Below are 72,089 nucleotides of genomic sequence, written 5' to 3'. Positions count from 1 at the left end.
CTAGCAAATATGTACCACAAGAGATGAATTACAGTCATTTTTTAGTATTGATTTAATATGAAGAAAATCTCAATGTCTCAATGTCTCGATGACAGCTGAAAAACCGAGTCTGACAATAATGTAATAAAATACTCATATATGCACCATAAGAGAAACTTGTTTCCTAAACCCTATAAACTTAAGCCAATACTTTTTTTTATTAATATTATTTTTTTTAATCTATGTATTTATGAAGGTCTTTTGGAAATATTGCAAGAAAACAAAATATTAATATTTGAAAGAAGACACATTTAGAGCCTTGTTAATACAAAATGCTCTGGGCATGTGAACATTCCCTTTATAAGAGTACCCAGACAACATACAGGCATTTTTAAGATTTTATAATATGTGATTTTAGAATGGAATTGATAACAGACAGATACCGGGTACACAACTGGTTTCTACTTTTAAAAGCACAATCAATTTTATTTTATTTCAGACATACATTATTAAAACCAAACAATTGATCACATTGGCTGAACACTGTAGCATTGCTGCAGTAATCAAGAAAAGTCTTGTCTTTAAACAAATAATGGCTCTCTGTCTGAATCCAATCCACATTTCCAGACTATACTGCAACTCTGCATCTTTTCCACAGAAATGTATTTTTTTCCATGTTTTTGGAGTGATATTATATCAGAAGAAACGTGTATTTGACGTCAGATACCGAGACATTCGTAAACCCAGTGTATGTGTGTGTATGTGTGTTAGAGAGTGAGAGAGACTAGAGGTAATAAATATTGTTGCATTTCTCACCTCGCCATCATTGAGGGATTTTTGAGGATTACGATTACAGAGTGTCACAACCCGACTGGATCTTCTGCCCTGGGCTTCAGTACACAAAGAAACACAGAAAAATATCCCACTATCCTCTCTGCTCTCCTACCAGCCAACAGTAATGCTGTCAGCACAACACTGCTTCAAAACTAGCTGTGCTGGTAAAAAAAAAAAAAAAGGAACAAAGTTTGATTTTGAGTTTTTTGGATTTAAACACAACCTCTCTGGAGAATGTGAGTATGCTGGGAAACAATAAAATGCCTTTTATTCTTACTTTCTCAACTTTTTTTTTTTTTTTTTTCTGTAATCTGTGTCAATCTGCAAGCATCTGGAGCTGAAGGAGACTCGTACACAGCTGAACTCTGGACAGACTTCAGACTGCAGACAGACTGCTTTGATTTAATAAGAAAACTCCTGAAACACAAGCACATTGTGGCCTGATGTTTATGTGAAGTAAGCAGTCCATGCTTCTGTCTGTGTGTGTGTGCTGAGGGACTGGGGCCTTTGTAGGGGCCCGAGTGGATACTGTATGTGTGTGTGATAGTGTGTGTGTACTGTATGTGTGTGTGTGTTCAGCTCTCTGTGTGTGTTTGTTGAGGGGAGGGTGATGAATATTAAGGGTCTATTGTAATGAAAATCCTGCTGGCCTTTGGAGAGAGAGGCTTTAAAGCTGTAGCCGTAGGGACTTCCATCTGCCATACCGTCAGCCCTCAAACACACACACACACACACACCGTCAACTCTCGCCCCTTCAAACACACACAACTACTCAAAAATCACAAAAGCTCTCACACTCTGGCTTTTGAACACATGTAAACTCCTGTACACTCAAGCACAGCCTTTATTAATGTCAAGTCACACATTTAGAAACAGTGGAAAGGGTTGTGTTGTGGTGGAAGGACCCTGTTCTCTGTTGTGTATTTGTGTGTGTATTGGTGACAGTTTGATGATGAGCATAAACAAATATGACAACATCAAACTACTTGTACACATTGGGGAAAATCTCATGAAACATGAGATCATATTTCACCAATAAAGAAAGAAAGAAAGAAAGAAAAACACTGAAGAAGCCTATTTAGAACCATTAATACATATTCTATTTCTTTTTTCATTGCAATTAAACTCACTTTCTACCACTAATTTTCATTAATGCAGTGCATCTGGATGTTTTCTCATTTAAAATTCTCATTACTCTTAATGGTGATTTTAATTTCATGCAAAACGACATGCTTTTTACTGTGCGTCATTAAGAAAGTAAAAAATAAAAATAAACAAATAAAAAAGAATTCAAGTCTTTTCTTTAACAGGTTTGTGATATATATATATATATATATATATATATATATATATATATATATATATATATATATATATATATATATATATATATATATATATATATACATTGAGGTGTTTATAAAATATTATCTACAAAAGTTTTAAACATCCTAAATTAGAAAAGAAATTATTTCACAGAAGTAAATACTACTACTGCTACTTCTGCTAATAAAAATATATAAAACAAACAAATACTCTTTTACTCAATCCCCATGATCACAGTTGTCTCAACAGCCGCATCTGCCCTTTAACACTCTCTGCAACCGCACAGCATTCACAATGTTCTATGCGTTTATAATATCACAAAATTATAAACACTGTTATCCAGCGCCGAACCCACCACAGTCTATTCCACTGCCACTTTCATCTGCATTTATGTCCACTTTTATCCTCGCTCAAGGTTTATTAGGGGTATTTTTGTGTAAAATGAAGTGATGAGAAGCAAAGCTCATCCATCACACCTGTCTTTCCAGTAGATGACCGTGGCTCACTACATTACCTGTTGTGATGTGGTCAGGATGGTCCTGCACGGCTGCCACTGATGCTGTAGAATCGCTCATCCCTGCAGAATCCGCGTTCCTCTAGAGAGATCTCTGCTGTTCTCCTCTTAATGCTCCTTCACCAGACGTCTTCCGAGCTGGACCTGTGGCCCGTGTGCAGTGCATGCTGGGATCGGGGAGATGGAGTGTGTCCATTGTGTAATGTGGCATTATGGGAAGTATGTCTGTAATGTGGCGTTAGAAGGACCACACAGAGTACAACTATAACCCGATCGTGCAGACACACTGGGGTGCTGATGGTTGCGCCTTCTACTGTGACGCATCTTGCCAGCGCTCATGATATGTGTTCATATGAAGAGTTTCATAGCAAGCTAAAACTTCAGCATTTTTTGTTCTGGACTGCTAATAAGGGAAACGTGTCAGAATACTATTTTTGTGTACAATGTACATTTTAAATAATTTACTATATTAATTATACTATTTTAAGCAGAATAATTATAACTGTATAACAGTAATAGTATTGTTTTGAGCATAGAATTCACTTAAATTTATTAGGTATATGCTTGAAAAAGAAAGAAAAAATGCCAACTGAATAAAGAAAAAAAAGGAAAATTCAAGACTGAACACAGTGTTTTCTTTTCAGCCATTATTATTTTTTATTCCAGTTTTAGGAAGATTTTGATGTAAATAGTCATTAAAATTGATTGCAGTGTGTCTCTTTCTGTCCTCCGCTCCCCTCTCGTTTCCATCTTCTGTCTGTCTTCAGATCAGAAGTGTTGAGCTTTGACACAAGCCTGCAGGAGTACTGACCCATACAGTCATTAGAGGGGGAATCGCCCCTCTCGCTCCGTGTCTGATCCTCCATCACCGGATAGGATCAAATAAGAGGCAGTTGTGTTTACTTCCTCATCCATCTAATTTCTGTAGCGATGGCCGCGGCCGCCTCATCTCCTTACCACTGCTTAAGCTGCATGGATTCAGAGTCCAGCCTGCGGGCAAACACTCTCAGCACAGCTACACCTAAACGGATTAACCCTCCACACACACACACACACATGCACACACACACATATATCAGCACAGGTGGAGGCTTCATTACCCAGAGTGTGTTAGATGCAACTTCAGACTTAATGCATCATCAAAAAAGTCCAGAAAAAAAATAACATTCCAGCAATACATGAAGGGACGTGTTTATGGGTATTAGCTCAAAGCTTACCACAGCACTAGCTCAAATAGGATTCCTATATTGGGATACAAACCGGCAGATCTCATTTAAAGAGGTATTGCCCTCTGGTATTGGTTCAGTATGTAACATTTAGGCCAGTGGTTGATGCATTATGCAACAAAGAAAGCTCCTTGGGCATTTAAAGTATGGTGTTTAGGAAACAAGGTGCTCGTTTGAAATATGTGGTGAGAGATTAAATGTCCATTTTTATGAAATGAAGGAACACTGTTTTTTTTTTTTTTTTATATTGCCTAATAAACCACAACACCTTGTCATGACCTCGACAATTTTATGTATCAAAATTATCAGATTAAATATTTTTATTAATCCATATGAAACATTTGAAGAAAGTAAAGTAATTTGTGTCTGAAACACACGTGAGAAACATGAATAGAACAAATATTAAATAATTTCTTACAGCTGGATGAAAATTTTATAAAAAATAAATCTAAAGAAAATAATAATCACAAGATTAATCACAATTGACTACTTTTATTAACCTCTAAACATTTTTTTTTCTCTACAAAACAAATAATGATGATAATATAATGATTATTAGTATCCATAGTATTAGTGTTTATATATCTATATACTATATCAAAATTGTCATAACACTATTAAGTAAAAACACTTAAGAATTTATATTTTTAAACCACGAACAAATAAATAAAATGTTGTAAGGGGAAGTTGCAACTTGTTTGAAAATATGTACGTGTCACTTAACTACAACACTTGTTGTATTAAAGATAGAGCAAATATATTTATATACAAGTTGTGCTGACTGAGTATTACTGTAATTATTTCCCATAAACAACAGTACAAAAATAGTAACTCATAGGTATTAGCAGAAGGTTCACAACAGATGATCACCAACTCATTCACCCCCTCCAGACTGCATCAACACCGTTTCCAGAAAATAACTACCCTAACCTGGCTTGATTCAGTCCCCCGGACCACCCCAGACCCCTTTAGTGTGATTTTGGTGAGTCCAATCTCTGAACTGAATGCTGGTACTAAAGAAAAGCACGTTTAGGCTAGACCTGACCTGCTTTAACTAGATTGATCACCAATTACGCAAATTAACCTTAAAGTGCCGTCTGCCACAGGAAGTGTTTAACCAATCTATTTACGACCCCAACATACGGCAACATCATTAACTGTCACACATCAGCTGGGTTTAATGGACATATTGGATTTCTGACATATTAAAAAGCTCATCATCTTGCCAATAATGCAAATACCTATTTAAAAACATCCCGCAGCTAATCTGGACAGTGTAACCCATGGACACAGCATATCTCTCTGCCCGTTTTACCTGTTCTGTAGTTATTTCACAATTTGAAACCCCACGGCAAATGTTCATACATGAAGGAAGGCCTGGGACCAATGTGAGTGAGATTCAGGCCAGTTCATGGAGCTGTCATTTGCCCTGTAAAACCAGCATTGTGTTCTTATTCCATTCATCAAGCCTTGCCAACTTACTGACTGCATGTCTACATGAAGTTTCTCCGGATTTTATTGGGTTTTGCTGAACTGTATAGTCATAAGGTCTACAGGGCGACATCATCTAGTTTTATAACAGCTAAACAAGTAGTTTATTTTTCTCTTCTTCTTCATATACTTCTAGATTATAAGCAATTCAAAATGTATTGAACTAATCTGATTGAACGACTATCAACAATAAGAGCAACTCTTTTTGCACAGTATGTAATTGGTTATTATTTTTAATGCTGTCACCCAAAATACAGGTTATGTATGTCGTCGACTCTTGATACAGGCTTTTCCTTGATGACTGATTTCTGGAAACAAGGCTCACAATGTATAAGCTCTTTTTCTAGAAACCAAACATATACTAGACTTAACTGTTTCTCACGAGTCATACAAATAGTTTACATTATTGCAGTTTAAAAAACTTTTGTATTTTTATTTATATGCCAATTAATTTATAGATGCAGCATGTGTCATGTAAAATAAAAGAATGAAGACACAGCATAATGCATTTTCCCTAATATTTTTAATTTGATGGGTTAGTATTATTTCATGGAGTTATAGGAAAAAAAAAAAAAGAAGGTTTATTTTCCACTGATGCACCAGATGATGCACTAGTAGATGTTGTGTGTATGGTTCATGTTGTTCACATTAACAAAGCTCAGAATACTGTTCTTTCAAATCAGCCTAAATCATAATGTTGTAATTTTGTAATAATGTTATGGTTTGTAATAAATGTCAAATAAAAATACTGTCCTCTGGAACACGATTTGTTCATTTTGGACACTGCTGATTGCGTGAACATTACATATTTACAGCTATTAATGTAAAAGATAAATGAAATCTTTGAATTTCTGGCCTCACTTAGCCAGCCAGTCAAAGAAAAATCATTATTGTTGAGCCCTGACATGAGAGCCTTTGTCAAGTAATCAGTGTTAGTCATTTAGCAATGCTAGCTCTGCGGTCCCCATTTTGGGATTTTGAAGACCCCATGAGTAGTAGTCTGAAAGGTGTTTAGTTTCCATTCCCCTCCTTAACGGCCATACTAGAGTGAAACACGGTGATTTATTAGGTTATAAGAGAAGAGGGTGTACTGTGAGCATAATAAAGGAAATGTTCAAACTTTCTTTCGTTAGTGTCAGCCACACTCCCCCATTCATCCCATTCTCATTTTCACTGTAAAGAAATGTTCCATACAAAGTCTATTTAACTCGTAAAGTGATATAAGGTAGAAAAGTGTGTGGTTTACAGGTTTAATTATTGTATTAGCTTTCCTTACACCCAGTGCTCTCGACTAATCGGCTCCAGTAATTGTGGACAGAGGGCAGGTGGGCTAGACAGCGTTTGCACAGGTATGAGAGAAATGTCTTCCCAGACTCACACCTGTTTTGCCTGAAGGCCCTGAACCACAGAGACCCATCAAAAAAGACAAGGATGATGGGAAAACGGGGGAAAACGAGTTTGGCCTCTCTTCCAAAGGTGACCACAAAACATCAGTGCCGGTAAGTGATTGATCGCTGGAAAAAGAAATAAAAGAAAGGTATTTGGTTGCTTGGACAGCTATGGTTTGCTCCTTTTTTCTTAAAAGCCACATTTATTTCCGAAAAAGACTAAATTAAATTATTTAAGGCTGATTATGATTACCACCAACAGTGCCACGAGGACCATAACAGGCATATCACCCTGCTATGTTTTTATATGAATAATAATTTCTAAGAACATTGATATTCTTGTTTATCCTTTTTTTGACACTTATTATTTAGAATATATGTAAATATACTCTCTCTTTTTATAGAGAGAGATTTTTCAGATATTCATTGGGAATCTCACACCAAAAATAATTAAACTGCATTTACTTATTGAATAACTAACAATGAATTAAAAGTAAAACAAATGTAGATAAATAAACAAACAAACATACTATTTGTTAAGTAAGTACAAATTAATTTCAGCAAAACTGATTTCAGTTTCTTCATTTTAACCTGGAAATGATTTTAACTATTTTTATTTCTATTTATCTAAGAATCGTCTTAATACTGCCAGATGTCGTGTAGTATCTTTACAAGTGGAAATGTATAAGCTAATCAAAACTCAAAATGTATAATTCATTTGATATATATATTAATATAACTTTATAAATGTTATGTTATTAACCACACTGAATGAATATCCAAAGGCAGCCGGGTGACACACCATGTGAGCTAGTTCAACTATTGTACTATTTCTTGCAATATTTTTTATTCTTTTTTTTTTTTTTTTTTTTTTTTTTACAGTACAGGGAAATTCCAGTTTGGAAAAAGATCCATCGAATGTCAGTCAGGCCTTGGGTGTCATAGTCTCTGGTATGTTTAAAGAATGTCACCATCGTACATGGCTTTTGTCACTGAGTGTAACCGTACTCTGGTATAAACGTGCTGTAAACACTAGTGTAGCGTAATGAATCCCGCTATTGCTCTGTGTGGAATGCTGCGCTGTGGTAAAACCCTGACATCAATATCTGCCTTTTAAATCTGCCAGCTAACTCTCAGCAGTGGTGTTCAGAGGTGTCACGTATCCAACCTGTTCCCTGCATCCTCCCAGCATCTATTGTCACTCGTTTAAGGTGTTATCTAACCCGCTATTCACTCCAGTAACACATACACTGCTCACTTCATTCCATTTGCCAGGACCACTCATGTTTCAGGAGACAAGAGGACAGATTTGGGGAAAGAAGGGAGATTTTGTTGGAACCAACATCATGAGGAGGTGTTTCATATCTAGCGTGAGAAAACATGCTTTTTGCTCTTAGTGACCAGACCTGTTTGTGTAAGAGTTTAATACAAAAGTTTGACTAACTGTAGCTCCCTGAAAACATTGTTAATTGACATATATATATATATATATATATATATATATATATATATATATATATATATATATATATATATATATATATATATATATATATATAATGTGGATGTGGATTACAATATTTGTGGATATTGATTACAGTATTTTTTTGGATTATAATATTAGTTTTTCCAAACAATGGGTTGATGATACATTTTCCATTTTTAGGTCTTTGTGCTAAACAATTCACGGAACAGTGTAAAAATAATTGGGATACCATTTATAAAATAATAATAATATTAATTGGATAAAAATATGTCTCTGTCTTGTCCCACACACTGTTTCACAATCTAGAATATTATTTTACTTAAGCTTATAATATCTTATAAAGACAAAATTCAGACTAAACAAAGTGATTCTGGTTGGTGTGGACTCGCCACTCATGTCCCCCTAATACTTTGGTGTTTTATCACCCTTGTTTCCTCTTTTTTTGCAACCTGCCTTATTTTTCTCCGAGCCTGAGAACAAATGGAACGATTAGGGAATCCTTCCCAGCTAATCACACTGTGCCGTGGCCACTTCCGCCTTGTTGATTACCACGGAAACCATTAGAGAGAAGAAAGTGGCGGGATGTTTGATGGTGTCCGGCGGCTCAGGGGAGGTCAGAGAGGGGTGTGTGTGATAGGCCATTTAGTCTTCCTGCTCCTATTACTCGAGCATTTCCTCTATCTCACACACACACACACACACACACACACACACACACACATACACATCTAAGTCTGGACACTAATTATTACCATACCACAAACTATTACTATAGCAATGCAGCGCTCGATCGTATTGCACTCAGATGTACCCACAGTGAACTTCATTAGCTAGATCAGGGGTTTACAAGCTTTCATGTCAACTGAACCTGTACTGTATATACAATTATGGTCTAACTTTTTGATAAATAAAAAAATTGTATTTCAATGTTTGTTTGTTTTTTCGCCGTCAATCAAGTAGTCTGTCCCTCCATTGAAAGGCATTCTGTCAAAACTTCATAAAGTTCAAAAGGAGATCATAAAAGAAATACATATGATATAGTCATTTTAATCCAAGTACTCTTGATGGTAACACTTTATTTTGATGGTCCCCTTTACAACATTTTGTTGACCATTAGCAACATTGCAACACTACCATTAATTTGAGTATTATTAGAATGCCTGCTTAATATTTGATAACACTTTATTGTAATGGTCCCCCAAAAGATCACTGACCATTCTACTGACTACAGTATATAGACTAAAAGTATGTCAGTCACTTCTAACCCTAACCTGTCTACTAAAACTCTACATTACTCTAATTAGAGTATAATAATCAGAAAAGTGTGCAGCAGGCATTGGAACCAGCATAAAATCGGCTACATCATGCAATACAACACCATTATTCTGTGTGCTATAATAATATTTGTATCATTTTACGCCAATCAGAATTCTGGCAGTCACAGCACTGAATTTCAAAACACCTCTCATAATGTTTTCTACGGATAGGAAAACTCAGAAAATTGAACATGATCCATGTTTTTATTTATTTATTATAATTGTTTATTATGACACGAAAGTTTCGGAGGCAGTGTGTAAACGTGATTGACCTAAGGTGAGGTTGTACTTCTTTGTTAAAGTGCAAACATTTTGAACAGGAATTGTGGACTGGGTGTGCAAGGACCTTAACCCATGAACACATTTAAGTTGTAATTTTTTTACATATACACACTGATCAACAAACAAGAAAGATCAACTGTACTTGCTTGACGTGCAAGAAGAAGTCTCAATGTTTATTGCAGAAGCTCAGATATGTTTGTGTGATGCACAAGAACATACCTCACTCTTGTGCATCATCCACACATGCTTGACCTTTAGTTTACCACATTTGATGTACTCGATGTTTGTGAGTTCTAAGTAAAACCATAGCAATGCCCTGGTAACCACCCTACCATCAGAAAAAGTTTCTTTTGGGATTTGCTTTTCTATAAAATTCTCAGAACCCCCCTGAAGTTTCATCATAGACCTTTAGGAGCTGGTGCACACATTTTTCATCCGCAATGCATCTCTCCTCAATTGTAGTCTGATGTCTATATGCATTTATTCACCAACCTGCCCATAGTGTAAGGCACAGCCAATGGGTATTTCCCCAAATGATCACACTACCATTTTCTCTGTTTGGGGTTGATGGGGTGTAATCTTGTATGCTTGTCTGTAAAGTGCTTTGAGAAAGCTGCTTTTAAAGGCGCTATACAAAATAAATATATTATTATTATTATTATTATTATTATTAATCTCAGTATAAGATGGGATAGTCACCAGTTTGATTCTCAGGACACATAAAGCATGCATCAATACTTACTGAAATACTTAGAATTTAAGTTGTTTTACTTGTTGCTGTATTTTTAAATATTACGTGTGATATAATGGATATGTGAGCAATTTAGCGACAGTGCTGAGATAATCTCAGAGTATAGACTCTGGAACAATCACCAGGGAAATTCCTCAAACAGGAATCATTACCCAGAAACCTGAGCAGCTCCTCATTGTAATGTGAGAGATGATTATAGCTCTTGAAAGCTCTTTAGCAGATCAAGCTACAACTCCCTTTTGTAGGACCACATTCTTTCAGAAATATGTAAAAATGCCAACAGAAAAGCATGGACAAATTACTGTTACACTCCAAATGCTGGAGAACCTGATCTGGATTAAGTGAAAACAGACTCTTTGGTTTCAGAAACTGAATCCAGCTTTTGTTCTCTTGTGCTGTGGTTTAACATTTGTTTATGCTGAAACAGTCTACTGTTCATCTGAGGGCTGCAGCCCACAACCGTGGAAGAGGAAGTGGAGCTGATCTACAGGTGTGAGGAAAATGGCAAAGAAACTACCCTTGGATTTATAGTCATTTAACTCGCTGTTCAATTTCCTGTTTCCATCGGGCTAAAATGTTTCAAAATGGTTTTGGTTTAAGGCTGAGGAGGAAAATGTTACTGCTCCGATTTATAGCATATTTATGACTCAGAGTAGTTTAGAGTTCCCAGTTATGGTTCAGTGAACTTTATCTCAGATATTTATCCTTAAAATTCCCATAGTAAATAAAAATACACATAAATTTAAACAAAGTATGAGATGTTGCTGAGATCTAATAGAAGACACATGTGAGATGATTAGTTTTTTTGTTCTTTCTTTCTCTCTCAAGAGACACATCTGAGAAGCAAAGGTCTCTGTTTATTCTTTATTTAATCTCAATATTGTCTGGGAGAACAATTAATAACGAAGTCTCATCTGTCTTCCTATTCTGATATTTACCCCTTTTCGGTTCCCTTTATCCTTATTTAAAGTGGGTCTTGCTTTTGTTTTCTTCAAGTCCAACATTTGCGTTTAATCTGTGGCTGATTGTCTCTTATTGAGGAAGTGCCTGAAGATTCTAACAGGATCAAAACAGCATTTCAGGGAAGAAAACAAATAAAGCACATTGTGTTCTCAGGGCCATATCACCTCCTGGACGCTGGCAAATTTTGCCCCGAATGGCCACGCTCTTCAGTTTTATGTGAATTGCAAATGTATCGTGATTTACAATTACCATGGGATTCAAAACTTTTGCAAGGGTCAAAGCAGAGGTCAAATAAAGGAAACCCACCCAGCACGATGGTCTAATCCATGACTCTCAGTGAACCAGACAGGAGGATGGAGGAAAGACAGAGAAACAGAGAGAGAGATCTGTCGTGCAGACTAATTGCGATTAAGATAAGTAATTGTACAATAGTTTGATGGTGGTCTTTAATCACTGCCATTTTCTTCTTAAGTGTAATGTGCACCATGTGAGAGCTTGGATGTTCAACATCCCAGAATCAGGATATTTATGTTACTCAGTCCCACGTCCGGGGATTACACATTATACTGGATCGGCAGCAATATTTCATTATGGTAATACTATATCTGGTTCATGAAAGAGAGAAGAGAGATGCTGTTGACCTCTCGGGGTGGTGCTATGGTCCAGCTCATTTAACATGAAGGATGAGCACACCGATTCTAGATGTACGCCACCACTCATTCTCTATATTTAGACTGATATTGTATGGAAACAAGTTAAGTGAAGTAAACTCACATACACAGGTCTTTCCCAGGTGGGCCTGTTTCTAATTGCTGGGCTGATGTAATGCATCTGCAAAGCTCATTTCTTTTTCTCATTAAGACTTTATTTATTTATTTATTTATTTATCTTTTAATCCGATAACACTATTAATACAAAATAATAAGAGGTCAAAATTTGATCATTGTAAGGTCTACTTATCTATCTATCTGTCCTGTCTCTATGAAGGAAATCTGAATCGAGGTACAAAAAAGATCTTTGTAGAACTTCTGGAAATATAGCAAACACATCGTCTATTACAAAGTACATAATAATAATAAAAAAAAAATAAAAAAAAAAAATAAATAAATAAATAATAATAATAATAATAATAATAATAATAATAATAATAATAATAATAATGATGATAACATTATGGTTTAACATCAAAGAATGGTAGTTTAAACTTTGGTCAAGTGTATGCTCATTTATTAATGTTGTCTAGTGCTCAGAAGTTCATATTTAACTGCTAGTGAGTTGGACAAACCTTTAATCAATGGCATATTTCGATATAACAAATAAATTCCAGTGTTTTATTTCACATATACTTTACATGTTTTTTGATCATATTATGTGTCAGGTAATTTATGTACTGATGATGTTCAAATAGACAATGGGATGATTTTCTGCTTCTATAAACAAAATGATTAATGCTAAATTGAACTAGCAAACAATTCTGTGAACTTTTATTTAGAGAGGCTAAAACCATCAAATTGAATCAAACAAAATGTTGCATCCAAATTAAAGCAAAACCGCCCATTGTATGGTTTATTCTGAACAATTCTGGGCTCAGTTCTCTTTCAAATGTCCAAAATCAGTCAGAAGAATATGTAACTTTGTTTAACATTTTCCCCCTCCCTGGAGCTGTGTATATAGTGGCAATAGATCTGTTGATATTTGATCTGTGTTTATGTCCTGTGGGAGTTGAGGAGGTGGCAGGGACTTACCCCGTCTATTCTGTACACCGTGGGGTCATCTCTCTCTCTTTCTCTCGCTATCGCTTTCCATTTGCATTTCTCATTCTACAGGCATGTCACAAACAAAAACTGGCTTGCAGCTACGAAACAACGGCCACACGTCAGACATCAACCATGAGTCTTTTCCTCCACAAGACAAAAAGAGGAGCTTGTCCAGTAACAAAATAAAGGAGTGAAATAAGAAATCAAGCAGAACGCTGAGGTTTGCATGGCCTAAAGGGGTTTCTGTGTAGATGAGGACACACATGTCTGATTTATGACAGCATGCAGTCATCGTATCAGCTTATTTACCACATCACGTCATCTTAACCTGTGTCTGCATATGTCCCCGTGTCCTGAGAGTCACTAAACAGATTTATATTTGCGTTTCAGAAATGATCATTCCTTTAAAATGTATTTTTTTTCTTCACTCTATTAATTCTTATATTTAATTTCATTACAGAGGATAAGGTTATTGTTGTTTTTCTGGTCAATTCTGATATTGTTTTAAGCTTTTTACGTTTTGTTTCTTGAATCAAAATGAGTGGACTGGTCCACACAAAATCTATCACAAAACTTAAATTAGATTCCAGATTTACATGGACTTCAATTGCTTAGAATTTACAATGTTATACATATTTCTCACCACACAGTACATGTGTGATCATTAAATGTTCTTGATAGTTTTATGACAATTCGAGATATCATTAAGAGTGCAGTGCTAACAAATTGTACTGTTCTACAGAATTCTGCAGATTTTTTTCATTAAAAAGGCATATTAATATGTTATTAAAAATGAAAAGAAAAAGAAAATACTGCATATGAACCAAGACATCTAATGCTTTCTTTTAAAAGAAATAAACACTATAGAAACCTAGAGACTATAGGTCACAACAACAGTGAACATTCACTTTTTCAGGGACATAAACATTTTGATTTGAAGAAACATGTAAAAACATATACATACATACAGCTATTGGTTAAAAGCTATATTTAAGTTAATAACACTTTAAATTAGGGAACACATACTCAGTATTAACTAGTTGTTCATTAGCATGCACAATGCATATTCGCTGTTTATTAGCAATTGTAAAGCACATATTAATGCCTTATTCTGCATGACCATATTCTAATATTCTAATTTATTCTTTCATTTTTAATTATTTTCTAATTTTTAATTATCTATACATCCAGTGAGATAATTTCATTTAGAATATCAAATAACCAACAGAAGCAGGAAGAAGCCAATCAGAGTTCAAAGGTCAGGTAAAGTCTGTCTGGATTAGTTTCATGTCAGGCCTCTACCTGTCTTTAGTTTCCCATCATTCTGTCCCATCATACACGTTAGTGCGTGCCCGTTATGGACTTGTCGCATTCCATGGAAATCAAATGGCAGGGATTGCTCCCATGCCGTTCTCAAATCATCCCAAATGCGTCTCCTGTGCCACGCTTAGCACAGAACACCCACAATCCAGTGTTTTACGGTTTGTCGGGGAGCATTATACCTGCTTACAGCCACATCATTGGGTTACAATGCTCACATGCTCCTTTAATAATTTGAGCATGCTTTCCAGTGTATTCAAATGGCTTAGGTGTGTGCAACGAAGCGATTGGGGGCTTGCATTCAGGTCTCTACATGAATCTAAATCGATTAACGCAAGTTTTTTTTTTTGTCGTTTTGTTTTGTTTGTTTTTTGGGGCATGGCAATTCCGCCCAAGATTTGCCACCATAAAGGGGCTTGAGCTTAGGCCCATGCTCCTTTCCAAACCTTCCAAGAACGTTGATAAGCAGATCCCCGAATGAAATCTCCTCGTTCCCGGCTGCGTCTGCCTCTAATCGTTTTATTTACAGTTACAATAAAAGACGAGTCTGTAATGGCTGGGTGACATAATAAGCGGCGCAGGAACAATCGGAAAACAGTCCTAAGCGCATTCCAATTTTCGCATTAGGCTAATCGTGGAGAGGAAGGAAATAAAGACATCAGTTGGATGAAACGAGCGTAATTGGAGAATAATGTAGTTAGTTTGCTCTAATCTTCTGCATAATATTAAAATGTTCTCAGTGCTCCCCAGCTGCAAGCAATCAGTCGCTCTGGAGGGGGAAGACAAGGAAAGAAAGCGAGAGAGAGAGAGCGAGACAGAGAGAAACAAGCCGCATATAGGTGTCTGTTAGCAACATTGCTTTAACGGAGCACTTGTCTTTACATACTTGACGGGAGTAGCTAAGTAAAAGGAGCAACACTATTAACTTCACTACATTTTTCACTAGTGTGACAGTAGCTCAGCTGTGTTCATAACAGTGCTGCTTCTCCAGTAACAGCCTATTTCTTTCAACAAGTAGCAGTTTGATTTGAAATAACACTAGATCTCTATTGTTGTTTTTTATGTCACATTAAGCTGCACTCAGCTTTCAAATGAATAAGCCAAGACAATAATCAAACACTCTAGAAAGTCTCCTAAATGATTCTTAAATAGCATTGGAGGTATTCATTTAGTGAGTCAGTTTGTTTGGATGATTCACTGAACTGGTTCCAATAAACGACTGACTCATTCGTTTGAATTAATTCTCACTTGTGTTCCTGGAACTGGGAAAAACTATTCTCTATCACTATCTGTATAGTTTATTCTTTCTAAGGATGTTTTTGCTGTTGAGTGTACATTTATATAGTAGCTATTTTTTTGTCTTTGTGCCATTTTGTTTTCTGTTTAACCTACTTATATAATCAGATCATTTAAAACGTATTGCCTACTCATATAACCTTGTTAGGTTATATCCAACTGGTTAGTAAAAGCTTACATGTCTTTTTGTTTTTTAATGTACTTTAAACCGTGAGCAGCTTAAGGCTGTGCAAACCAATTTCAAATAAGCTTCTCTAACACTAGCTGTTGAGCATTACTAAATCAATAAGGCAAATTCATGGTTTCATGGATGCAGACTCTAAAAGGTGTTAGCATTAGCTTATAACTTGCTAGCTTACATGCTGTAATACACACATACATTCAATACTCTTGGATTCCTGTGTCCAGTTCCTGTTTCTTAGATAAGGCCTTGTTTCATCAATTGTCATTACTGATTATCCAGAAACTAGTGAACACTTCCAACTTTGGCATGTTTTATGGCTTTATCATCGCCTGCCGTACTATTGACAAGCATCCAGCAGAAAGAATGAAAGAAAACAGAATGCTTCTTTTGTCTTTTTCTATCATATTATTTTTTTGAAGTTATAGCAGACTGCACTGTCTTGAGAGCATGCGTCGGCCAGTAGCAGAATTAAAGGCAGGTTATTTGTTCTCCCTGTGGCTTCTCTCATCTGTGATTTCAAGCCTTCCTTCGCTCTGAGGGTGTTTTTTTACTCCCGTTATTGTGCAGGAAATTGTCATTAGTCAGTGGAACAAATAACGTGAAAACCGCCGTGGTTGCTTTTGCTCCGCATCAAAACACAACAATGAATTAATCAAATTAAAATTCCTTGTTATGCGATTTTGCTTTAATTTCCACAACCAAGCCCCTATTTAGTATTTGACAAAACCAAAATGGGGAAGTCACAGTTAAAGGCCTCAGTAACAGTGTTATATTAGGAAAGAATTATCAATCCTTTAAGCTAATTTGGATAACTTGGAAACCATAAAAGTAAGCTAGTGAAATGCAGTATTTGCTAAGCTTCTGCTATTTTCACACGTCTTTAACTGCAGCAGCCACTTAATGGACTTTGTTTTTGCTTATAGATTGACTGCCATTGAGACATTAAATCCAATTCAAATTATTATGAATCTACAAAAGCTATTACAAATGGCTAAAGAACTGTAAAAGTGTTGTACAGAGGCATGTAGGGTCTCCCAAAAGCCTGCTGTATTTTACTTTGAATATCTGTGATCCTTAGACTACTTAAATTATCAAAGGCCTGTAGGATTATATTTTTGAATGTATATTATAATGAATGCATGAATGTATTTGTCGCCCATGTTGTCTCAAATATACAACTCTCATTAAACACACCTTCTCCTAACTTTTTTTTGCTACAAAACAGTAGCATTGTGAATATCCTTTGAGAAAAAGGACTCTTTAAATATCTAATGTATAAATGGCCCTGAAAACTGACAATTTTTAAGGAATAGTTTCCACTAAAAATAAAAATAAATAAATAAATGATCATTAACATCTGCACAAACTCTTGTCAAAAAAAATAAAATATATATATTTTTTTTTTGCATTTTCCAAGCTGCTATAAATAAACATGAATGGCAACCATATCTGCCATTATTTTCATTGAATAACTAAATTCCAGTCTGTTCATCACATAAAGTTACAGGTCATATGGAGTGCTGTTATGATGTTTTTTTATGATGCTTATTATTTTTCTGATATTTTGGATCCCCAACAACTTTTATTTTATGAAAGAAATTCAGACATACTGTTAAATGTCACCTTTGTGGAACATGATGGTGCATAAATGACAACCCAATCTTCATTTTTGTTCTCTAAACCCTGCAACACAGGCCAAAGTTGAAAATTTCCATGTTCTGGTCTAGTCCTGCTTTCTGTTTTAAAGTTCTTCTCTCCGCTCTGTACGTATTCTAGCGATGGAGGCGGCTGCCATATGCCCTCCCAAAGCCAAGTGCGGGCCCGAAGCGCTGGTGTATTGCAGTCATTAGCCCCTCACGCCGTCAAGCTCCAAACTCATTTAGCCTCATGCTGGACCTTCATTATGATAGACTTGTATCAGATGGCATCTCTAGCTGGGCACAGGCTCAGGGCGAGAGGGGGAGAGTAGGGCCGCAGCCATGGCCCGCTCCTGCCCCAGCGGGTGGGTGGAGGGGGTGGTGAGAGAGAAGCAGATGTAGTGGTGGGGGTTTATGCTAGACCACCACAGAGGAAGAAAACATTGGAGACCTCCGAGACTCCGTGCACTTGCTTTGTTGCATTTGTTTTCGGTCTTTCGGTCTTTCTTTTTGTTTTTTGTTTTTTCTGCTTTGCATAAATATCTGCTACTGATGCACCAACATGCCACACAGTCAGTGATGGGCCAGGGACAATCCTGCATATCTCAACAAAACACTTAAAAACAATATATAAACAAATGTTTCAGTCTAATAGTGGTTCTTAACTTGGACCGCCTGGGGACAGAAAAAAAAAAAATTATAAAGTATTATAGGAAATATTGTACTTTCATATTAAGGTACTTTCTTGTCAGAAAGAATAAGAATCAAAATGTGTTAAAATTATATATATATTCAGCTTGTTGACAATTCTTAAGTTTTGGTTAATATATGCCATTTTCACTGCAAAAAATACATACATTATGCTTCAAATGGTTATTTGTAAACACATCTACACACACACACACACAACACACGCACACGCACACACACACACATATATAGTGAAGTAATGCAATGTTGATGTTAAAGAGAAAAATAAAAATAAAACATCAGTCACTACAGCAATAGTTCGCTACTCCACCATTTAAAGTTTATAGCCCACCAAACTCTGAAACCTGCGGTGTCAAAATGATCAGTTTCCCAGTTGTAAATATCTTCATATCCAGTTTCTGAATGGAAAGCCCATATTTTATGATAACTCCAATAGCATGTGAAGGCAGCATATTACGATATTTGGCTCAGTGTTTGCTCTATGTGTTAGGTTGGTAAATCACACCTCTGCTGTTCAGGCTAGTCAGCTCATATCCTGTTTCAATTATTTCAATGAATAGATTTAAACATTCAATTTAAAGTCTTTTTGTATAAATCTGACAGAGCATTGGGCCCCCACTTGATCAAAATCTGCATCCGGAAGCAGAACCAGCGCTGCTCTAAATAATGCTCCATTTATCTCTCAATCCTAGCTTACGAATACACAGGAAATACAAACGATTCAAACATTACAAAACAAATGGCTGCAACAAATTTGCCCCTGTTTGCTAACAGTCGTTTTACTCAGTCTGTAATAAAAAGTCAATGAACCAGGGGGAGTCCATATATTCCCATAACAAAGGCAGGGGGAGCTGTCATTTCCCCATTCTCTGTCTTTTATGAAAACATCCTCTCTCGCTCAAGACGGCGGGGGGCGGAAGGCCTCGCTCGACAGATCGAGCCGATAAAATGTGCACGCTCCCAAAGACAATGAGCGCTGAGCCACAGACTGTGACAAACGTCTGAACCTGCGTTCCTACGGTCTATCCGATAAAGAAAAACAACATGGGGAAAGGGGAAGCCACATGTTAGAGCAAATGAAAAGTGCATCACATTTTCCTTCCCCGCACGCCTGATCCTACATGCCGTTATCTCTTAGCACGCTGATATATTGCGATGCTTTTAAGACACCCAGCGAATGAGAACGGGTCTCCGCAGCCCCGGGAGAGATGCCTCACTCTCGCCGATCGGCTGTCGCTATTGGATTTCTGACTTTTAACTGGGTTAACCTACTTTACTGTGAATACAAATTCAATTGCCACCACAGCTGTTTTATTTGGCGTGCGTGTCTTTCCCTCTCTCGCTCTCTCTCGACAGGCTGTGTAACCACATAGAAAACAATTTCCCTCTGCGGAGCACTGGCAAACCATAAAATTAAAATGAAGTGCCATTACACGTTCACAAAGCAAAGGGGGTCCTTCCTTTTCTACCCTCCCTCTCCCTTTCAATATTGACACAATGCTTATCCCTTTCCCGTTGCCGTTTATGTGCTGCTTGTTTGCCATTGAGGCTAGCGATGCTATGTTAGCATGCTAGCCTCACCTTTAGCTCTCTTTCTCTCTTTCTCTCTCTCTTTCTCTGTGCTTGTGTGTATGTGTGTGTGTTTAGTAATGGTTCTTCTCACTGAGACACTAAATAAAGCCATATGAGGCAGCCAGGAAACCTTTCAGGACTTCATTAGGGCAGTGGGAGAGGAGAAGTTAAGCGTTCCAGCAAGCTGGTACTGTTTAGCTGCATAACATCAACAAGAGCACTCACGCAGCAGCCTGCTTGTACCCCAAACAACCCCCTCCACCCTCACCAGCCCTTTATCCATCCCTCTATGCTCTGCTCAGGTGGCGAGGGCCATGCAGGAACCCCTCGTTCGCCTGAGTGCCACTACCCAGCCGGGGGCAGCCCAGACTGACATACCTAAAGAGCTCTTCTGAAGCTAACGGGGTTATAATTGCAGTTTGCACAAATTGCATGCACTCCACAACGAGAATGACAGAGAGGACCAGTGCAACCAAGCACACTAACTTCCTGGAAAGCGCTGATGTCGACCGCAGCCTGGGCCACTTTGTTAAAGCTATCTGACAGAGCCCAAACCCTGCACACACTACAGCTAACACGTCATGATCGGTTTACATCTCAGTATCATTTGATTTTCGCTCTTTTGTTTCTCGTCTCGGTCTCCGTGCATCTCTGACGTCCCGAGGGCAGGTAAGGGTTTGTGTACCGGCTTTCTCTCGCTCTCTCTAATAACGGCCTTCAGGTAAGTGTCATCTGTACAGAACCGATCCGTTTACATCACATACTAGCGGAGCTGGACTTCTCATCCTTGCATTGTGTTGCGTTTGTGCATGTGTATGTGCGCTGGACCTTGTGCTGAATAACGTTCAATAAAATATTCTGTTGTTTTCATGTATATGTGCAATATTGAGTGCTATTTTTCATACACTAAACATCAGCAGCGGTTGTTTTTCTCAGCGTTAGTTGAATCCCACAAGCATGTCTGTAGCATGATGCTGGGGGACATGCGTGTGTTTTTGGTATTGTTGAGTATTGCTCAGGCTTTGTTTGAGTGTGTGTCTGGTGTGCTGGAGGGTAGACGACTGTACTAAAGCGCCACCTAGTGACACACACCCTTCATACTAGAGTAAAGCTACACAACAGAGCACTGCCCAACCCCCAAACCATCTCCAGCAGTCTAGCTGTCTGTCTGTCTGTCTTTGCTTTAGCTTCTGGAGAATGGCTACATTTAACAATTGCAGTAATATCAGGTCTTTAGCATTAATGTATTGTATTATATCCAACCAAAAAAGATCTCTGATGACTGACAAAAGCTCTCATTTATGCTAAGTACCAAATATTTCTAATTTATTTCTCCGGAAAGTCCCTACAAACTCAATGGACAGCATCTGTAACATGTTTATTGGCACAAAAAAAAAAACATTTTTTATTTATTTATTATTATTACATTGTAAGTCTACTGCACTCCATGGTCAGATGTACTGTACTGGCAGAATAAACAAATATATATATATATATATATATATATATATATATATATATATATATATATATATATATATAGCACAACATTTACATGAATGTGCTATTTGATTCTAAAGTTGTCTAAATCATTTTTTTTTTCACATTTTGCTATTTTTAATAGTTTATCATGATTAAAATGAGTAAGTTTAGTGTTATATAAGTACACTGAGGTTGAAATATTGGAATATAACTTCAAACTGACAAGTAAGCAATTTTATAACCTTAGTCTTATGTCAATTCTAATGTTCAGGTCTTGCGGCTATTAAAAACAGTGTAGAACTTAACATAATTAAAAATAATGCATAAAAAATAACTGAAACTGCATTTTCAGTTATTTGAAATGTTTGAGTTTCCAATTTTTGAATGCTGTCTCCTGGATCTTGGAAAATCGGAGCACAGTTTAAGGCATTGGTGAGATCTTCTCTGAAACTGTATAGGATTAAATAGATTCTCAGGAAATCTAAACAAGTAATGAGTCAAATGTTTGGAAATAGATCCCATACTGCAGCATGCATCTCTCCACCTACTGGGAAACAATTAAACCAGAGTAAAAGTTTCCGGATGAGCTTCAATGTGCCCTTGAATATGAGGCTTGTCAACACGGATCTATCGATGCGGTTCCCTCGCAGTTACAGTCACCCGCATCAAAGCTCAGCTCACAAACGGCCGACAGTGACGAGCGCCTGTCACTGCCCATAAAGGTGATGCACACACACACACACACACACACACACACACACACACACCCTACGGTCCTTGGCTAGTCTATTTATTTTTATCGCAACAATGAAAATTTGCATTTCACACACACACACACACACACACACACACACACACACATGTGTTCCTGCAAGGACAAGAAGATGGATTAGATTGACAGTGTCACCTTCCTAATCTAGATGAACTCTCAGAGACAGAGAGACAGATGTGACACACAAGGAATTGGCAGGATAACATGCGTTCTTATTCATTCTGATGTTAGAAAGTTTCTCCTTACCTAATCTTAATAATAACATGTTTATTTATTAGAGGACATTAATATGGTGATATTAATTTGGAGACTAGCTATCTATCTATTCTAATAATAGTTTGTTGGTGCTTACTTCAGATACTGATGTGTATAAATTATGTGTACGATTTCCTAAAATAACAATACAGCAATAGTTTTAAATGGTGACGGAGGAATACAGTCTCCTGAGGGGTAATCAATAATCTGTAATTTTTCGGGAAATAATTTCTCCCCCAGAATTTCAGATGAGATCTCTGCAACATCTGAAACTCTGTTTAGATTTGTCAAGATCCCAAAGTCTAAAGCTTTTTTTATATGAACTCAAACAATTCTCATTCATTCATGACCAAATGATCCAAACTATGCTTCCCATGTTAACTCTTTATCTCTACACTCTTACTGCATGTCTACTAGGCCTGAGCCTAGTGATCATCAGGATCAACATTTGATTTGTTACTTTTCACTCATGCCATATGCAGGCTAGCATGAAATAACTGGGAAATGAGTATGAAACGTTAACTATATGCGACATTCATCTAAACACAAAGCCACATCACAGTGTGTCTTCCAGAAGAGCAGCTTTATGGAGCGGTATCTGATGATGCGTTCCTCATACGTCCACATCAGAGCAGAGACAGATGTTAATCACACACTATATGAGCACACACACGTTTGCAGAGTACCCATCATTATTACTGTGACTGACAGACTGAAACATTGGACTGCATGTTTAGATTTTCTGGGTAAATCAACCTTTAACTGTCTGCATTCACAGCCATGTGGGGTGAGCCCTCTTTCACCAGCATACTAAATGAGCAATGCATCAGAGAATCAGAGCCTTTTGTTTTCTTTGGATTTAATGTTATGTGCAAATCAATGACGTCACATGAGAAATAAGGTACTCTTAATTATAAATTATTTTTATTGTTTATTATAAATATATAAATATTTCTGACAGTAAAATACTGTACATGTATATAATGCCTTTAACGTAATTGGCTACTGCTGCCTAAATGGAAGTTATTCCTAGCTTTGTTAACAGATCATTGCAATCCATGTAAACGTGGCCACTGATGCTTCTGTGTCTTGGAATATTGTTTTTGGAATACTTTCTCTACAACCTATCCTCATTCTCTTTCTCATCAGAGTCTTTTATTTGATTTGCGTAAAACACGTCCTGCTGAAATTACATCCACATGCGACTGCAGGCTCTGGCACAAAGCTCAACACCACACCAGCAACAACAAACAACACACTAACTACAACCATTAGTTTAAATTCTTGATATCCTTCACTCACAAATCTGCTTTATGATTTATTCATGATTATTAGATCCCTATACACTGTGATAAAGATAATCCACGGCACACTCTGTGATCTGGCAATGAAGGCTTGTGTTAGCAGGCTAATAATAGTCAAGATAGGTGAGCTAACTTGCAGGATCATATGTTGAAAGCATTTTTCCTCCTTTACTTCCCTCTGATGGCATATTTAGCCTACGGTAACGAGTGGCTACGTTTTCACTTCTTCTGAAAAGCAGGGATTAACAAGTTAAAAGGTTATGGCGTTAGTCAACATTTGCCTTTCAGCTCACCTCAATCACTCAAGACTGTAATTATCTAACATTGTGTCTGACCTCTGGCACCATGCTCGTCTCCTTTCATCCAGCTTTGAGAAAATAAACCGGAATACCATCATACGCTCATTCTTTCTCTCTCCAATTCTGTGTGAAATATGCCTTAGTTAATTTCATTATATGGTAAAATGTTGTCATAAAATATTTAACTGGTCACTATATCTTGCGCCCTGAGCCATCTTTGTTTATTTGACTTGAATGATGAATCGTAACATTTTAAACCCAAAGAGACGCCCGGAATGGACATGGTGTAGAGCAGGACTGCAATGTTTTGGATTGCAGTTTTTGGAAATTTTTAATAAAAGTCTAACTGCCACGTTAGATGTGCGGTTCATTTTAGAATATGCATAAAGTATTATACTAACACACAAATGCAGCTATGTAGAGTACATTCTTTCAGTTAATTCCTTGAAGTGCATCAAAGGATACATTTAAAAAAAATCACATTTATGCTTGTTGACTGCTCTCCTATCTGCTCCAACAAAATGAATAAAAAAATAAACCCCCTTCTTTTGTTTTTGGCTAGTTTTGTACAACACATTTTGAAATATTTACAGTCACAATGGCAATTTAACCCACAATCTTTCAGTGTTTATATTCAGTACGTTCTTTATTTTAAAGAAGTCAGCATGTATTATTGCACATGTGGTAGATGAAGTGTAAAGAGTCATTATCTAAATTAATTTATGTTCTCTGTTTCCAGCACTGTTGTATGATTATATATAAAAACTGTAACAGTAACACATTTTAGTTAATTTTCTAGTTTATATATTTACCACAGAAATTATATCTGAGAGATGTGCTTTAAAATGTACATATTAAAAACCTATTTAAAAACCTCTGATATTTGTAAGGTTGAATGTTTGTGTGTTTTTGTTTAGAGACATGTTGCTACAATTATAAAAGAAAGGTTAAACATAGCTCCTGATGTTGATCAGAAAAAAAAAAAAAAATCTTTTACCTGAATTTTTATGCATGACATCAATCCTGAGCGCCAAAATTAATTTCTGTAAATTATGTGTACTGTAAATCATTTATAAAAGCAGCAACTTAAATGAGTTGGCATGATAATTTATGCAAGAATAGTGTATGCTCATTTCTTGAATGATGCCTGTTTGAACAGAAGAGTTTTTTTGTGATTACAAGAAATATCAGATGAGATATAGTAAAAGTAATGTGAAACATTGCAAGTGGCTATGCTAAGCACATAATGAAAATATGTTTTACTGTAAACAAGCTGACATATGTTGTACCATGCACAATGGATGAAAACATTTCCACAACCTTTCCACTTTTTTTTTTTTTTTTTTTTTTACATAGTTGTGCTAGCTGGCCAGTGGCCTGAGGAATTCACAACAGCAAAAACTTGAGACATGGAAGGCTGGACGTATGCCTGTGGTTAGCTGTGGAAGTGGCCGCGGTGTCCGTCTCATGGCCCCTGACCAGCTGTCCTCGTTCTTCTGCTGGGTCGAGGGGAACGCTCCTTCAGACCAGCAGGTACGAGGAACGTTTCCTGCAGGAGGTGGCTCTCCATTGCAGGGCAGCTGCTATTGCTCCGGTCTGGAGCTCTTGACCCACTTACACTCATCTTTTCTTTCATTTTAAACACAGAGGAACACCGCTCCATACCCTCGCCTTCTCTGGCAGCCCAAACACGCCTCTCGCCTGCTGAAGATTAATGTTTCAGGCCTGACCCTGCTGGGCAGCTGACTACAGGAGAATAGATAGGTTAGAGAAGCAAGGCTTGGTGACGGAGATGGGTTGCTTACCTCAGAGAGCCCCAGAGCTCGGGCGGCATGGTTCTCTTGTCAGCTCCTAGTGAAGAGAGAACTCCCGATCATAACTCAAGTTCTTTTAGCCCAGCTCCTGAACTCTCATGCCCACAGGGCCCTCAGTGGACTCCTCAGGACCAGAACCATGTGAGAGAGGGGTCAGAGAATGGTTCAGTGTGTCAGGTGGAACGGTTGTGTTTCAACTTGAGCGAGTAGTTCGGGCTTATCAGCAAAGCTGTCAGAGGCATTTGCTGCAATTTTTATGTCTTGGCCTCAGGCAAGTCTTTAGAAAGTTTTGTATGGATTTGATGCACAACTAGCTGTCTATGATCAACTATTTAGCAGGCTGTTGTTTAATTAAGAATGCCATTTCAAATCTGAGACACTGCCAAAAGAAGCCATTTTGCTTTTATTTGTTGCACACCCAACATATCTAACATGTGTAGAATAATAATACAATTGAACACAGCAGCTTTAAAAAATGTTGGGCGTCAGATATTGTCCAATTCTTTCTGTCCTACATAAAACATCTTCACACATATATGCATGTGTGTGTGTGTGTGCACACGCATTTGTGTATTTTTTTTTATTTTTCTTCTCACAATAACTTGAATGTTGAAACTTGGAGAGACCTCATGGCAAATGCAAATGCTTGGCTTTTTGTCTTTAGTTGTTTTTGAAGAAGTTATAAATAGCCTGTTGCTATCTCAACCTGTGCTTTATAAAATTAATATGGAAAACCAGCTGCAGTTGGAGGGAATGCTGGAGGTGTCAATTCAGTGAGTGACAGGCCTGCAGGCACATGGTAAAATGCTGCCGTTTTGCAACATGTAAAAACCCGACACATCAAACACACACAAACAGATCAATTACACAGGGTTATTACTGTGTACAGGTCTGTGTTTGCATGTTGAGGTGAGGACAAAACTAGGATAAGAAGAACCAAAAATCTGCATACATGGATTAGATGTACCTAAAACAACACCTGCACAACGGACAGAGGTAAACACACTCTCCAACAATTTTTATTTTTTTTTCCAAAAAGCGGCCGTGCATTGCAGTGGTTTTGTCAGTTATGTGTTGGAACGGGATCATTCACACACTCATGAGGAGCACAGCAAGTCTTCTGCAGCAAGTCGGAGGGGCCGACCCAAGCTGGGTCGCTGCCAGTGCAGTCGTCAGGGGCCGACGCGCTGGCCTAAAGCGCAGACCCACCCTCTCTCAGTCTATATTTCCTTCTCTAACTCTCTCCCTGTCTCCCAACGGCAGCTGCGCTTTTTTGGCTGCAGCTGCAAGGTGTGAGTGTGTGTGTGTTCATGGGCAGGAATATCTGCGTGTGTGTGATTGCTGGAATCCTCCTCGCTTCAGTTTGTGTGTGATCTGTAAGAGTGCCCAGCAATTACTAAGCTGGCACTATACGCTGTCTGTTTACACACACACATATTCCTACTGGACTTTATTAAAACACCATCTGCTGTCAGCTTACACACACAGCAAAGTAGGGGGAGAAACGAGCCGGGCAAATATTTCTTAGGAATATCTGAAGACGAGCTGCAGTTGCAGCATCACATACGATCAGCAGGTTCATGTGCTCTGCAGTCTTGTGTGTGCCTCAGTGTGAGGGGCAAGAAGAGTCACTGGGGGAAAGGGTGAGAACAGATCTTTTTGTCTGTCTCTCCAAATTATGCAAACATGCATCCCTGCATACATACACACACAGAGTGGGTGTAGAGTCCCGCAGTGCTGCACAGGTGCTGCATGTGCTTTGGCCGGGCCCTCTAATGATAGTCTGATGGTTATTTCATTAGCTCTCATGTTCTCAGGGAGATGTCATTTAGGATGAGCAAGCGTACTGATTGGACAGTGACTGTGGGCGAGCAGATGAGATGTGGATAGATTACATTTTATAGCTCTGTTTTATGTTTCTATACACTACACAGAACAGTTACTTAAAGTAAAATACATTTACACAACTGTTTTCTAATCAAATACGATGAAATAATGCAAAAAGCCATTATATTTAATAATCCATAATTGTCCTACCCAGCCACTCTCAGCGACTTTTTTTTTTATTCCTTTTTGCTAAGTCACATACTGTACGGTAGCCCTTGTCTACCGTGAGCTATTGCAAAATACCAGTCATCATAACTGAACAATAAGTACAAAATATGTTATGAATGGCTTTAAATACACGGTGTCGCATAACAGTTTTGTGTTTATCACGTTCAGCGGTATCTCATCATGGTTAATGTGATGAAATACGCCTGTTGTTACTTTAGTATGACACCTGTGTGAACTGAAGAGAATTATGGAAGCCGCATAAGAAAAATTTATAATAATTATGGCATAAAACAGTGAAAATTATGAGACACATCAAGATTATGAAATAAACAGAACTATGTAATAAGTCGTAATTATTACAAAGTCAAAAAAATTTGACTGCCTTAATTATTGTTTTACAATTTCTCAAAATTTGACTTCTCATAATTTTGACTTTTGTAAATGTATATGTATATGTAGAGCAAATGGTCTTCCACAGAGAACTGACTTAATACATCAACTAAGAATGCAATGTCCAAAACAAATCATTTCATAATGTATGTGGCAAAAAAAAAAAAAAATTATAAAAAGAAGAAGAAGAAGAAGAAGAAGGAGAAGAAGAAGATAGAGCAAACTTTGCATATGCTTACAATAATTATACACTTAGACGTGTATGCATTTTAAACACAGCCTGAACATGAATGCTTGAGCATCTGAATGCCTCTTATGGGTATGTGTGATCATCTTAACATCACCACAATAACACTGTGATTTGTGAAGATGATGTTCTAATCATTTCTCTGTGCTGTTTGTGCAATGCTTTCTCTGCTGGAGCAGAAGAGGCTGCTGTGATTTTGTGTGAATGCATTCACACCGATTACAGTCAAACTCCTGTGTGTCTGTCTCTAATTGGATTTACATGTTTTGGATAGGGTCAGCGTACTCTTTGAGAGTGATGGGCCTGTTTTATACACCTGATTCAGCAATGACTGCTCAGGCTCAAACACTGAAAGGGGTTAAAGAACAAAAGCATATGCTGTTTGAGTTAGCACACTCACTGATGCAAGAAATCTACGTGGTCACTATGTGGTCAAGAACGCATCACAAGCAGACAGAGAAAGGATGAGTTCAGTGGAAAGGAAAGACAGATGTGTGATGGTCCACAGGGCATCCAAGGTGAGTAAGTACAACATGAGGTCATTCTGACTAATGAAACCCAGTGATGGAAACATGACAGCTCAGGGATGCTTATATCTCATTAGTACTAGTATCACGTGAATTCAAGACTAAAGGAGATGACCAGACCCCACCACTCAGCATTCTTCTGATTCGCAAATTTATTTGCAGATTAATTTGCCAATTTACACGTTCAAGCAATTTTAAACCACAAAAAATAAAAAATAAAAACGGAACGAAAGACAACTTTGTTACTCAGGAGCTGTTCTCGCAAGCATTCTCAAGCATAGAGACGTGTTTCAGACAGCGCGTGAATGAAATAATATCAAAAACCCTTCACTGCATTGTCATTCTCTGTGCTTTATTTATTTACTTATTTACTTGGTTTTTGTTTTTTATTTCTTGCTTATCCAAAAATCATCCGATCTTTGCCTCAAAAACCAGAGTAGTTTCAGCTGAACCACTATATAAATAAATATATAACTCAACCCTGTCCCCGTCCCAGGTTTGCGGTAATTTTATTAAATTTATTCTTAGTCCGTTTTGTAATAAATATTGGAGACTACTGATTTGTCTCTTTATTCTTAGTATACCAGAGGTGTCCAATTCTGCTCCAGGGACCCGTTTCAATAAGGAGGTTCAACCAACTTGAACTCTGAGTTGACTTACTCTGAGATGGGAAACTCTGAATTTTTGGGTTCAGAACAACTGAATTGTGTAAGTTCATTCAACACTGAGTAGGTTGACACAGAGTTTAGGGTGTGCACCATGAAAAGCCATGATCAATGGAGCGCCAAAATGACGATTCACCAGGGCAATAGCTCCTGCCAAAAATACATCTACATACATCAGACTCAACAAAAGTTTAATTCTTATCACTGTTATAATATCACGGGTGAAAATTGGCACAACGGTAAGTTATTTAACTAATAGGTTATTCATTTTCATGGTGAAAATGTAAAAGTAGCAGTTCTTTGTAATAAGTGTAAATGATAATTAGATGCTATTTATACTTTATACTGGCAAATACTATTTGCACGTCAGTATTGTTGTACACTAACTGGATGCAAAAATAACAGTGTAAATTATTATATTTATTAAAATTAGTTGTATAATTATTAAACACTCGTTATGCACTTTACTTCCACTTTTAGAACATTTTCTTCATTTGTATTAAAAATTAATTCTAATGTGACACGTGATGTGAAAAGTGAGATCAAGCTCGGCAAAAACACTTGCATGAAGCATGCATGAATGAATGAAGTATTTAAACATTGCTTGTGCTTTAAAAAGGTGAGGAGACTGACTGAAACTGGGTTTACCAAAGAAAACCTGTTCCCAACCAGGCTAGGTTCATAGAGTAAGCTACCATGGTAACTGACTCTGAGTTTAACTTGACTCTCTTTCAGACACAGGCTAGACATACCCTTGCTTTCTCGGATTTGACAAACCTCCCATTCTGAAACGGAAGAGTTTCCCTCACTTTAAAGTTAACATACTCAGAGTTTTCACTTAATCTACTTTCTGAAACGGGCCCGTTAAGGGTTACTATTAAGTAGAGTTAGCCTCAACTATGCTAAACACACCTGAACCAGTTAAACAAGGTCTTCAAGATTACTAGAAACTTCCAGGCAGGTGTATTGGAGCAATTTGGAGATAAAATCTGCAGGATTACACCCAATAGCGAATCACTAGAGGAAAGACCTGATCCAGAAAAATAGCCAGCATTGGGGTATGGTTCCTTTTAAAAGTAATGCATTGTATTGATTTTCTCAATAATCAGAATTGTTTTGGTTTTTTGGGGTTTTATTTTTGCACCCTCGGATTCCAGATTTTCAAACTGTTGTATCACAGCCAAATATTGTCCTATTCTAACAAATCATACATCAACGTAAAAGCTTATTTATTCAGATTTCAGATGATTTGTAATTCTCAATTTCAGACAAATTTACCCTTATGACTGTTTTGTGGTTCAGGGTCACATGTAGCATTACTCTATAATAGCAACTAATTGCATTTATTAGTTCCTTTTTTCCTTATGAAAAGTGCTGCATTACTTTACTTTTGTGATACTTTATGCCCTGTTTCCACCGCAGGAACTTTGGCCTAGTACTCAGTGTGTTTCTACCGCAGGAACTTTGGCCTGGTACTCAGTGTGTTTCCACCGCAGGAACCAGGAACTAAATAAAAAAATATTACTGTTATTGTGTGATGAAATGTAATATTAAAAGTATTTCAGGTGAGAATGTTGTTGTTTAAAACTCAAATCTGTGGTTTATTGAAAAAGAATGTGCCTTTTCAAAAATGTGTTTCGCTGACTTTGGAGACGTGAGCTCCAAGCGATCGACGAGAGCTCAGTGATCATCTATACGCCGAGAGTAGCCTCACCTCGGCTAGACCTTCTGATGTGTGCCGCTGGCTCTGATGTCTCTTTAGTGGTAAAACATAAAACAAAATTTGTTTTGGGTAAATCTAACAGGTTATCTTTGGTCTGTATTCTATTTATTTATATGTTAAAAAGAAAGTAAAAAAGGCAAATTTATATAATATTTTGTTTCATTGTAATGGCTGTATATATATATACACATATCCCTGAACTAAGTAAATTTCTGCAGCTGTTATTATGTTTAAATGAAAACGAAAGGAGGCAGTGGTATTTGATATCCTATTTCATTTTATTGTAAATGTAAAGTGAGGAAAATAGCAGTAGCCAAGGCGAGCTGACTGATGTTATCAAGTACGCTGCTGTTTGCAGATTTACTGGATTTGGTCGTCGCGGACATAACACTCCCGAGTCGAATGCACAAAGTCTGAACTACCGAGGATGCACGTCCAAAATCAGCATAATATAGAATTAAGAAACGGGGGAAAAAAGAAACGCGGCATTAGTCACCTGGGCTGGGGTTCCTTGTTTGTTTTTAATAAATTAATAATAATAATAATAATAATAATAATAATAATAATAATAATAAATAAATAAATAAATAAATAAAAAAATTTTATTCTTTACTAGCTACTTGAAAAAGCAATCTGGTTACTTAACTCTCATTACTTGTAATGTCTTACACCCAACACATAGCCAAGCCCATAAAGCCAGTACTAATACCAGATCTGTTCTAAAGGTGTTTACCCAGATCAATACAAGGCCAGAAAATTACCAAAACCCTCTTAGATCCAGACCTAAGATAGTACCAAACTCTCTTAGATTAAGACAAATATCATACACTTTTAGACTCAGAACACTTACTAATAACCTGTAAGACCAGACTCAGACAAATACTAGATTAACAACAATACTAGGTGCCTCAAGAACCATACCAATACCAGGTCCATTATGAGCCAGATCAATACCAGAGCCTCTAAAACCCCCAATTAATTCAAGACTCCCGGTAGAACCAGGCCCATATATGTCCCAGACCAAGCTTACACATTTTGAGGCCTTGAACTATATCATGACCTATCATTCCAAGAAGCAGGCTGACACTTTTAATAACCTGGAATAAATGAATGCTCATTAAATCAGTATCCATTTCAAACATCCTACATTTAAGTCCACTTATTTTCAGTACTTGCCAGCTTTTCCAAACATGACAAACATTTCCATGGAATTTGGAGAATGGTGAAGATATCATTCAAGCTAATGGTTGAAATAGACTGGACAAAGAGTGTGGTCTAAGACCATAAAGTCAAGGCCTGAATCTAGACCAAGACACAGATTAATGAGACCCAGATCAAGGCCATGATTATGTGGTCATCCTGAGGTCTCAATACCACAAGATCAGGATTCCAACTCAGCCGCCCACAGTCTTTTCATTGACTGTCTGATGCATAGTGCACACAAAAATGCCAAGAGCCTTCTCGATCTGGTTCTTATCTGATTTTCTGACTTTCTGTAACCTCTGGGAGTCAGGGTGAACAGGTTTTTTGCCAGTTTGCCTGGAAACATTTTTTTTTTTTTTTTCAAACATAAGTTTTATTTGAGACATTGATCATGTTTACATGCATACAAGTCAGCTGGTAACAAATATCAGCTTATTAAAATAAACAGTTTTCCCCGTTAACATGCACATCATTAACCTGACAATGCAAGTAAGCTGCATTTACATTAATAAATCAGATTATTTCCCTGTAGTGACATCAAAATATAATCATTTGCATATCGGACTCAGAGTATTCCATACATTTGTCAATTGTGATGTTAAATAAAATTTGGAACATGTCAACTTGCAACATGTCGGGAAACTTACAGCTCATATATTATACTCTCATGCAGTTATAAACGCAGCATTGTGACTGAACCACTTCTACTTTTGCTGCACAAGATGAGAACACATTTTTATCATTTTCTGAGTCATGAAAAAGTCTGCTCGTGAAATATATTTATTTATTTATTTATTTACTGCAAGACGTTTGCTCTGCCTAGATGTGCTTAAATCTGCTCTAATGATGCGTTCCTATCACGTATCACACATGTGCACTTTAATAAGCCGACAGAAAGCAGGTTATTGCGTTAACATGCCAAGCGAAATTGGAGTTAGAGGCAAAAAATTACCTGTTGTGAAGCATTTATGCTCATGCCGTTTATGACCTTACTCCAATAAAAGAAAACGGGTTACCGCGTTTATATGACCAAGTGCGATTTCGTCTTATTGAGCATAATCGGCTTAAGAACATGCATGTAAATGCACTCATTTCTAAGTGAGTAAACTATATATTCACAAGAAATTTATTTATAAAATAATCTTCATTCTGCTTTGAGATATGTCTGTGAATTAATCAGTTCTAATTACATTTAAATGTGCAGAAATTGTACACACAATTCCACTATTTTTTGCACAGACCAAACTGGCTGTGTACTTATTTTTCCCCACACTATGGCCTGATACTGATAAATATTGTCCCTCATAAACACAACATATACAATCAAACTTCAGTTGGAATCTTCCTGTAAAAGTCTCAAATCTTGGCTAAAATAAACTGCAGTGTGAACCTGATTTTATGCCGACAGACAAAAATCTGATTACACTAGACTAGGGTCCACCTATCGTGAAAAAAGTGGGTTGTAGACCTATGTGAATTTTCGGTAACTTTAAGTAGCTCCATCTTCAACCAATCAATGTGCATAGCTCATATTGACATTATTGACTTCTGATTAGCATCTTTAAATGAACTAATACCCTAAAGCCATGTCATGGAGAGACAGAAAATCAAATCTTTGGACATTTGGCTCATCTATCCCAGCTGATGTGTTGTCAGTTTAATGGATCTCCATTATGACAGACTTACACACAGTGTGAGTCCATGTGTAAGGAAACTATGTTATTTTAACGAGAGCTGATTTCCAGTCTTTAACTAACACACACTGTTTTATAAGTCTCGCAGCAGCACGTTCAAAGCAAGCATCCATGCCAACAACAGGATGTGTACTCTGTTATTTCCTTTCTGGCTTAGAAAACTTCCTCTATTAATCTATTACAAACCATTGCTAGGCAACCATAGCTATGACCCTTCACTGCACCTAATTGGCTGTGGCACTAACCCATGCATTGTGTGAAAAGTTTCTGCTTCATCAAGAGCGAGCAAATCAAATTCTAACTTGACTCATCTAACCACACAGGAAGCAAGTGAGAAGCAGAGAGACAGAGGTGCCCTCGACACCCTCCATGTCTTCTTTTCCTTGTTCGCGGGTGTTTTCCGCCCATCAGCATGTCTCTATCGTCTCTTTGACACGGTGGGCAGCTGAGGAAGGAGTTTTATGGTGTGTGACGTGTTCCAGCGCCCGCACAGCCCCTCCCCAACACTCACCCCCTACAAGCAGCTTTTGTCTGGGCTAAATGGGGTTGGATGCACCCCTTTAACTTTGGTTTCCATTCCCTATTGTCCTGCATTGATGGGGAGGCTAACTCCATCTGGGCTTGCTTCACATGGTGCCATGCTTTCAAAAGGCATATGCTCTCTGTGTGGAGAGGCACTTCACTCGCCAAAGAATGGACTACCAAAATAATGAAGAGGAATATCACTCTATTCAAGACCACATTATGCAGCTCTTACTTATCTCAGAAGAGTTGTTTTATGTGTAGTCAAGGGTGCAGAAGTGGTTGGACAAAACCCTGCTGCAGTGATGGAGGTTTAAAGCGTACTGGGTCTGTTCGCTTCTTGAACTGCGTAAATGCATGCGTCTATTATACATTTAAAACACAAAGCCCTCTCCCGGCGGATCACAGCGAGACACATTATGAACGTTATCTCTGAGAGCCGGGTCAGAGGTTTGGACCTGCAAAGAAAAGTTAGTTTTATTGAAATTCTCCACAATATTCTCACACTTTATTGACATTCTTCATATGACCATAGGTCATTCGGTCAAGTTTGTAAGAGATTTTTGCAAGGTTTTTGGAAGTCATTTAATGGAATAGTAGGGTACTATTTAGGGATTTGCATGCATTTGTCTTGTAGGTTGTCATTTTCATATTCCTTTTGATTCTAAATCTGAATGATTTCTGAACTATCCAGATTTTAATCATGGGTCCAGAGCTTCATTAAGAATCATTATCTCTCCCTCCCTATCCTTGCAGGGCAGCTCATTCTAATAAAGGGGCAGTTTTAACAGCCTCAGGCTTACGACACCCCCTGCGGGGATCTGCCTTGTCTCCTCTTAGCCCTCCCCTTCACTCTGCAGTGGGCGCTTAGACGGCCGTCCGAAGCCGTGGCTGTGCTGGGCAGCCGGTGTCACAGGGGTATTTAAAGGCTCTGAAAGGAGGCGCACTAGATCAAATGGGAGCGAGCAGAAGGGGGTCTCCCAGGAGGGGCAGAAGCCCTGCTCCATTTTATAGACTCCCCTGAAAGAAAGTGATTACAGATCATTATCCAATTGAATCTGATTGATGGGGAGAGGTCAAAGTAATATAGCTCATAGCCGAGCAGGGAGGGTCCCAGTGTGGAGGGGGTAAACGGGGGCACAATGGCCGGATTGTCACCCCAGGAGGATGATGGGAGGGGCGGGGGCTGTTGAACCTTCAGCAGCAGCAGCTCTAGAGCTACAACAAGTGTTGAGTGAGGCAGTGCTGTTAGCATAGCTTGAAATTAGCCTTGAGAGATAAGAGGCCAGTGTCTGTGAGCACGGATTGTAAGAGGACTCTCTGCAGTGGGGAATTTGTCCGACAAAACTGAGCAGATTTGTTGAGTTTTAGAGATAACTATCACTACAGAATAATGACATATAAGCAGGCCCACACAGCCTGCAAGTCATTTGAAAGTCATTCACACAGTTAAACAAATTCTGCATTAGGAATATTTAGGCTAATTCAATTATGCTTTAAGCTACTTTTAAGATTGTAGTTCACAAGTAACCTGACTTTAAATATTACACTTGGTGTTTCTTCAAAGTCAGTACATAAGCTGTGTAAAAAATAGAGCCTGTAGATAAGAAACAATTGCCAAACTTTAGCTAAAGTACAGTATTGCTACAGAGTTTTAACGCTTATTGCAAAAATCTGTATGAATAGTTCCATCTCTAATTCTAAAGAGCAAATTGTTCATAGAGTTCATAGCCATATATGTATAACAAATAAAACTAATATATAATTAAAAACTAATGTATTATTACTATTATAACATTTACTATTGTAATACTGTAAACAGTAAATCATTCAGCTAATGTACTATTGTACTATGCTACTTGGTAGAATAATTTTTCTTCTGATTATTATTAATAATAATTGCAATAAATAAAAATATTACATTGCAATGAGGCTTTCTTTGCCCTGTGTTACAGTGATTTTACCACATTCGAGGATTTAGTATTGTGTTGCGTCTATGAGAGAGACGCCAATCAATGCTAACAGATACATTTGTGGGTAGTTGTGAGTAGCACATGTCTGCATCTATTGCCATTGGTTTCCATGTTTCAACTGACTAAATATTTTTAGTAAGTGTAGGTTGGATCATTTAAATAGTGTCATCACTGTAATCAAGTTATTCGGAGTGTGAATTTGCCTTTAGAATACCCCTTACCTGTGGTAATATATATATATATATATATATATATATATATATATATATATATATATATATATATATATATATAAACCAATGTAACATACAACCTTCCAAAGCTAGTAGTGATACTATTCATGAATAGTTCTCCGTGAAATAACAGTAATGTGTCATGATTTTTCTTCTTAAAGGAAGGACATTTCAAACTCTAAAGACACAGCATTGTGAATTCTAAAGACAAAGTAGGATGTGTACAAGAGCAGGTATTAAAATCACATGTCCTGTGGCTCAAAGCGATACAGACAGACTGAGATGAAGGGAGGGGCTGATACAGGCTGGGGCTGTTGGTCCTCATCGTGAGGAGCTTCCACAAGCTGAGATTCCCCTCAGGAGAGGTTAAAGACACTCTCTCTCATTCCAACCATTCCAAGACACCATCTAATTAATCTGCCCTGGTAATTAACAGTGGAAAATGCAACCAAACAAATCAAAGGTGTAACATAATGAGCAGACTGTGAAATAGATGATTGCTAACATTTTAAAGTATGTTGACCAATGTTTTCCCAGGAAATGTACTATTAATCAATTTCTTCATTACAGCACTTACAGAATTATATCAATATTCCTTAAACGTTTTATTGTTTTTGTTGGCAAAATCAAGCTACTCTTATTGTACCAATTTGGTTGAGGGGTTTAACAAAATTCTTGACCCCTTTTCACTGAAAAATGTACTGACAAGAACAAGCATTTTTTTTCCACAGTTTTCTCAGAATGTTGAGATTAAATATGCACCAGAATCAACCTACATTGTAGTCTGACTCAGAATCTACCAAGACTGGCAGTGACCAGCCAGAAGACCCAGCCAATGCTGTATTAATTTATACAGAACCAACTCATCACTACTGAATGTGTATTTTTATTTGTTTAACAACTTACAGTTTTACTACTAAATCAGTGCAGACAAGTTAAAGTCAAGCTAGAATGACAAAAAAAAAAGAAAAGAAAAGAAAGAAAGAAAGAAGGCAAAAAATCTGTGAGGTCTTTGTTTGAGTTGCATAAATGAGTTTTACCACAGTTGATTTGGCGTAGTTTGCTCTGTCATTCCTCAACTGAGACGTTTGACCTGTTTTTTTTCTTAAACATATAGCCTAAAAAAAATGTAAGAAGCCCTGGCCCATTACAAAACTGGACTATGCATTGTCCTAGCAGGAAATAACAGTCTATGTGCCAAAACAAGAGCAGTCTAGACCCTCAAACTGACTAAATACACCCTGATCCAACTACCCCCACTGCGCCACAACTGTGTCATCTAAAAGGAATCTCTCTAATGAATGAGACGCCTATTAAAAACCCGACAGATCTCAGGACCAAACTACAGCTTTCGTCCACACTTCCTGTCTGCGCAGGACTGATGCTGAGCAGACTAACCCAATGTCACAGCACTCAGTCTGGGAGATGATGCAGCTCAGTCTGGCAAAAGCTCTCCACACCCACCAGGCACTTTTTATTGATGAGCTCTAAAATCTCCAGATAATAACAGTGTGGATTCTTGTGTCTTTTATTAAATTCTTATTTTACGTGAAGGTTAGACATTAGAGCCACAAATTGAATGCTTTAACAGAAAGTGTGATCCAGATAAACATTTACAAACAGTCCGACTTTATCCAGAGTTAAAATGGACAGTGGGTGGTTTGTGGGTGTATTATTTGAGTCCAAGACTATAAAGACTGCAATTTAAGGATTATTGGAGTCCTAGGGAAAATAGGGGGTTAATGGTCATCCAATAGATCCCGGAAATCCTTCACTTGGACAAGAATTGATTACTATAATGGATCAGATGAAAAAATAAAAACACAAAAAATGCATGAGAATAATAATAGCTGGAACAACAAAGCAATAAATACTCCAGCATTCTACTAACAAAATGAGGTCTGTGTGGTTACGAGCAGTTTGTGGCAAGCAATTTCTTCCGTGTCACACTTACAGGATAATTGGAAATGGAGGGGCATTAACTCCGATGGGATTAGAGAGGGGAATTAAATATGTTAATCCCCAAAAAGGTAAATAGCCTTCGCAATACAATAACCAATTTCCAGGATCTTCCCCAAGGACATGCTTGCCTTTGAAGCAACATGGTCTCGAGTGTTGCAGAAAGTTCCCAAGGTCATCCCTATGGTGCAGACAGCCCTCGAACCCCTCGGCTGACTTCTAACCTGTTCTTCTATGCCTCTGTTTCTCACATCATTACTCGCCGCCTCTCCAGAGAGTGCTTACTGCCATGTGTTCATCTGCCTTCTAATTATATCAGCCAGCAGAATGGCATGGGTTTGAGACTTTACAATGTGCTGCCACAGCAACATGAGAATGCGACAGGCGTAGCCAGTGTGAATCAATGTGCACGTCTTTTTTTTGTTCCTGAAAGCAAAGTCCAAAACAATAATTGAAATGATGTTGTAAGGCTTGAAGCCACTCTGTAAGTGAAGGTTTTTATTTTTTTTATTTTTTATTTTTTTCATGGAAATTGCATTAAACAATGTTTTGAACAGACATAAAAGAATAGTGTCGAAGTCTGATGTAAATAAAATTGGCCAAAAGTGCTTGTGAATCAATTGCACAGAGAAGCACTTCAATTGCCTTACAGAGATCAAAGTGCATCTTGTATACAATTAGTTTACTACAGTTTTAACCATAACTAATCCATTACGAAAAAAAAGCCATACGTCAATAATGCTGTGACTTGAAGATCCTTTTCTCTTTTTTATGTTGTGTGACTAAAGATGAATGTCTCTGCAAATAAAAAACGAGTAATGCTGAAGAAAAGTCAGTCGCAGAAGAATGTTGTCCATGAAGAATTCCAGTCAAATTCAATAAAGTCTGTCCTGCAAACCTACGATTTGTAATGGATATTTTCTTGGATGTTCTGTGAGGCAGAGCTACCACAAACTCTTTATAACAGAAGAGAAAAAATAAATAAATGAATAAATAAAAACCTCACTATACAATTCAACGAATTTAAAACATAATCTAACAGATGAAAAAAAAAAGAAGACGAAGAAGAAGAAGGTCTCATAACACCAACACAGCATAGCTCTGTTCCAAACCCTATTTAGCTGCTTTGATGTGTACTGTCTACATATAGGCAGCATCCAAAATGAAATGAAAGCTAAGAAGCTGATTTGAAACGCTCTGCATATAGGCAACTCTGCATGCCACATAAAAAGTGCTCAACACGTGAACGGGACACTTGACTGACATTTGGTTTCAATACAGTGGGGGCGACGGCCTATTGCAAAGCTAGCATCATGATACTCTGATAAAGATAAATAAGAACTCTAATATCTAAAGATCTAATACATAAAAAAAAAAATAATATACAGTTTAATTTATTTTCTAGAAATGTGTTATTATAATTAAAAAAAAATTCACCATTTACCACAATGCACTGGATGACGAGTAATGCTAAGTTAGATCATGAAAGTGCGTCTTAATTTTACGCATAGACAGAGAAAGTGTTTATTTCAATGAATATAAAAGAAAGTGGTTACAGTTTTCAGTATGGTCTTCTTTTACAGTTCTTTGACACATTAATTTACAGTAATTAATTTACAGTGATCACTATATTTTTTTTTTTTTTACAATGTTTATTAGTCTGTTAATGTTAGTTAATAAAATAATAAAACTATTCTTTTTTAAAATAATATTAACAGATAAAACTTTTATTTTAATAAAGTATTAGTAAATGTTAAAGTTAGCATTACGTAAGATTAAATGCTTTAGAAGGACTTTTATTTCATGTCTCCCTTCATTATCTTCTAATGCGACCATGCCCACACGCTGAACGCGCTTTTCAGATTATAATGTTTCAGTGTAATGTTTCAGTGCCGGAAACCTTGTTGAAAAGTGTTATCCAACTAGTTTGAGATAACTCATTAAAATAAATAAATAAAAACCACTGTATTCCACTGGGACAGATCCATGATTTAGCTAAATATACAGAAAAAAAAAACATATAAAATCGACAGATGCATCAAAATGTAAAGCATATAGTCCTTATCAATGAATGCACCAAACAGTTCAAAGTGTCAACAACGAATGTGAGGCGATGAAATAAAATGGTTTCTTATCCTTGCAAGTAAAAAAAAAAAAAAAAAAGATTTCTGTTATCAGGAACACTGCATTTACTAATAATCATCATATCAGTAAAGTCAGGACAGAAATGATCAGTGAAATAATGACAGAAGCAGAGCCATTTCACTCTGAGCTTTTGCCAAACACTCCAGGCCACTTTTATCCAGTTCTGGCCCCCTTTCCTTTCCAAATTTGTGGCGCATTACCAAGTTTTATTAGTTTTGCTGAAACGCAGCTGAGATATATGTGGCAGAAGACAGTAATGACAGGAAATGAGGATGGGGTAAATAAAGCCCAGCAACACTGCTGGAGGTCCCGACAGGAAGTTAACTGGTATGACAGACGGAGGAAACCATTATGAGCTAGTTTAATTGTTTCTGACCCAGAGAACATCATTATATCTGCCTAACGTGAACAACATATCACCTACAACAAAAAAAGACAACGACTTTAAACACCTCTTCTTCCAATTAGTATAACTGCCAAGCAACACACACGCATACACACATAACCTCTGCTCCCATGATGCCCTGTTAGCAGTTGAAATCATCCCTTCATTACGAGACCTGAGTTTGATGATACACTCACACCCACATGATTAAAGCCAGCGATGGGTTTTTGGTTTAAGCATGTGCAGTGTTAACATCGTCGGGCTCTGATAAACGAGTATCTGAGGATAGTGACATGCTAATCGCCACGGGCAGGGAAAGAGAGAGCGGCTCCAAGCGCTAATTTTATTCATTTGCCCGTGTAGCTGTATAATTGTTTCTGTCATCCACTGAGGGCAGCCTAACGGATTTCACACCCCCAAAACAGTTACCACGGTTTTCGCTCAGATTTCTCAGAAGGCGATCATGAAAGGTGATATTATTTATCACCTGGTGTAATATCCTCTAGTGTGCAAATTGATTCACACCCCCTGCTCTTCCTCCGCAGTGTCATTTCCATACGAGATTCCACTTCAGATGAACTGAATTTGAACATTTCTGATTCATCTCGATCCAAACGGTTGGACACTCTGTATAACAAAGGCTTGCATGAGGTCTCATCATCCTCTTGGACATTTATCTATATTTAATCTTAAATTGTATGTTGATGTATGTTGAGTTGACATCAAGGATAAAGTAATAATTGCTACTCAAGTAAATTTGCTGCAGGTGATGCCAGAGTCACTTCTGTATCAGCAAATTATGTTTTATTTGCAACAGTATTGCAACAAGGAGAAACTGTTAAATTAACTGTTAGTAAAGCAATTTTGCATAACCATGACATCAGTTAAATATTTTGAGCCACTAACCATGTGCTGTTATTTGCAACACTGTGCCACAGCTGTGCAATTCATTTATCAGTGCTAAAAAGTAAATAACCTAAAATTGCCTCTTTTTGCTAATTTGCAGTTGAATTTGAGGAATGTTTGTTATAAAAATAAAAAATAGGTCAGTTTGTATGTGTGTGTGTGTGTGTGTTTTGACAGTGGGCTGTGGTTAGGTTGTCCTATTATATTCCATATTGGCACTGCAGTGCAGGCCTGAGTGAACTAATGTCACTCAATACGGAGAGTTTTGTTCACTTGCGGGAGGACGACAGAGCTTGGATCTTGAAATTGACCAGATTAAGCTTGATGAAACGCAGAAATAGAGGGTTTTTTTTTTTTTTTTTTTTAAAGCACAAAGTAAGGGGAAAGACAGAATGAGAAATCTGACAAAAAAAAAAAAAATACCTTGTTAAGAAGAGGATAGAGGTTGCTTTAGAGAGAGAGAAAAAAAAACTTTTTTATATATAGGCTAATACATAATTTCATTTTCTACCTTTTCTCATGCTAGTGAAGCACTGAAGCATGGATTATTATAGAACACACAGTTATAACTGTAAATTATGAACCAATGAGTCAATTTTGACATTTATATATATATATATATATATATATATATATATATATATATATATATATATATATATATATATATATATATATATATATATAAATGCGACCAAACAATCCATATTAAAGTGCATTCTATTTCCCAGTGCTGCATGCTCAGTGTTACCACTAGGAGCACTAGAGCAGACATTAGCGTAAATTGTCTTCCCTCTATGGTCAGTCAACTACACTCTAGACAGAATATTGTGGTTATGGGCTGGTCTATTTTGCATTGTGCCCATGAATAACAAAAACAACAATAACAAACACTAGACAGAATGCAGGGTGTTGGGATACATTTTTAAAAGTTGAACTATAGTTCTAGCTTGAAACAACCTCTTAAAAATATGTTCTGTGCAATAAATTGAAAAACAGTCAATGACGCATTCTTGTGCAATGTGCGCAGATGGGAAGCATGAATGTTTCTCGTGTGACACCCCCAAGTATGCACATGTGCCACACTGCAGCCGTGAGATGTGTCATGACAAAATTAGAATACTTTCATTAGAATCAATGATGCTCACATACTTGCAGTGTAGACACGTGTGTTAAAAGAAGTTTGTCTTGTTAAAGTTGTGTGCAGCCTTTAGAAAGAGAGAGATTAAGAGAGAAGAGCTATTCAGAATTGCATACTACCATACTACTCTTATTCCTCATTTCACAAAAATATGCAGTATACATCACAGCACTCTGCAGAATAGTGTCCAACAATGCAATGCACTTTTCTGATTTGATCTGTGAGAAGTTACAATACTTTTACACAAAATAGGATAGAATGCAAAATATATATTTTTTTGCATCATTTTACATATTCATTTCTAATTCCTAAATATTGGTATTATTTGTAGTCGCTCATGTAGTCAGCTTATTCTGCAGATTGTTTGTTGCACAAAGTGTAGTTTAATCAAAGTTTGTATATATATATATATATATATATATATATATATATATATATGGCGAAAAAAGCAACTTGAACTTGACCTTTTTACCTTTTTTGTGAATTAAACATGATCATGTGATGACAATGTATGGTTTAAAACTGTGGAATAATGTTTGCAGTATTGTGTGTATACCGTGCAGTGTTTTTGATAACTGAGCTAACATAGCCACATTAAGATAATTGATAATTATCAATTGTTGTAGATAATTGTTATTAATCCAATTATCAATATACTCTGTTACATTTATTTTGTTAATGACATGGCATATTTTTTTATTTATATTATTTTTTTCTCTAATGTCTGTATATATATAATGGAACTAATGCCTTGGTATAGCTTTTCATAAAGCTTTTTTTAAGCTACTTGAGTCTGAATCAGAGAGAGCTGGAATGGGTGGGGGGGGGGTCAGTATGGAATGAATGGAATGGGGCAGTGAGCAGTCATGCATGCGGTTGTCTCTCTCTCCGTCTCTCTCTCTGGTTCTCTTGTGAGCGGGCCGAGGACACTTACCCGGGCCGGCAGAGCTCAGAGGCAGCGCAGCGTGAAATCAGAGAGAAGAGCCGCTGAAGCAGAAAGAGCTTGAGAGCGGAGCATTACAGAGCACACTGCTGACTTATCCCCTTAAACACACACACACACACACACATGCTCGGCTAGTACTAGACAGGATATGGTGTGCAGTGGGCCGCTCTTATCCAGTTCAAGGGGAACCTTCACAAAACTGCACACTAGGAAGTAGACCTTTGCATCTTAAACTTATAAAGACAATTATGCGCTTTATAGCCTGTAGCTGCTCAGTCTTCACATTTCCTGTTATTTCAATACGGACCTTTTTTTTTTTTAAAGACAACAGTCCTGTATAAGCCAAGACATGACAGATTCTGTCTGTGCTGCTTACTAAAACAAATGAAATCAAAACAAACCATTTTGGGAAGCATTTGTAGTTCCTGTCACCCATGCATCATACTGTACCAGACGTTGCAGCTCTCAAATCAACTTTTAAATCATGAGTAGTCACATGTGTGCAGACATTTATTCATTATTATTTGATAAAGATTAGATTAAAACTGATATGAGGGAAAAAAGTATACTATATGGTTAAAATAGTTTTATAGTAAAACAGTTTATTTGCATTGGTCCTGACAACTGAATTTAAATAGTTTAAACTTTAGGTTGAAAAAAGCTGCAAACATAATATACGTGTGTATATATATATATATATATATATATATATATATATATATATATATATATATATATATATATATATATATATTTTTTTTTTTTTTTTTTTTTTTTTTTTTTTTATCAGCATGCTGTTTGAAATAGCTTCATAAAGTGTTCTGTCAACTTGTTATAGCATTTCTTTTCAACTACCCACCTAGGGAAAAATGCACTTATGAACATTTATGGGAAAATTATTTTATAGGGAGCACATGCAGTGTTTTGTTGTGGTTTATTTTATATACATTCTGCATATAACGAATGTCTAGAGAGCAGTCTGTCATATTGAAATCTGTGCTCTTACAACCCACCATCTGCCACAGAGTCAAACGCTGACCTCCCCCCGTCGCCTCTATCTGCACACGATGACTTCACACTGTTCAAAACTCATAACAAATACACACACGTCTCAGCATCTGTCACGCATATTTCATATGATTTTACATATTTGTTTCTAAGTCCTAAATATTCCTATTTTCACATAGTCTTGCTGACTTTTTCACCGGCGTCGTTTCTGCTTAGTGATTATCTGCTGTAAATGATGTTCACTTTCATCTGTGGATCAGTAACAGAATGAAGAAATATGTTTTTTTTTTTTTTTTTTTTACAAACTAGTTTTGCAAAAGAAAAAAGGGAAATACTTAGAAAAGTTGGAACCTCTTACAGAGACTATTATTAGGGCTGGGTTTTGTCCAGTTTAAAAAAGGCATTAAAGGGAAGTGCTGTTCTGTGAAGCTTTTGCATCTATATTAATTAATTATAAAAAAAAAAAAAATATATATATATATATATATATATATATATAAATTAAAAAAAAAGATTATGTTTACATTTACATCTTTATTTGCAGATTTCTTTATTATTATTATTATTATTATTATTTTATATATATAAAGACACTTTTCAAGAGAATTTTACAAATTTTTACACATTTTTAAAGGTCTTGGTTTCAAACCTCATCAAAACAGCTTCACACAAGACACATGAAACCTGCCATATTGACACTGTGAATACAGAGTATTTGTATCAGTGTTAATCACTCTTAATATGACTGAATGGGCTTCGATCCCACTTTGATTAAAATAAACAGTGAGTTAAGCCTGTCTGAAACATTCAAAGTGCGTTTGACCCTCAGCTTCCTCTGCCACTCATACACTGTGAAATACTGCCATCTATTGGGGCTTCATTAGGCCAACACACACACACACACACACATACATTGTTCAGCAGGACTCCAACAAGGGTTTTACATTAATATTCGGTCACAATTGAAAATTTGATCACAATTTGAAAAGTTGAGTGTTACAGATAGCATATGAAATGGCTCGGTCTCGCTCATGAGGGTGAATCAAATGAAAAATTCATTTTTTTTAGGGCTGAATTTTGTACATGTTTTCGGTATGTGCATGTTGTTATTTTCCTTATCCAGTAGGTAAGATTCCCCATCAAGACCATTCATTTCATTCATTTATTTTCATTAGTTGCATGTTATTGCTGCAGAACCAGTGTGGTGTCTCTGCTCAGACACAGAACAACATATTCTGTGTCTTGATTTTAGTAAGGACACTGAAACCGGTCTGCGGACTACTGTTTGCATTTGAACATCCATTTGACGGTCCCCAGTGGATTCATTTGTTTCACATTGGGCCAATTACCTTACCCTTCAGATTTTTTTTTTTCTTCTTCTTTTTTTTTTTTCCTGTTGCAATTAAACAGATTTTTCCTGTTTATGCAACATGTTCTTAGGAAGAGGGTTACTTGCAGAGGTCAGACTTTTAATTAGCCACTATTTAAGACCAATAACAAAGTGATTATTTGCTAAATGACTCTTGAAAGCTGAGAGGCTTTGTGAAAAAAGTACAAGGCATATTAAAAATCCATTCTCCCCTTATCGCCATGTAAATTGTGCCCAAACTGTGCTGAAACCATAGATTAAATGAACCAGGTCTGCATTTGAAGTTACTGCAGAGCCTAAAAGTGTTCCCACTGACTTTGGAAATAAGATCTCGTCAGTTTCTCAGTTATGTCTCTTAGGCAGCAATGAGATTTAATAAAGAGGCTTCATTCTCAGTTTTCTCTTAAGAAAAAGTGATTTTAACAATGTATCACTCTATGCCCAGATTTCAAAAATCCCAAAGATTTATCATCAAATTCTTCCAAGAGCAACTAATTTGATGCTACTTCATGAATTTAATAATTAAAAAATAATGTTCCAAAAGGGGTGCCACAGAAAGAAAAAAAAAACATGTTGGGTTCCCAAAAGAGTATTCAGTGAACCAGCCTTGTAAAGTATGATACCTTGTGTATTAAAATCAGATTTTAAAAGTCATGTAGTATGTAGTTTACTCCAGCAAATCAACAAATGTAAATGTAAAACACATTGAGAAACTAAAGACACTTTTTCCAACTGTATATAAATATATATGCAACGTGTGAATTATACAGTGCATGGAAATCTATGAAGTCTCATAAGCTTTGAAAAAGTACCTTTAAAGCAATTAAAACCTGTTCAAGGATCTTCTAAGAGAACAACATATTTTAAACTAACTGTGGAGTAAATGTTCTAGTGGACATCAGTGTCACTGGAGACACCTGCTGTCTGAGAATTTAAATATGCATGTCTGTTTTCACTGAACAGTAGAAGATATTTGCTGAATGAAAATACTGTACTGAATTACATTTCAAATCATTCTTAAATACACTAATAAACACATACTATTAATAATCTCTTTTTCAGCTTCTATTTTCTTTTAGACTAACAAATATTTTGACTTGAATTTAAATTTATTCCATATATGTAGACACACACCCCCTGTAACTAGATCTCAGAGATCCAACAGTAGCTTCTTTATCTAGCTGAGGAGGGTCACATCCTCTGTTTGCATTGCTGCAAGAGTCTTTTTTAAGCAATGTGTTTCTTATTGCACCTGTGTGACCCACTGTGTCGATTGACAGCACTTCAGTGTCTAGGGTGGGAGAAGACCTGATAGAACACAGACTCTGAGCATTGTAAGGCCTGTGTCCTCTTGGATGTCTCTTTTCAGGAAGTAGGGGTTAAGAGGAATGAAACTTGTCATGCCTGTTCTCTATCCATTGGATACAGCTCATGCCATCTAAGGTCAGTTCAATGGCTCGACCAACCGTGACCAATGCAAGCCAGCTGTCTGAAAACATGCCGCAAATTCCAATTAAGCCACTGAAGTCCTTCTTGGCATTTTGAAGCAAAAATTCTGCATTCACAATTTAGGTTTATTTTCTTTTCATTTATTATCTTTTCAATATGGTCTTAGACTAAATTTGGATATAAGATATTAATTGTTAACAATTATGAAAATTGCATTCAACTTTGGAAAATGTATGCAATTTCAGTTACACTAACATTGTTTAAATAATATAGCTATCACTTTACGAAAGGTTTAATTTGTTAACATAAGTTAACTACATTAACATTAGTCAATGTTAATTTGATAATTTACTAATACATTTCTAAAATCAAAAGTGATATTTGTTAACATTGGAGAATGCACTGTGAACTAACATGAACAAATAAAAACAAACTATACAAAAAAAAAAAAATATATATATATATGTATAATGTATTTTTTTTTTTTTTTTTTTTTTTTTTTTTTTTGTAGCTCGTTGCACAATTCTCTGTTTGAAACATGAAAATGCCAGTTGTTTGCGGACTAGTTCACTGATTTGTTACATGGGCTGTGCCTCAGAACTGATTCAGTGTGTGGATGAATATGTGATCACCACATCAGATCAAGAGCGAATTTGTCGTTAAACAGCCACGTACATCCTACTAGTCACATATCCGAAATTTCATCTGAACAAGGGCTTTATTGAGCTACTAAAATGTCTTACCTGTTCAGCTGAAGAAATACACAATATTTGCACAATCTTTAAAGATGTCACCACTCAAAAGTCATTCAAATATTTACTATCCTTTTAGCACTGGCTCTGTTGTTTTTTGCCTTTTTAACCACAGGCTCTTTGCAGATAGTTATTTCTTGGTTTGAAAACATGTATTTCCCAGATGTCAACGATGATTACCATTATGGTTATTCCAGATTAATGATGAATAACTCCTTAGGAGCATTATCGCCACCTACTGTACTGGATATCAAGTTAAACTTACATAGGTGATCTTTTTCTTTCAGTTTGCATCACGTAAATATGCAAAGGTGTTTTTGTTTTGTTTTGTTTTTGTATGCTAAAAAACAATATATAAGTAGTAAAAGTTAACAAAGATAAACAATTATAAATAATATTAATAATAATAATAAAAATACAATTAATAAAGGAAGGGGGTATTAAACACATTACAAACGGAACATTGTTTTGAGAAAATCAGGTCATTACAGATGCAAACAGATTTTTTTTTTCTTGAATAATTTAATCAATGAGAGGTAATGATCAGAGTATTTTATGAAAGTAGAAAAAAAGAGGAAAGAGAGATACACACAGAGAGAGAGAGAGAGAGAGAGAGAGAGAGAACAAAACCCAGAAAATATAGAAAATAAACAAAATAAGTGAATTATCTTGTTAAAGTTTTTGGTAAATGGACAAATATATATATATATATATATATATATATATATATATATATATATATATATATATATATATATATATATATATATATATATATATATATATATATTGTGAAACACCGTGTTTTTGAACAAGTTTTTTGAACATCGAGTGAGCCAGTGATGCGATGATCCATTCAGATGGACCGCCTTGTTAAATTTCTGAATTAATTAACTGTGTTGGATTAATCATTTGATTTAAATGATTCAATAAACCATTTAAAATGGTGACTTGCTGCCACCTACTGAAGGTTTTATTGTTATATTTATTTATCCATGAGGGCCTTAAACCAGCCAATCGGCCAGCACAAAAAAAAACATTTAGCCAGGGGTGTACATTTCAGCTGTTTGGGGGTACAATAAACATATAATTTCTCAAGAGCGATTTTTGAAGGGGACACAAATAATACAGCTAAAATTGTACTTGTAAGGATATGTACAGTATACAGAGAGGAAAGTCTTACTACTATTAGTATAGCAGGGAGACCGTGCCAAATTAGACAACTCCAAGCGGCTGTGGTCTCGCCGAGACAACGCTCTTGTCCACTGTATCCACCACAGTGTTGCCAAGTCAGCAGTTTTCCTGTGGAATTGGGCTACGTTATCACTGCCGCGGGTTGTTTTTCATGTCCGTGGGTTTAAGTGACCCCAATAATGAGTATTTTAGCCCTCGGAATGCAATTTTTACTGGGGAACCCCTCAAAAGGCGGTTAGTTTGGACTAGTTTTGGGTTGCAATTGGGTGTTTGTTGTAAAAATAACTGGAAAACCTTTTCGTCAAGCAGGTAACGTTATTATTTCTAATATAGCGACTCATCGAAAAAGATAAATGAATCACTTCATCTGATGTTAAAATGAATAAAATAGCCTTGACAGCCTTACTTACTGGAGTTCCACAACTATTGACTTTGTTCTCTCTCACTGTACTCGTGTGTGTATGTGACGTAAAAGAGGAAAGCAGGCAATTGCACCAATGCACTGCTAGGCAAGGGAGGGGGAGACTCAAAATGTCTCTAAACTTAAAATGCATTATTGCCCTGTTTGTGTTGTTTTACTACTTACACAATTATTTAAAGTATAAAACATTATTGTTGTTGTTTTTATATATATATATATATATATATATATATATATATATATATATATATATATATATATATATATATATATATATATATATTACACAGTGTGGTTTTTAACCATATTTAGTATTATAAAACTTGTGAATAATAGTTAATTTAATAAGGCTAGTTTTTCATTAAATATAAATATTTTATTTGTTGTTGTTGTTGTTTTTTATTTATTTATTTTTTTTTTTATTTTTTTTTAATAAGACAAATTTGGTAAGCATTGACTGGACAACTACTGCCTTTTATAAGTGTTACAAATGCTACTTACCCCAGTCATGATTTGTTTTTGTACATTTCAGTTTGGTGACATATTGCTGACACTTTGAAGGCCTCTCAGAGGAAACAGCCTATTAGAGTGATTGCCACAGAGCTGCTTTGGCCTTTGATTGGGTTTTGTTGGGACAAGTTTTCTAATAAACACCCAGTTGGCTGAGTCCATTCAGAATCCATATCTCTCTATCAGTCGTTCCCTGTAGAACTTACCCAAACACGGACCCTGCAAAAACAAATCTCTCTGTCAGGAAAAGGTTACACTTTTAATTAAGGGTCCTACTCTGTGTCCTTAATTCCAAGTCAAGCGTCAGCTTCTCCTGATTGGTATAAATCTTTTTTCCTTTAGAGGTTATGTTAGTAGGTCAGGAGTTCAATGCAGTGGTGATTTTCTTACACGTTTAAAAGGCCATTGATCACAGAATTAAGGAAAGCCTGCGTGTTTGGACTAGACCAGAGCGCTCTGTGGGAGAATACCTGGCACTGAGGTAAACTACATCAGCAATGAGGTCATTACTATGACATCAGGACTATAAGAAGAATGAAAGTAATGTAAAAATGACAATTCATGGCAACATGTATCTGTTTTTCAATGAGGAAAAAAAAGGTTCAAACAAATACAACGATAGAATAACAGTTATTATTATTATTATTATTATTATTATTATTAAAATGGAAAATTATAGCAATAACCATCCACACAGAGGGATGCTACTGTTATTTGTGTTGTTTTACACACTGTATTTATGCAGATTTACATGCTCCAGCTCTTGGGTTGGATTCAGTCAAGTGGATTCAGATTCAGTTTTACAAAAACATTCTGAAAGTGTAATCAATTATATTGTTTCTCAGTAGATAAGTTTACATGCTCAAATTTTTGACAACTCCGATTTATGTCTTTGTGCACTGAAGCCAAATAAAACTTCAGAGCATGTGTAGTGCAAAGTCATGACATTCTGGACCAGAGAAAACCACTGAGATAAAAAAAAATAAAAACTATACCATAACCTATTGTAATTATAATTTAAATGTTTGTCTTTAGAAAATATCTGTAAAAAAAAAAAAAATTACATTAGTAAATATACATGAGATGTACAATATATGTACAGCAATTGAACACATACGGCCATGATGCAAAGCTTATGTAAACATACAAATCACAGCACAGTAGTCAGATTTGCGTGTCAAATTATTTCAGATGCGTAATAATCTTTTCAATCCAACTAAAATGTCATACAGATTGCATTCAGATGTTTTTTTTTTTTTGTTTTTTTTATTATTGTTTTATTCATGTAAACATTGCTTGTGTTATCATTAAAGCTGTGGTGTGAACTTTTAACATTGAATGATTATTAAAACATTATAGTTATCATTCATGATGTGAACAGGCTTTTATATAATGCTATGTCTTTATTCACTGTGTTCGTATTCACACACTGCGGTAGCATTGATATTCAGACTAAAAATATGGCACCTCATCACATTGCAGTAAGTTTAATAAATAACAAAAAAAACATTTAACACTGCAAAATATGTCATTTGAGAAGTTTACAAAGCATTAATGCAATTTTACCATATGAAAAAGATCAGCATAAGGATTATTATTATTACTTTTGAATAAATAATCACATAATTAAAATTTTGGGGTGAATTAAACTTTTAAGAAGACTGCTTTAGGTCTAAACATAATTTACATTAATTAACTGCACCTCAGAATCATGTACTTGAAATGCATGTAAAAGGCTCTCATGGTAAGATCAAATCTAATGGCCTGAACCTGGCAGCTCAATCCGTCTGCCAGGCCATTATGGATTATCTGACCAGTGAACAGCCAATGTGTGGAGGCCACAGTCACCAAAGCAAAATAAACTGCAGGCAGAGGAAGTGGTCAACATTAGCAGGGGCCCAATAAGAAGATGAAATGTAAAATGGTGCTGGGTAATTGATGTGTTCCTCCTTTCTGCTGTTAATGTGGAAGGGGCCTAATTGTTCCCAGATATCCCACCATTGCTCCATAGGAAAGGCTAATTAGTGCAAGTCTTTACAGTAAATAATTACAACTAATCACCTTAGCTAATGGATATTGGCATATGAGATATACAAACAAGCTAAGGGGTGCTTATGACCTTGCAAAAGACACATTCACAAAGCCTTAGAGGTGATTTCTTTAAAACTTCAATTACCCAGCAACATTATGGCAAAAGAAGTCAAGTTTAAGAAACAAAGAAAAATGATAAGTGAAGGCATACAGTATGTATTGACAGCTAAAGGCAAGCACTCAGAACTAGAGTTCAGAGCAAATGTATTTAAAACTGATTAATGCAAATGAAGTCAGATCAGCTTAGAATGGTTATAAACCAGTAGTCATAACTGTATTCTCCTGACTAGGGAGTATTTAACAAACGTAATTTAATGGTAACACTTTATAATACCTTTAATGTATAAATCATTAACAAACATTATATAATGCTTAAAAGATCATTATTTAATATATATTCACATGGCTAGAAAAATGAGATAATGTTATAGTTAATGTTTACTAATGAACTTACTAAACATTACTTAATTATTAAGATATGATTATTACAGTTTTCCTCGATTTCTTAAACACATTTTTTTTAAACTATGCCTCATATTCTCCAAACAGTAAACGCAAATCCATAACTTCTCACCCGATTCCCCAAACAACCTATTTTCAGGTCAAAACGAAGCTCTACACTCAAAACCATTCACTCTTGCTGAAAAACGTCTCAAGGTTACACATGTAACCATGGCTCCTCGAGGGGATGAGATGATGCATTGAAAACACTATGTGGAAAGCGCTTAGCGTGAGTGACTCTGAATATCATGTGTAAAGCCGGCAGCCATATCATCCTGGAACCCAATACCCGTTTCCCACTGAAGCTAAGCAGGGCTGAGCCTTGTCGGTACCTGGATAGGAGATCTCCTGAGAAAACTGGTTGCTGCTGGAAGAGGTGCTAGTGAGGCCAGCAGGGGTGCTCACCCTGTGGTCTGTGTGGGTCCTAATGCCCAAGTGTAGTGATGGGGACACTATACTGTCAACAAGCACCGTCCTTCGGATGAGACGTCAAACTGAGGTCTTGACTCTCTGTGGTCAGTAAAAATCCCAGGATGTCTTTCGAAAAGAGTAGAGGTGTGACCATGGCATCCTGGCTAAATTCACCCATTGGCCTCTGGCCATCATGGCCTCATAACAATCCCCCGCATGATGAGAGAACAGAAGTGTCTGGAGTAACTGGCATATCTAGGCCATAAAATCTTGCAAATGTGGAGCATGGATACACCTGCTAAGAAGGTCTTGGAGGCTACCATACCCCATGTAGAGTGAGCCTTGGCTCCCAACAGTGGGGGAAGACAAGAGGACTCATATGTGTTGTTGATAGCCTTGAATATCCAACGGTTAAGAGTCTGCTTAGATGCAGGAAAGCCCCTTTTAGGGGGACCATAGCACACTAGCAATTAGTCCAAGGTTCTCCACAGGGCAGCTCAGTGGACATATGTGTCCAGCTCTCAAACTGGACACATGCTCCCCAAAAGGGAGGAGGGCAGAAGGCCTGCAGCACTATAGGTTGTGGCATGACAGAGGGAACTTTAGGAACATAACCCACTTGAGGGTATATGAACGCTTTGGCCATACCGGGTACAAGGTCAAGATTAGTAGGGGCCACTGAGAGGGCCTGAAGATCTCCAACTCTCATCAAAGAGGTGATAGCCAACAGAAAGGTAGTTTTAAGGGCCAGATGTCAGTCTGATATATCTTGTATTGGCTCAAATGGAGCTTTACAAAGAGCCTCTAACACCACAACCAAGTCCCAGGGGGGAATATGGGACCATACTGACGGCCTCACCTAAGCACACCACGGAGGAAACGTGTAACTACGGGGTCTTTATGGTTTGTCACCATATATCTCAAAGATGCATACTTCCACATCTCCATCCTTCCACAACACAGGAAGTTTCTGAGTTCCTGGCCTAGGGACATGGTAGGCCATGTTGAGAGACCGGATGCTATGAGCTTCCTCAAAGCCAGGTGAGGCCAGATTTTGCCATGCACCTGTGAGAGTAGGTCTGTCCTGAACGGTATCTCCCATGGAGAGCCGTCGAGGAGCGAGACCAGATCTGAGAACCATACTCAGCCCGGCCAGAACGGGGCAACTAACAACAGACGGGAGCCAAGGCTCACTCTATATGGGGTATGGCACCCTCTGGCCACCCACTGGCCTTTCTAGCAGGTCCATCCATGGTGGACATCTGCCATGCTGCGGGGTGGTCCATGCCTTCTACTTTTGCAAGATTCTATGGCTTAGACATGCCAGTCACTCCAGGCACTTCAGTCCTCTCGTCCTGAGCTGTGCTCTTCGGATACACACTAGGCAGGGGTTTGGTAGTCTGGCAACGCTGGTACTCGTTCCCCAAAGCATTTCAACGCAGCTTGAGTTCCTGAAGAGGAACGTCTCTAGGTTACATATGTAACCCTAGTTCCTCGAGGGAACGAGATGCTGCGTCTCGAGGCCATACCCCCGGCACCCCTGCAGGCGCTTGCTAGTACTCAAAGCTGAAGCCAGCTGTGTGGCTTGTGCCTTCATAGCTTCCTGGTCGCTTACGTCACCCCGCCTGTGACACTCTTCTATAAGACAGATTAGATATGATATTCAGAGTCGCTCACGCTAAATGCGTTCCCCAAAGCGTTTCAACGCAGCATCTCGTTCCCTCGAGGAACTAGGGTTATGTACGTAACCTAGAAACATTTTCTGTATGAAGGGCACCATACAGACTTTATTAAAGAGTTTGGTGATTTTACATCCGAGTTAGTTCTGGCTACAGATAAAGTTTTAATAGGTGATTTTAATATCCATGTTGATAATGAAAAAAGATGCATTGGGATCAGCATTTATAGACACTCTGAACTCTATTGGGGTTAGACAACACATTTCAGGACCTACTCATTTTCTAAATCATACTCTGGATTTAATACTGTCTGCGCCTTGCCAGATTATTCCTCTATTCTTGCAAACTTCATATAGCTAAAATTGTTAATTCTACTTCTTGTTACAAGTATGGTAGAACCATCACTTCTACCACAAAAGACTGTTTTTTAAGTTGTCTTCCTGATGTATCCGAATTCCTTATCATATCCAAAACCTCAGAACAACTTGATGATGTAACTGACCCTGGGACTCCTACTTCTTTCCCTTTCCTCCCTACCTGCCTTGCCAGATTATTCCTCTATTCTCGCAAACTTTGTATGTCTTATCCCCTGTCGTATTTTAGTCCAAATCCTAGTCCTGTCTGTTTGGGGATTGCTGCATCGCTGGTTGTCTGTCCTGGATTTACAATTGTGTCTGCCTGTGTCCAGTGCGCTTACCTCTTGAGGCTGTCTGTGTCAGTGTTCCTACGGGGTGGTCAAGAGAGGATTGAGAGCCTAGAAGAATTGCCGCTGCTCGTCAACGGATCTGCCTGTCTCTCTCTACAGTGCTGCTGCGGAGCTGTCCACCATACTGATACCTCCTGGGCGGTCGGTGTTTTTTTTTTTTGCTTTTCTATTTTTGAAAAAGTGAAAGTTTTTTGTTCTAGTTTTTTTTCCCTTTGGAAGTTTTTTGTTTCTACTAGAACTGTCAAGCTCCTGTGTTTTTATTATTATTATTATTAAAGACTGTATCTGCTCCGCAAATTGCTCTCTCTGGTCCTCTTTCCTCACAACAGAATAATCTGGCCAACTATGGACCCAGAAAGAGATAATCCGATCCAGACGGCCGTTGAGATCCAGGGGGTTATGCTGGGCAAGTACAAGGAGGAATTATCGTCCACGAGACAGGCCGTGGAGACTCTGGCCACACAGGTGACGGATCTCGCCAAGCAGCTCCACCAGTGCTGTCTCAATCAGCCAGCCTTGTCCGGATCTATTCACTCCACGGAGCCTTAAATTAATAACCCACCGTGTTATTCCGGTGAGCCCACCCAGTGCCATTCTTTTTTAACCCAATGCGAGGTTGTATTTTCCCTCCAGCCGTCAACCTATTCAGGAGATCGGGCAAGGATCGCCTATATTATCTCTCTTCTCTCCGGACGAGCTCGCCAGTGGGGGACGGCAGTATGGGAGGCCAAGGCCGTGTGCACCGAGCGCTTTACCCTCTTCAAGGAGGAGATGATCCGTTTCTTCGATCGGTCTGTCTATGGGGAGGAGGCCTACCGCCTCTTGTCTTCTCTTCGTCAGGGGAAAGTGCTCTGTTACAGACTTTTCTATCGAGTTCCGCACAATGGCAACCTCCTGTGGCTGGAATGAGCCGGCGCTGCTCGCTCGCTTTCTGGAGGGGCTCAACGGCGAAGTAAGGGAAGAGGAGGGAACCTTTTGTCCAGGGAGGTCCCTACTTGTCTGGATTCACTGATTGACCTTGCATTATGCATCAAGAAGCGTTTCAACCTCTGCTGCCGCGCTCGAGGTCGGGAGTCTGCTCTACTGGCTTCACCACCGGCCGATCCCCTTCCACTCTCCTCCTCAGAACCTGAGGCTATGCAGCTGGGCGGCATCCGCATACCCACGACGGAGCGAGAGCGAAGAGTTGTCAATCGTCTATGCATGTATTGCACTTCACCTGCGCATTTTGTCTCCGCAGGTCCGTTAAAAGCCAGAGCTCGTCAGTAAGGGGCGGGCTACTGGTGAGCGCAACCACTCTAGTCTCTTCTTCTAACTCCTGCACCACCTTTACTATACATCTTCACTGGCCTGGTTCCTCTACCTCCTGCGGGGCCCTGATTGACTCTATGGCAATTTCATAGATGAGTCTTGGGCATGCGCACAAGGTATACCCCTGAAGGAGTTAGATGCACCCTCTCCCCCCTTTGCTCTAGACGGAAGCTCTCTCCCGAGGGTTAGCCGTGAGACTCCACCCTTAACTCTCACAATCTCCGGTAACCACCGTGAGAGCATTTCTTTTTTAATTTTTCATTCCCCATATTTCCCAGTAGTTTTAGGGCATCCCTGGCTAATACAGCACAACACTCAGATAAACTGGATTAAGGGTACCATTCTATCTTGCAACATTTCTTGTCATGTTGACTGTTTAACCTCTGCTATCCCTCCTGTATCTTCTGTCTCTGTTTTTCAGGAGGACCCAGGTGATTTGTCTGGGGTGCCGGAGGAGTATCACGATCTGCGGATGGTGTTCAGCCGATCTCGGGCCGCTTCTCTCCCTCCTCATAGTTAGCATAATGTACCATAGTTCCTTTATCCTCTCCCGCGGGCGCTGGGTTTTTTCCTCAATGAAGAAGAAGGATGGTTCTTTGCGCCCCTGCATAGACTATCGGGGCCTTAATGACATAACTATTAAGAACCATTATCCATTACCCCTCATATCATCAGCCTTTGATGGCTTGCAGGGAACCAAATTCTACACGAAATTGGACCTTCGCAACGCCTATCATTTGATTCACATAAGGGAAGGTGATGAATGGAAGACTGCATTTAAACCCCCCTTTCCGCATTCTTCCGTTTGGTCTTGTAAAAGCCTCCGCCGTCTTTCAGGCGTTGGTCAATGATGTCCTTAGAGACATGCTCAATATTTTTGTTTTCGTTTACCTCAATGATATTCTTATTTTCTCACCCTCCCTCCAGGTGCACTTCCAAAATGTTCGCCGTGTTCTTCAAAGGCTTCTCGAGAATAAACTGTTCATCAAGGCTGAGAAATGTTCCTTCCATGTGCGCTCGGTTACTTTTTTGGGGTCTGTCATTTCACGGGAGGGCATTAGCATGGACCCTACTAAAGTTAAGGCAGTTATTAATTTGCCAGTCCCTAACTCTTGTGTCGCCTTGCAGCGTTTATTGGGGTCCGCAAATTTTTAACGAAGCTTTATTTGTAACTTCAGTCAGGTCGCTGTGCCTCTAACCGTCCTTACTTCTGTCAAGTCCAGTTTTGAGTTGACCGAGTCTGCCCAAAGGGCTTTCGACTGTCTTAAGAACCTTTTCACGTCCGCTCCCATCCTTATGACCCCCGACCCCTCCAGACAGTTCATTGTCGAGGTTGACAATCTCCCTTTTCTTTCCAAGATACTAGAAAAGGTGGTATCCTCACATTTATATTCCTTCTTAGAGAATAAATGGTATATGTGAGGATTTCCAGTCAGGATTTAGACTGTATCATAGTACTGGGACTGCTCTCCTTAGAGTTACAAATGCCCTGCTCTTATCATCTGATTGTGGTTGTATCTCTCTATTAGTTCTATTGGATCTTAGAGCTGAGTTTGACACAAATTACCACAACATTCTTTTGCATTGACTTGTACACTTCGTTGGCATTCATGGAAGTGCATTAGCATGGTTTAAATCGTACTTATATGAACGCCATCAATTTGTAGCAGTGAATGAAGAGGTATCATATCGATCACAAGTGCAGTATGGAGTACCACAAGGCTCAGTACTAGGGCCGCTACTCTTCACGCTTTATATGTTACCCTAGCATAAGGGTCTTATGCTGTTTATACTCAGCTCTATATTTCTTCACGGCCCGGTGGAACACAACAATTTGAAAAACTAATGGAATGTAATTTCTTACTGCTAAATTCAGAAAAAACAGAGGTGTTAATTATAGGACATTAAAACTCTTCATGTAATGATTCTTCTGCACAATCTGACTTTGCTGCAGTCTGGAATTGGACTGCTGGTTTCATCTGGTCAGAGGAGAACTGTCACTTCTCCATTCTGTCACCGATGGAGTTTCGGTTCCTTGCCGCTGTCGCCTCTGGCTTGCTTAGTTGAGGTCACTTCATCTGAACAGAGATGTACTCACTGAATTCAATGATGAACTGCCTTTAACTGTCATTTTGCATTATTGACACACTGTTTTCCTAATGAATGTTGCTCAGTTGTTTTGACGCAATGTATTTTGTTTAAAGCGCTATATAAATAAAGGTGACTTGACTTGAATTAGTTTGAAAGTTAAAATAATTGTAAAGATTAAAATTTGAAGGCAATACAATCTATCGGAAAAAACAGATAAGTATAAAACATGTTGCTGGTGTACTTGGGGTGGTTGCTAGACTGTTTCTTGTATGACAAGAATGTTGCTAACATATTTTAATATGATTAGCATGTTATTAGCATGTTTCTAGCATGCTTAGCATGTTTCTAACATGGTTAACATGTTACAAGTGTGATAAGAAAGTTAGTAGCATGATTAGCATTATACTAGCATGTTGTTATCCTAATGTTTCTAGCATTATTAACATTTTACTTGCCTGGTGTTACTATGTTTCTATCATTTTAAACTATTTTCTAGCATGATTATATCATGATTAACATGTTAATAACATTATGCTAACATGATTCTAGGATGATTATCAAGTCACTGGCGTGTTGTTAACATGATTTTATCATGATTAGCATAGTTACTAGAATTTTGTTGGCAAGATTATTTAATAGTGTTGTTAGCATGATTCTAGCATGATTAACCTTTTACCAGCATGATGCTAACATGTTTATAGCATGTTTAACAAGTTAATAGCATGTTAACATGATTAGCAAGTTTACTAGCGCGTGGCTAGCATGATTAGCATGCTATTAGCATGATTCTAGCATGATTATCATGTAATTAGCTAGATGTTAGCATGTTTCTAGTATTAATTATAAGTTAAACACTACTTTCATGCATCTGATTATCAGATGAAACTCATGCTCTTATTTAAGGTAGTTGTTAATGCTGTGGTTATTTTAACAGTTTCCCTCATACATTCAGTTCATCCGCATTGTTTAAACACATTTATCATTCAATGGAACTGTGCATATGATTCAGACACTTACATTTCTGCTCCGTCCATGCAATAAATACCCAGCTTTTGACTGCTCAGGTAACGGCGTTGGTTAGAAGCAGAGAGCCATTGACAAACTACAGAAAAGTAAAGCTACTTCACTTCAGTATTACTAGCCATGAGTTCTATAGATCACACGTCAGCTGCGTCAGAGACGAATGGAGCGCGAGCGCAATCCTGTGAAGGACAGATTAGGGGCACGATTCACGAACACTGTTCAAGGTTTCCATTAATTTGTGCGTAATTTAATGTGTATACATTTTGAAAGCATTGAATCACTATAGAAATCACAATTCATTCAATTCTTAGCATTTTGAATCGATTACTGTCTGAGATCAGCGATTTACGATTCAAAAATCATGTTTCAAGATTGATGCATATGAATCGTCAGGGTTTGTAATCAACGCATTGAGAAAACGAGTGAATCATTACACTCCTAATAATTAGCAAATTACTATCATGTTGTTAACATGTGTCTATGCTAATCCAAATAAAACAAGTTGATTCAGTAAAAAAAAAAAATAATAATAATAATACTAATAAACACTCTAAAACCAGCTTAGGGGACCCGCCAAAGGGGTCAATCAGCTTTGGCTGGTTCTAGCTGTTTTCAGCCCCTCAAGGAATGTATATGGGATTTTGAGTGGTTTTGATAGTCTGAAATATACGAAAATTGTAAGCCAGATCAGTCAGACCAGTCTGAAGGTCAGGCCCAAGTTTGGTAGTTGTAGCTTTAAAAGTCTAGGAGGAGATACATTTTAAAATTAGGTCTTAGAAGAAGAAAAGAAGAAGTCACCAGTCACCAGCTCTGGTCTCCATGTCTCAGAATCCTCCCCGGCTCACACCTGTTCTCAATCACAATCACTATCACTTGGAGTTCTAATCACCTTGTCTACTGTTCACATAACTGAACTATACCAAACTCACTACCTGAACTTGTTTTGCTTACCTTAGATGTTCCTGTGCTCCGCAGCTACAGTGCTCCACCGATCCCACTCCTCCATGCTCATAGTGAAAATAAACAAAGATCCATTACCTCAAGATAAGCCATTCTGAAATTGACTCTCTGTGCCACAGTCACCTACTGTGCCACGTCTACTCCTTATTCTTCCTGGTTCCTCATTCAGTGAATACCTCTGTGTTGACCACTTACCTGTGTGTCCCTAGCCTGTGTTGTAACAGAAGACTGGGCCAAGACAGTAAGTGGCACCCCTTCCCCCCTCCTAAGACAAGTTAGCTGGCCATGCGTTCAACAAGCCTGCCGGCCTCGGCTCACTCAAGCACACCAGCCACTCCTGAGTCAAGTTTCCCGGCCGCTCTGAAGTCAAGCCCACTGGCTGCACCTTTCACCCCAAGCCTAGAAGGAAAACTGAGGAGAATAGGGTGGTTGGTTCTGGTCCCTTGGCTCACTGCAGTGTCAGCTCCAGCTCCCATCCCAGAGCTTGTTACAGTGTCAACTCCAGTACCAGAGCTTGCTCCGATGTTGGCTCCTATCCCAGAGTATAGCCCAGTGAGTGTCCTGTGCCCGAGGTTAGCCCAGTGAGGGCTCTTATTCCTGAGTTCAGCCCAGTGAGGGCCCCTGTCACCAAGTTTAGCCCAAAGAGGGCTCCAGTCCCAGAATTCAGTCTAGAGCGCACTCCTGTACATGAGCCTCAAGAGTTCAGTATGGCAGTAACTTTCTTTTTTAAACAAGCCTTACTGTTCCCTGGTCTACAGTCTTACCAAGATAGGTAACAATAGCCTTCACAAACTCACACTTCACCAGGTTTTATACCTGAGATAATCTACTAAAAACTTGGTTAAGACTATTCAGATGGTCTTCCCAATTAGCTGAATAGATCACCACATCATCCAAGTAAGCCTCGCAGTTACCCCTAACAATACTTGCCACATTAAGCATTGGAAGTTTGATTGCGCATTTTGCATCACGAATGCCATAACAGAATATTGTAAGAAGTTGTCAGGGGTAACAAAAGCAGAGATTTATGGGGCTCAAGGTGTGAGCACCTGCCAGTACCCTTCAAACAGATTAAATCTGGTGATGAAACAGGCAGAAACAACTCGGTAAACACAGTCCTCTATCCGTGGAAGAGGAAAAGAGTCGGGCTTGGTTACGTTATTTACTTTATTGTCGTCAGTGCAAAAATGATATGACAAGTCAGATTTAGGAATCAGAAAACATAGTGAACTCCAGGGAATCTGGCTGGGTGTAGGTAAACCATGTTGCAACAAATACTCAACCTCGGACTTCATCACTTCTCGTTTTTGTGGGTTGACAAGGTGAGGATGCCGTATGATATGCATTAAAATGGTGTCAAACGGTTTGGTAAAAGCTTTCCAGCACACCCTGGGAGTCTGGATGGTATGTCCTGGATAGTTGATGGTCAACTGTTAACTCTTTTAACACTTGAGCAAACACTTTGGAAGTAAAATTAGTACTTAGGATGGTTTGGATAACCTTGGGTAACCCAAATGTTGAGAAGAACTTAATCTCCTTCACTTTAATCTCCTTCACTACTGCCTGAGCTTTAAGAGTTTGTAGCAGAAACGCTTCTGGGAACCTGGTTGCAGTACACATCAGAGTCAGAATATATTGGTGTCCCGATTTTGATTTTGGTAGTGGCCTAACGCGTATGGTTTAATTTGTCTTAACCGCGAGTTGGCACACATGGCAACTCTTGCAAAATTGGGAAACACTGGACTTCAATCTGGGCCAAAAGATGTATTGAGAAATGTGCTTGTAGGTTTTGTTATGGACAAGCTGCTATACCTGAGAACGATAATCAGAGGGTTAAAACTATTTGATAGACAGCTAAAGCAACATCAACATCATGAGGTTTCCAACTATGCATTAGGACATCATATTCACAAATATAAGAAATACTAGTACTGCTCAAACTACTTAACTGAACAGCAGCTTCCATACAGGGTGCTAGAGATTGGTCAGACTGAGTCTGAGTTTGCAGAATCATAAGGAGATAACTGAGGTTTAATAGCAAGAGTGCACTCCAAAGAATATTTTACTGAATTCAGGAATGAATCAGCAAGATTCACAGCAAGGCACACCAAACTGCCTGATCCACCATGGCCTCCAGAGTTCCCTGTCTCACCATGGCCACCTGAGCTCCCTTATCTGCCCTGGAGGCCTTCCATGTCTCCATCTCTGACCCAACCTCAAGGGCTCCACCACTCCAGTGCTGCACCAATCCCACTCCTCCACATTCGTCCTGCAAAGAAACAAAGATCCATTACCTCAAGATAAGCCATTCTGAAATTGACTCTCTGTGCAACACTCACCTCTTGTCTACTAATTCCTCCTGGTTCCTCAGTGTCCCTAGCCTGTGTTGTGACATAAACTTCCAAGCATTAAAATGCATTTTTAATTGTAAAAATGTATAATTAAATGTATAAGTATTTTGAGACACCAACACTGCAAGTTGCAGTGCACTGCAGCTAATGCAACACAAACGCTAATGACCTATAAAGCAAAAGAGTCTTAAGCATTTCAGCTGTGAGCATAATATCAGTGTCTCTTCTCAACAATACTTTAACCCTAAACAGCTTTTGTCACTTCGTCTAACATGTTTAACCTTTAGCAGGGTTTTTTTCCTTTCTCTTAGCTCGTTCTCCATTGGAGTGTTCAGATGTCGGCATCACTTTCACAATAAAGAGGACAGCAAATCTATAGGCAAGCAGCTGAGGGATTATGGTATAGGCAGGGAGCTAATGAATGCTGAGAGCAGATGTAACACCTCATGCTGAATAAAGACACCCTGCTGAGGAAATCACAATATCACCCATCTGACATTTAGATGATCATTATTGAAGTACTGATTTTATTGACATTTGTTTGGGACTAAATTTGTTTAACAGAGGTAATCTGTATAAGTACATTTATAGGTTTTAGTTGTCAGCTGATACCCAACACTACAAAGACTCTAGAGTTCTGTTATATTGTATACAAAATATTTTGTATTTTAAATTGTATGGCTAATTAGCCTTGTTTTAACTTCATATTAAAAATAAAATTGTGCTGAAAGCTAAGTCTACTGGACATATGCATCCAGGAAATTGCTACTGTATGTTGTTTGGTAACTGTAAACATGGTATTTTTTAACCATAAACAAAACATATTACTTGACAGACAAATTATGCAGATTAGATATATAAAATCTCTGAAACCCACTACAAAGTTACAATGAATTTAAATATTTAAGAATGAATAAAAACAGAGGTATTGTTCTTAATAAACATTTATCAGAGTAGTTTTTTTTTCTTTCTTTCTTTCATATTATTGCTAAAGTTTCAGGTCCTAATTTATCTCCTGGTTTGCCAGAGAGAATAATTGTATAAATGATAATGCACTGTGTTTTGCTGTCTTGGGAAATGTATTGCTAATGGTTATAGATATCTCATAATGACAGACTTAAGCGATTACACTAATCGTTGTTTGAACACTCTTAAAATCTGTATTGTTTCAGTGCTGGAAGGCTGTTTATTCTAAAATCTGCAAGAACACATATTTTTTTTATTTATTTTTTCTCCATTGCCTCGGCTAATTTCCTTAAATCCGTTATGATAAGTCCCACGGTCACACCTATGTCACAGCAGGCAGCGCTGCACATTAGTCAATTAATAGTCTGGTAAATGACACAGTTCCAGTCAATTTATTTACTAAAGGGAATCTAGCCTGGTCCCCACATGATTCCAGACACAGAGACTCAACAGTCCTAAAGGAGGTCAACTCCGCACATAGATTTTATTATTTTGCATGTAGTGTTTCTTTCAAATTTCATTTTGGGTACTGGGTGCCCACGTCAGGATCTTTTATGGATTTTGTATGTTCTTAATCAGTACATGTATTTATTTTTTTATTATTATTATTTTTTTAACAAACTGCAGGATAAACCTATTTTCCATAAGCTAGTCATGGAATGTTCATTGTATCCGCACATTGTCCATTAGAAATTCCAACATCCACCAATTCCGATGAAGATCTGCAAACTTCAGACAATGCTTTGCCTAATAATAATAATAATAATAATAATAATAATAATAATAATAATAATAATAATAATAATAATAATAAATGAAAACACTTTTGGCAACTGAACAGATTTTGTTAGGCTAGATTTAATTTCATTTTATTTTACATTGCTGCTAGTAAAATGTATTTTTACTCCAGTGTTGCACAGAGCTGCATGCGTTTGATCAGATATACAGTAGCTAGGAGTGAGATGGATGGGGTTTGTTTCAGTTCTGCACTGAATGAATGCTAGCCAACTAGCTGCTGGAGTCCATGGGCCACATATCAAAAGGCTCCGCTTTAGTGCAAAGCATTCCCAATGGACGGTGGCAAAATGTGCCACCATTATACAGGCCTCTCTCTTGGCTCTACCTCCTGACAGGAGTATTAAAATCTAATAAATCAGCCATTAAGAGCAGGCCATAGCAATTGAAATGCTATTAATACCTGAACCATCAACCGAGTGATGCCTTGTGATATTATAATCATGTATCAGAGCTTTCTAATTGTATGAAACATTTTTATTTTGGGGCTTTCTCGAGAAAGGTGAAACATGGCCGATTCCATGCCACTTTCATGTCTGTGCATTAATTCACCACGAGGGACAGACTGAGCAGTCATTTTAATTGAATCGTGGTGTCAGCATGTGCACGATGGGCTTGATGTTACCGTTAGATCGCTCACCTTAGTCCTTCCACACAGGCTATTAAATGTCCATTAGAGTGATATTTGTCAGTCTAACTCAGAACAATTTACTTGATGTATGACCGTCATTTTTTCGAAGGTGAAGAGGTGTTATGCTATCACGTAACAAAGGCAACAGCACATTTCAAGGTAGCACACAGTTCAGTTTTGCTTTTCGGTCTATATAATTATCAAAATGAAAGTAAAAAGTTAAAGAAGAGTTAAATTAATTTATTGTTGACCAATACATTTTTTTGAAATTACTGGATAAGGAATGTTTTAAAATAACTAAAATTCAGACAGATTCGCTAATAATTCCTTTTTTTTTTTTCTTTTTTTTTTTTTTTATAGTGCATTATTTGGATTCAGTGACCTAATCTGATAAAAAATGACACTTATCACACTATGGCTTTTGATCAATCAATCAATATATATATATATATATATATATATATATATAAATACACACACACACACACACACACACATATATACATATACATATACATGCTTTATATATAGCAATTGCTTGACTTTTTAAATATGTATAATTTCTATGATTTTCTTGAATTCCTTAAAAAAATATTTAGTTATCTGTATCCTTTGCATCCGATGGCACATGATAATCAAAAGATTCCATTTTACAATCAAATGCAATCTTAAACTTAAACCCACGGCTGACACATATTCTGAAAAGTAAAAGTAAAATGAAATTGCTCATGGCAGAGTAATTATTGCGAAGTAAAATTCAATGTGGCAGGTAGAGCTAAAACAAATGGAGCAACCTCAAGACGAGTTTGTGCTTATTTGAAATTTCACAGAGGTACTTTTTCAGCTGTCACAGGTTATTGATATATTCATTAAAGGAACCTGTTCTCTCTTATCAATTTCTTTTTGTCAGTAGCATGTTGTCACCCTCAGTTGACAATGAATCAATTTACAATTATGATTGTTGATGGCCCATGACACAAACAGTGAGGGAATGTCATTAGATGAACATTAAAATGATGCACAGTGCATTGAGACCCTGGCTGCTGCTGTTTACTCTGTATCCCACCCTTTACTGTGGGTGCCACTGGCCTGTAAGCTCTGGAAAAGGGGCAACATGCCATAAATTGGACGCTTTTGTGTAACAGATGCTTTGTATTTCTTTATGTTTTACATTATGCTATGGATGGGGCTGAGGAAGGCAAATGCAAAAAAAAAAAAAAAAAAACGTATTATCAAAATATGTTAAAATAGAATGTATGTATGTGACGAACTGTATATAAATAGATCGGACAGAAATGAAACTTCTGTGATAATGTATTTGTCCTCATGTCATTAAAATCTGTTTGACACTTATCCGTCCATAGAATTCAAAAGAAAAAGTTATGTCTAAAGAAATATAAATCCTCATGCAAAGCAGTATGTCTTCAGAATCAGCAACATGGATGATGAAGAAAAAAGAAATCAGTCAATTGTCATTGCATGGAAAAGAACAATGTTTTCCTGTACATGTCTTAGATTAAATAATGAAAGAAATTTTATTTTTGTGTGAACTATTCCTTTTTATGGTCCTTGAGGTGGAACGGGATAAACATATTTAAGATTGTCTGGGAAAAAAAAAAAATCGCTGAAGAGTGAAGGCTGTTTTGGTCTTCCCATGGCTCTGATTAAAGCCTTCACCAGCTCACTGACCTTGTTGCCATGGTAGACTAACGTGACACCAGTAGAGATTTGATTGCCTGCCCCAGCTGAAGTGAAGGGAAGAGACAGAGTAAATGAAACTCCATTCATCTTAATGAAATACAATTATTTTCCACTTATTAATCATTGAGAAATCAATATGTCTCTTCTTGGCTGAGCCTCGGCTGGATTTGTCATCCCGTGCTGCCCATCGATGTATCATCCTCATACTAAGACATTCTCAGGTTCAGTCACCTGTGTCCTCTCATTGAGACAGAGCCTAGTGCGTCTGAGCTAGAGACAGACATTAAAAATGGTGCTGTGCCGCACAGAGATGGATTAATGCTCATTAAATCAGACTCCTGATAATTGTGTGTTTCTCACCGATCAATTCTCTAAACATATTGCATAATGGGACATTATTAAAGTCTAAGCGACACAACTGACTTTGAACGAGGGATGTGTCAGGGAAAATGGAGTATCCTCACCTTTTATTGCATCTCTGAATATCCGTCTGATGTATTATCCTAGTTTAGAAGTGTTTCACATAATGAGATAACGGCATGCATTGGATACAGGCTAATGCATATTCAAGCTGCAGTGCAATCGTGACTAGACGTGTAAATAACTCACACCCGGTTAGTTAACAAAAATAAGGGCTGTTACGGTTGGGGAGGTGTTGAGGGAACAGCAGTGCTTTGTTATCTTTACCTCTTTAGCGCTCTGTGGACCCCAAAAGAAAAACTTGTGGAGGTTTTTGAAAAATCGTGGGAGAAAGTAATGATTTGGGAGGCTCAACCCTTTGTTTTCCCTCTCAATAAAGAGAACGATGTGAGGCCTGGTGTGATGTATGACTGTTTAGTGGCGCTTCCGCACAGCGCGGCGTATAAGCAAAGCCATGTTTCATTGCAAAGAGCTCATGCTTTACGGCACTTGGTGCCTCTGATGAGAATATAATGTTCTACTGCGTCTAAATGCTCCAGGTCAAGACTTGATTTGCTCCAATGTGTGGGCAGTTTGGGGACCTGAGCTGCATCAGGGGTCTGAGTTGAGGGCCTCGACTTGGTCCCTAGTTTTTTTTTTTTTTTTAAACAACAGCAGCCATGCAGGGCCAGGCAATGAGAAGCTCTGGGTTCGGTGATGGAAGGCAGGTGGGACGGTTTTCACTCCAACCTGGTGTGAGAAAGATGATTAGATCCTGCAGAATGCACTGGGGACCCACCATGCACCAAATAAGTTATCAGTGTGGGAGCTCTCAACAGGGAAAGCAGAAGTTTGTCGTAATACGCAGGCACAAAAAATTGCAAAAATGGTCTTTGACAGAACAACACTCATGCTTAGACCTGGCGGATGTCAGATAAATAGAGAAATATCTAATACTGACAGATAAATGAGGACAGATTTCCAGATTGTAAAATCTTAGCTCAGCTCTTGTTTTCAGCTGTGCTCCTGTTACATTCCCAGTGTAAACACTTCTTCACTTTAATGCTTCCCTTACATCAGTGGGCCCACACATCACAACAGCATATGTCATACACAGAATGAAAATGAAAAACTGTAAACAATCCTAAAATATAACAGCTTTCTTACAGTCTCTGCCATCCAAAGAGATGATGGTGCTATGAGAATTAAGACCAAGTCAAATTCATATAATGCATGTATGCTTGGGGAGTTAGTTTCTGCTGTAATGCTAAATTAATGGGGCTTTCCTCTGCAAATTTGCCTTCCACTGGAAACAATTAATTAGTGGCCGGGGCTATAACGACTTTAATACTTGTTTCTGTGGCTAGAGGAGCTTCTTAAAAGCTCAGTGTGGGAGCAGTTTTATCAGGGTGTTAATCCAGTAAGGGGCCGCAGACCCCAGGTACCATACCACACTGACCAGATGAAAGACTTCCAGCTACATTTACGGCTTGTGAAAGTGGTAGGAAGCAAGCAGATCCCAGCCACAGACAGAAAATTAGGCTGTAAAGTCCCAAGAGGTTTACACTCTTAAAAGCTTTTGAGAGAGCTACAAGCAAGCGGATGGAAATCTCCAGGCCATAAATTGAGTGTGCGACTGTTTCGAAAAAAGAGAAACAAGATGGTGTAGAGTTTTTTCTTCTTCTTCTTCTTTTTTTTTTTTTTTTTTTTTTTCTTTTTTGATAGACAGGACTACAACTGTTAATCAACGGGAGGCTAAACTATGTAGCATCTTAGCATGGATCTAGACAATGCCAGTATGTGAACGCCAGCAAAACTCACTGTGGGGAGTTCGCAGGAAAACAGTCAAGATAATACCATTTCATGCGGTGCGTCAAATAAGTCTGGCTGCAACCTTGACCTGGCAGGCCAGATGGCAGGAGCTTGGCAGCCATGTCGGAGGTTTGAACCGTCCTGTGACCTGTGTGATCCTGAAGAGAGCGTCCGCTCGGCAGTGGCACACGAGATGAGGGCCATCTGCTGCCCTACTTGCATTCACACTCACAGAAAGACATCCACACAATGAATGCTAATGTGAGACAGACATGTAGAAGGCCGCTGTCTTTAACCAGAGCCTTGTAAATGTGTTGCTAATATACCAGATAATTTATTTAATATTTGTATTGGGCTCTGGGGATTGAGGCAATTAGAATAAAGGTGCATTCTCGAGTCCCAATTCCCAAACAGTCCAATTAAAGTCCAGTGCTAACTGAATGTGAGGAGAGAGGCCGGTCAGTGCTGATGACCCAATCTGCTCAAAACGAACGTCCGTTTATTGGGTTAAGCACAAAGCAATGTGTCTTGTTACTTTGCAGAGACAAGGCCAATAGAATCCAGTGAATGGAATTAGATTGTCATTGATGTGTCAGGGAAAGAGAGAACAACAGATCGATGGCAAATTACCAAGCGTGTTGTGCGCGTGGACATCATGAAAGAGGTGTAAACTCCATCCCGCTGTTGGGGGAGCGCAAACGGGGAAAGTTCTGCCCTTCTTGCTTGGAGCGATTGCTACAGTGAGAAAAAGAGAAGGAGAGGAGGAAAAAAAACAACAACCAATTCCAATAGAACACTAATGGGCCACATCGTGCCAATACAATAAAAAATGGCTCTTTTCGTTCAGTCAATAGAGAGTAAATGAAAATTTAACCTTTCATTAAATGTGCTGCTATTATGTCTCTTCTACTTGTTTGCTGTTCTATTTCACTGTGCTACTTTTATTCTTTTTCTCAATTTAACGCTAAATGTGCATGCTAATGTTCCTGACAAGAGAAGCACTAGCAAAGATTCTTCCCTGTTCAGCCCATTCGACAAACACCAGCACTGCAGATGGAAACAGAAAAAAAATTGTAATTATGATTAAACAAAACAGTTTCTTAACAATTACAATAATGATTATTTAAGTCCTAATTGAAAAATTGGTCTTAACTACTTAATAGATCGTTATAGGCCTACTAAAAACACCAACACTTCTAATTTTTTTTTGTTTCTACCTCATGATTTCCTACAGATTGCAGCAGCTTAAGTTTGGATCCAGCCTTTATGAAGAATCCAGATGACC

Source organism: Carassius gibelio, chromosome B24 (assembly GCF_023724105.1).
Source record: "Carassius gibelio isolate Cgi1373 ecotype wild population from Czech Republic chromosome B24, carGib1.2-hapl.c, whole genome shotgun sequence".
Lineage (NCBI taxonomy): Eukaryota > Metazoa > Chordata > Actinopteri > Cypriniformes > Cyprinidae > Carassius > Carassius gibelio.
This window is presented reverse-complemented; position numbering follows the sequence as displayed.